General features: G+C 41.5%; 1 protein-coding gene across 1 annotated transcript; it reads left to right on the top strand.

The window, feature by feature from the left end:
* Positions 1-46,049: 46,049 nt before the first annotated feature.
* Positions 46,050-71,493, top strand: Tmem72 (transmembrane protein 72). The gene is made up of 5 exons (XM_027947863.3): positions 46,050-46,119; positions 64,562-64,628; positions 68,026-68,097; positions 69,412-69,551; positions 71,015-71,493. The coding sequence occupies exons 1-5, from the start codon at positions 46,050-46,052 to the stop codon at positions 71,491-71,493; spliced, it is 828 nt and encodes a 275-aa protein (XP_027803664.1).
* Positions 71,494-72,089: the final 596 nt, after the last annotated feature.

Below are 72,089 nucleotides of genomic sequence, written 5' to 3'. Positions count from 1 at the left end.
TTTTAAAAGCAGAGATTGAATGGATCAAACTGTTAGTAAGTAACTTAACTGAATCCCAAAACAAAGCTCAAAAGTACAAACAGGAAAACAAAAATATCCAGGACAATGTAAGAAAAAAGTAATAATGTCTAGCATCCAATAATATAAATCACCATACATGAAAATAAGCTTGAAAAATGACCCATATTGGAAAGAAACCTCACTTAATGAACTCATTGCCAAAACACAACATACCAAAATTTGTGGGAAACAATTCTTGGAGGGAAAAATCATAGCACTAAATTAGATGAGAAAGGAAGAATGATCTCAAATCCAGGGTCTCAGCTTCCACCTTAAAAAACTAGAAGAAGAAATCAAATCAAAGTGTAAGCAAAAAAAAAAAAAGAAAGAAAAAAGAAAAAGAAACACTGCAGAGCAGAGCTTAAATCAATGGAATAGAAAATACAAAAACAAGAATAAAAATCAGTGAAATTAAAATATGGAGTTTTTGTTTGTTTTTAGATCAATAGAATTGATAAATCCTCAGTCAGATTGATCATTATAAAAACAGAGAAAAGACTCCACTTAGATTGTAGGAATGGAAGTTGTGATGTCGATATAGATTCTACAGGTGTTAAAAAGAAAATCAAGAATATTATGAAAAATTGGAGGCCAATATACTTACATAAAATAGACTAATTCCTTAAAAGACACAATCAATATTTACTGAAAAGGAAACAGCCTGAAAGACGTGTCTATTTTTTAACATTGAATTTGTACTTTAAAATCTCCCCATCAAGAAAACACCAAGTCAAGATGGCTTCATTACCTGATCTTTAAGGGAAAATTAATTCCAGTTCTTTACAATCTTCTATAAAATTGTAAAGGATAGGATACATTGCATCATTCTAAGTGGTCATTTTTATCCATACCACAATCAAAGACATTATAAGAAATCTACAAACCAATGTTCTTATAAATATGAGTACAAACACACACACACATACACACACACAGCACAAAAATTTAGCAAACTAAATTCAATAAAAACATTATTGATACATGACAATACATCATGACAAGTAGAGTATATCCCAAGAATGTGAGAATGAAAAATCAATCAATGTGCTTCACAATATTTTAAAGTAAAAAAAAGAACTTGTTTAACCTGACAAATGACTGCCACAAAAAATCTCTTCTGTTCATATTACAATTAATTGTGGAAGACTGGGTGCTTTTCCCCTAAGATGAGACTAAGAATGTCCGCTTTTTGGGCTCCTATTCAATATTTCATTGGAAATTCTAGAAAATACAAGGCAAGAGAAAGAAATAAAAGCTGTTGATATTAAAAGGAAGAAGAAAATTGTCTTTATTTATCATTGACATGAGTATTTATGTTGAATATTCAGGTGTATCTATTTTAAAAAATCACCAGAACTAATAAGTGAGTTCAACCACATTTCAAGACAGAAGATCAATATATAATATACAATATACAATATTTATGTTGGTAATGAAAAATCAGAAAATATAATTTTAAAACAATACCATTTACAATTGCATCAAGAATGGTAAGCAGAAATAAATCTAACAAAAAATTGTTCAAGAATTATACAATAAAAATATCAAAACATTGCTCAAAGAATGTTTTTTAATCTCAAAAAATTAAGAGGAAAAAGGCTCTCTTGGATCAGAAAACATAATACTACTAAAATATCAGTTTTCCTCCAAATTTATGTATAGAGTCCAGTAATCCAAATATAAATCCAAAAAGCAGGGGTGCTTGTAGAAATTAATAAGCTAATTCTAAATTTCAAATGTACCTAAATAAGAATGGCTAAATATGAGAGACACACAATAAGAACAGCTGAGGTTTTACAAACTTATAAAGGTAATTCAGTGTGTCAAAAATAGTCCATTCACAAATGGTGCTCAGAGAATTTGATATTGACATTAAAAAAGGAAGTCCAATTCATACATTTAAGCATCTATAAAATTAACTTAAAATAAAACTATTAAACTTCTAGGGGAAAATATGGTGATAAATTAGCTCTGGTGTATCATTTCAATGACTACCAAATAATCTATTGGTACAAGCAACAACTTGGATAAACCTGAGAATAATTATGCTGAGTGAAAAGAAGCTGGAAAAATGATCCATATTGACACATACACACACACCAAAAAAAAAAAAAAAAAAAATCCCAGAAAACTAATCTGTACTGATGGAAAGAAAATAGCCTGTTTAAGAATTCCCCATGTGGGAAGAAGAGGTGAGCTGGAGCAGGAGTGGGGAATTACAAAGCCATAGGAGGAAGTGTTTGGGGTGATAGAGTCACTGTATTGATAGTGATGATGATTACATAGGTGCATACATATGTCAAGATTTATCAAATTGTGTGCTTTACATGGATGCAATATATTCCATGTCATTTACACCTCAATAAAGCTGTAAACATACATGAGGGCAGGAGGGAGGGTAAAGAGGAAGTAAAGAGGTAATGACACAGGGAAGCTTAGAACCCCAATTCATAGAGCAAATACTTAGTAAATTTTGCTATTATTATTATTATTCATCCCTTCCGTCATTTGTTCAGATGGACAGTGAATGATGTTATTGAGTGCTGTCTTTCACTAAAGCTTTTTCCATTTGACCTTTGGGACACAGCACTTCTGTGGTTTTCTTCACACTTTTCTAGCTGCTCTTCCTTGCTCCTTCAAAACCATCCCAACTTCTCAACTTGCAGCATCCCAAAGCTCAGTTCTCTAACCTCTTTTCCCTAAGTCAACCCCTTTTGTGTGCTCCCTGGATTTCAGAGGTTTGGTTGTTATATATACACTGACAGCTCCCCAACGCCTATTTCTAGCTCAAACCTCCTCCATTCACCTTGGATTCTTTTCTCCCTCCTGGCATCTCCATTTCAATATCTAATTTAGCATTTTCAAAATTGACTCTGACTTCTTCCCATATACTGTTCCTAATGTTGTATCCCCATCTTAGTAATTTCCACAGCTCAAGTTAAATACACACACACACACAAGAAAAATGAAAAAAAAAAATGGGAGTATGGAATTCCCCTTAACTCTTCTCTTTTCTTCATTCCTCACTTCTAGATCCTGAACAAATCTGTCAACACTATCTTCAAAATTTATTCAAAATTCAACCACTTCTCACCATATATAGCTATTAGCCTGGCCCAAGCTAGGATTATTTAGTTTCCTGCCTGATCTCTCTACCCCAGCCTTGCCTTCCTCTGGATTCCCCAGTAGAGCATACAGAATATCTGTTCCACATCAATTTCATGCCCCCCCCCTTACTGCATTAGTTATAACTTTTAACACTATGTCAAACAAAAATAGCAATAGTGCCTGTCTTGGTCCATTCAGACTGCTATAACAAAATACCATAAATTGAGTGGCTTATAGAGCACAGGAATTCATTTCTCACAGCCCTGGAGGCTGGGAAGCAGAGGTCAAGACACCAGCAGATTCAATGTCTGATGAGGGCCCACATTTTGGACACAGCCTTCTTCTCACTACATCCTCACATGGCAGAAGGGTAAAGAGTCTCTCTCAGGCTTTCTTTGTAACAGCACTATGCCCACTCAGGAGATCTACCACCATGACCCCATCACCTCCCAAATATCCCACCTCCAAATGCCTTTGCCTTGAGAATTTCAACATATGAATTTGAGAGACACAACATTCAGACCACAGATTGGGAATCCTTACCTTCTTCCTAATTTAAAGGAAATGGATTTAATGCTTCTTTTTAAATTATTAACTTTGCTATGTGGTTTTTAAATATACCTTTGCTAAGTTAAGGAAATTTCCTCCTGTTGCTAATTTTCTGTGCTTTTAAATAATTTTTTGAATTTTTGGACAGATACAACACGATGTCCTGAAGGACGTACACACTGAAATGATTAAATCCAGCTAATTAACAAATGCGTCACCTCACGTGGTTATCACTTTCATGGTAAGTATACTTACCATACATTTTCTCTGCAATGTTTAGGAATACAATGTGTCATCATTAACCGCTATTCAATAGATCTGCTGGATTTCTGACTGTAATTATGTATCCTGGGACCAACATCTCCTCATCCTCTCGTTGCTCTAACCACTCTTCCCTTGAGAGCACTATTCCATGCTCTTCTTCTATGTGATCATCTTTTTTAAGATTACACTTATAAGTGAGATCATACAATATTTGTCTTTCTGTAACTGACTTATTTCATTCAATTTAATGTCCTTAAGGTTAATCCATGTTGTGGCTATTCATCCTTTTTGTAGTTGAATAGTACACCATTGTGTTTACACATCACATTTTCTTTATTCATTCATAGATGGACTCTTAGGTTGATTCCATATCTTGGCTCTTATGAATAGTGCTACAATAAACACGAGTGCAAATATCTTTTATACATGCTGATTTTGTTTCTTTAGAATATGCACCCAATGGTGGGCTTGCTGGATTATACAGTAGTTTTATTTTTATTTTGGGGGGAAACATATATACTTTTTTGAATCATAAAAATTACTGAATTTTATGAAATACTTTTTCCTGGGTCATGTGATTTTTTCTTTAATAGTCTTCTAGTATGGTAAATATTTTATAAAATCTATTTTATGTTGATTTTTTTCAATGATGAGCCACCCTTGTATTCCTAGGTTATACCATATTTGATTATGATATATTTTGTTCTACTATTTGATTCACTTGGCTAATATTTAGGTTTTACTATCTACATTGATACATTGGAATATTATTTCTTTATACTTATCATCCTTATCTGATTTTGGGGTTACAAATTACATGAGAGTAATAAAATAAGCTTGGGACTTTTCTTTTTCTATTTTATGAAACAACATATAAATATTAATAATTAACTGTTTCATGAGAGGTTACATCTATCACCCATCTTGGCTTGGGCTTTGAAGAAGAGGAATCTAATTTTCACTTTAATTTCTTTAATATTTAATGGTTTAAATCAATCTTCTTTAAATATTTTTTTATCTTTAATTGACACATAGAAATCATGCACATTTATAAACTACTATAATATTTCAATATATGTACAATGCATAATGATCATATCAGAGTAATTACCATATCTGTCACCTAAGATAGTTATCACTTCTTTGTGTTGCAGAAGTCTATAACCTTTTAATTTCTTCATACATAAGCTTTGGCACTTTGTCCTTCAAACTTTATCCATTGCATTCAATTTTGAAATATGGTAAAATGTAACTGAACATAATGAGTTATGTTGTTCAGTAACTATAAGATATTGGTCCTTCCAGCTATGTTCACATTCTGATTTGTGCCCATTTGAGACCAGCCTTCTTCAGGTGAAAACAGAAAACTATGTTGTTTTAATATATTCATTAATGTCCCTAGAATTACATAAAATTAACAATGTCTCCAAAAGACTGTGTACCCCATTTCCTCCCTTGAAAAGCTATATTTTCTTAATGGAAATTTCAAATCCTATGACTGTCCTAGGTTCTCCCTACATAAAATGTGGGTGAAGCCTTCACATTATTTTTTGCTGTTCTTTTTAGATATGCATGACAGTAAAGTGTATTTTGACATATTATTCATGCATAGGGTATAACTTTGCATTCCTGAGGTTGTACATGATGTGGAGTTACATTGGTCATGTATTCATATATGAATATAGGAAAAATTGTGATATATGTGTATTAAGAATTGTAATGCAAAAAAAAGTACATGTAAAAAAATTTTAAAAAGAGTCATTCCCTCCCAGTTAGGGCTTAGTTCCTTGTTCAAATATTCATGTTGACATATTGATTGCCATTCGATATGTTATCTCTGCTACACTGGGATAAATCTAGGATTAACCAGAGCACAGTTTCCTGAATTCCCAGTTAACAGTAATAACCTTCTGGTAGACCCCTCTTTTATAAGTTACAAGCTACTCATATACTGACACCTACTCTAAGACCGACACAAATTAGCACTTGGTTTTGACACCTGGAATCTTTATTAAAGTCACAAAAGGAAAGGTGTTAGTAATCCCATTTCATTGATAAGGAAAACATTGCTCAAGTGAGTTAAGTGACCTTAGGCCACTCAGAGAGTAAGTTACTGAGTAGGTATTCACATTCAGATCCATCTGGTTTTTCATTGTCTTCTGAAAGCTAGAATTTTTCAAATAAAGAAGATTCCAAGCAGTTAAATGGTTTCTGAAAAATCAGGTGTATCTACAAAATTCTAAGTGTCTAATTAACATTTTACATCCTGGGTAGTCATTAAGTTGCATGCCTGTGCGAATTTATGCCTAGGGAAATAAGCCATCTGAAGCCTGGAGCTGAGAAGGATTGTGCAGCTGAGTTTGGACTTCTGAAGAGGATGACAGAGATGCAAACCTAGTGCTGATCTCAGGGTTTTCCATGGAAAGAGAGTTGACTAGGAGATCTATGTATGTATGGGGGGGGAAGGGGCATTAAAGAGTTGGTTTACAATGGTGGAGGCTAGCAAGTATGCAAATTATTAAAGCAGGCCAGCTAGCTGGAGATTCTGCCAAGAAGTGATGTTGCAGTCTTAAGCTCCAGGGCAGTCTGGAGGTAGCATTCCATCCTCTCCAGAGGACCTCAGTCATTTATACTAAGGTCTTCAACAATGTGGCTCACCCACATTGTGAAGGGCAATCTGCTTTACTCAAAGTCTACTGAATCCAAAAACTACCTTCACAGCAATATGTAGAGCAGTATTTGACCAATCAATGGGACATTATATCATAACCATGATGACACATAAAATTAACCTTTGTACTATTGCACACTGGAAAGACAAGGTATATATGGGCTCTACACCCACAGGTGACTCACTGTGTACTGAAAATATTCAGAAAAAAATTATTTCTATATGAATATGTAAATAGCTTTTGTTTTTTCTTGTCATTATTCCCTAAGCGATGCAATACAACAAATCTTTGCATAGCATTTATATTTTATTTAGTATTATAAGTAATTTATAGATGATTTCAAGTATATGGGAGGATAAACAGATTATATGCAAATATTATGCCATTTTATATAAGGGACTTGAGCATCTTCAGATTTAGTTATTTTGAGGAAGTCCTGGAACTGTATTCTTCTGTGGATAGCAAGGAATCACTATATTCTGTATAGCCACAGTTCTCAAACTTTAGCTTAAATAGGAACCCCTGGAAGGCTTGTCAGTACACATATTGCTGGGCCACCACCAGAGCTTCTAACCCAGGTAGGCAGGGCTGTCTTTGTAACAAGTTCCTCATGATGCTGATGTGCCAGACTAGTGGCCACACTTTGAGAACCTCCACTGCAGAGTCATCTCTACTTTGCCCTAAGTGATGACACTAAGGTGTCATGAATAAAAATCACAAAAATATATGCTTCTGATCTATATTCTCTGTATAATAAAATAGAATAAAAAATTTCCGACATCTAAGTCTTCAGTAAGGATTCTTTTAACCCCTAGAAAAATATCCATTCAGGGGGATCCAAGATGGCAGGCCAGAGGAAGGCAGCAGAAATATTGCTCTGTGAACTGGTACTCAACCAGTGAAAATACTGCTTCTCTGCAAGCAATATTTCTGCTCCCACACAGGAATCATGGCCACCATGCTTGTCCAGGGCTCCAGGACTCAGTGTCAGAGGAGGACCATCAGCATTAGCACCTGTGCTGAACTTTCAGACACCCATCCAAGCAGAAATCACAGACTCTGCTTCCACACAGGACACCGGACAGCTTCCCACATACAGGAACGCCGGCCACCACTCCTGTGTAGACACGCATCTACCAACGTGGGGCTCCCCCCTTGCCTCCATCTTGGGACTCTGCAGCAGCAGAGATAGTCCCCTATGCACAGTAACCTGCCTGCACTCAGGCTCTGAAGTCATCCAACAGCCACACATTGCACGCCCACAGAGCTTGTCTCTGAACTCATCATTCAATGCCATCGCCTGGCTCCCCCCACCTGACCCAACACCCCATTGCTGAAAGCAACCACCTCCATCTTAAGTGGGGTCAACGCCCCGGTTTCTAACTCCCTCCTCTCCCCACGAGCCAATAACCAGACATGGTGACTGCCCAACACAAGACAGTTTTCAGCAGGGCAGGTGTGCAGCATGCCCAAAGTGCCACACTGGAGAGCCCTGGAGAGAAAAGTCCCTCATTAGGAAATAGTAAGGGAGAGGATGAGTATGATAGAGTTTAGAGACTAACACAGAGACCAGGAACTGGAAGACTTCAGGGGAGACAAGTAGAAATACCAGGTGCTTACATCACACAAGTTGGCCCAAAAGAGATCCTTGAGGTGCAGTCTCCCTTCAAGGATCGCAGGTCCCACACCCCACTTCCAGGTGCCTTCCAACCAGGAGCAACTCTCCCACCCTGGTTACCATCATTATCTTGAGGGCAGAGATACCAACTAACAACAGAGGACCCCACTTACTGGATGAGAAGAGAAGCAGAAAATATACTGATCTCCAAATAAAATGATCCTCGTTTCTTTCTTCAAAATGTTGTTTCTATTATTTTTTCCACCAATTTTTACTGTTTTTTTACTGGTTGTTCAAAACATTACAAAGCTCTTGACATATCATATTTCATACTTTAGATTCAAGTGGGTTATGAACTCCCATTTTTACCCCAAATACAGATTGCAGAATCACATTGGTTACACATCCACATTTTTACATAATGCCATATTAGTAACTGTTGTATTCTGCTACCTTTCCTATCCTCTCCAATTTTTACTGTTTTAACATTTTTTGTTTTCTTAATATATATATATGTGTTTGTTTCATGTACTCTACTATCTTCCTGCTTACTTGTCTACCAAAATTACTTCCTCTTCCTTCTCCTGCTACTAATCTTCTTCTTTAGATTTCTCTTTCACACTTCCTAAGATATAATATTCTATATCCTGACCTCCTCCCTCCTCAGCATATCATCCAACTCCTAACCATCATTCTTTGTCTTCCATCAGAAACTGTAAACCCTTTTAAAAACCTACTGAGTATATTGTAGATAATAACTGACTTCATCATTTCTGTACATTGTGACCAAATTGTAAAAGACTTAATAGAAAGTATTTGTTTTTAGAGTGTATATTATTTATATTGGGATCTGTTAATATTGTCCTTCACCTCAAAGGACAGGTATTGGAATCCTACAGGGGCATTATAAGCCTATAGGATAAAAACAGTAATGCCTTGGATCCACAGTGCTAGCAGGGAAGACACATGAGCAATATATAATGACAAGGGAAGAAAGTGCCCCAAACAAATCAAGATACCATATTGTTAGAATCCATGGCCAGCATAGCAGAAGAAATGACAGAGGAGTTCAGAATGTACATAAATTAAATTACATAAAGAATAATATAAGAGAGCAAATACAAGCAGCAAAAATTATTTTGACAAAGAGCTACATACACAAATAAAGGAAGCAAAAGATTACTTTAATAGGGAGATGGAGGTTCTAAAATTTAAAAAAAAACTAAACAGAAATCCTTGAAATGAAAGAAAAAAATAAACCAAATTAAAAGTTCAGGCATCACCAACAAATTAGACCACTTGGAAGACAGGACCACAGACAATGAAGACAAAAATATATAATCTGGAAAAGTATGTAGACCACACAGTGAAAATGGCAAGAAACCATGAGCAGAATATTCAAGAAATATAGCATAGCATAAAAAGAACAAAATTAAGAGTTATTGGGATAGAGGAAGGTATAAATTCCAAACCAAAAGAATGAACAATCTAAAATATCAGAAAATTTTCCAAACATGAAGAATAAATTGGAAAACCAAATACAAGAGGCTTACAGGACTCCAAATGTAGAAAATCATAACAGATCCACATCAAGGCACATTATAATGAAAAATGCCTAAAATACAGAATAAGTAGAGAACATGAAAAGCCATGAGAGAAAGGAATCAGATTACATGTAGGGGGAAACCAATTAGATTATTTACAGATTTTTCAACCCAGATCCTGAAAGCTAGAAGAACCTGGAACAACATGTATCAAGCTCTGAAAGAAAATGGATGCCAACCAAGAATCTTATATCCAGCAAAATTAAGCTTTAGATTTGATGATGAAATAAAAACCTTTGATAATGAACAAAAGTTAAAAAAAGTTTACAACTTGAAAGCCTACACTACAGAACATCCTTGGCAAAATATTCCATGAAGAGAAATTGAAAAACAACAGTGAAAAATCAGCAAAGGGAGGTATTACACTAAAGGAACAACTACTCAAAGAAGAAACCAAGTCAAGTTAAATACCAAAAATAAGCAAAAATTGGAATACAACTCATGTCTCAATAACAACCCTGAATGTTAATGGCCTAAACTCACCAATCAAAATACATAGACTGTCAGATTGGATTTTAAAAAAAGACCCAACAATATGCTGCCTCCAAGAGACTCATCTCATAGCAAAAGACATCCTCAGACTGAAGGTGAAAGATTGGGAGAAATCATACCACTCACATGCACTATGGAAGCAAGCATGGGTTTCCATCCTCATATCAAATAAAGTAGACTTCAAGCCACAGTTAATCAAAAGGGATAAAGAAGGACATTTCATACCTCTTAAGGGAAACATTCATCAATAAGGCATGACAATTATAAATATATATGCCCAAAACAATGGAGCGTTTATGTTCATCAAACTCCTCTCAAGTTCAAGAGTCAAATAGACCACAACACAATTATTTTGGGTGACTTCAACACACCTCTTTCACCACTGAATAGATCTTCCAAACAAAAGCTGAACAAAGAAACTATAGAAACTCAAAAATACAATCATTAACTTAGATTTAACTGACATATAGAATATTTCATCCTTCAATGAACAAATACAGTTTTTTCTCACCAGCACATGGATCCTTCTCTAAATTAGACCGTATATTATACCACAAAGAACTCTTAGCAAATATAAAAAAGTAGAAATACAACCCTGCATTCTATCAGATCATAATAGAATAAAATTAGAACTCAATGATAAAATAAAAAATAAAAGCTACTCCAACACCTAGAGACCAATTAATATGCTACTGAATAAACAATGGGTTGCAAAAGACATCAAAGAGATTTAAAAATTCTTAGAGGTGAATGAGAACACTGATACAACATATCGAAATCTCTGGGACATTATGAAAGCAGTACTAAGAGGAGAGTTCATTGCATGGAGTTCTTTCCTTAAAAGATGAAAAAAAATCAACAAACAAATGATTTAACATTACATCTCAAAGCCCTAGAAAAATAACAAATCAACACCCAAAGCAGTAGAAAACAGGAAATAATTAAAATCAGAGCTGAAATCAATGAAATTGAAACAAAAGAAAAAATTGATAGAAGAAGTTGGTTCTTTGAAAAAATAAATAAAATTGACAAACTCTTAGCCATGCTAATGAAAAGAAGGAAAGAGAAAACCCAAATTACTAACATATGTGATGAAACAACAGATACTACAGAAATACAGAAGATAATTAGAAATTATTTTGAAAACTTGTACTCCAATAAAATAGAAAACATTGAAGGCATTGTCAAATTTCTAGAGTCATAAGATTTGCCCAAACTGAATCAGGATGACATATACAATTTAAACAGATCAATTTCAAGGAATGAAATAGAAGACACCATCAGAAGCCTACCAACAAAGAAAAGCCCAGGACCAGATGGATACACAGCTGAGTTCTTCAGAACCTTTAAAAAAGAACTAATACCAAAATTCTTCAATTTATTTTAGGATATAGAGAAAGAGGGAGCACTTCCAAACTCATTCTTTGAGGCCAATATCATCCTGATTCCAAAACCAGGCAAAGACACATCAAAGAAAGAAAAATTCAGACCAATATCTCTAATGAACACAGATGCAAAAATTCTGAAAAATCAAATACAAAAACATATTTAAAAGATTGTGCACCATGATCAAGTGGGATTCATCCCAGGGCTGCTAGGTGGGTTTGACACAGGGAAATCAACAAATGTAATTCATCACATCAATAGACCTAAAGACAAGAATCATATGATCATCTCCATAGATGCAGAAAAAGCATTTGACAAAATACAGCACCCTTCATGCTTAAAACATTAGAAAAACTAGGGATAACAGGAACATATTTCAACCTTGTAAAAGCTATCTAAGTTAAGCCCCAGGCCAACATCATTCTAAATGGAGAAAAACTGAAGGCATTCCCTCTAAAAACTGGAACAAGACAGGGATGCCGTCTTTTACAACTTCTGTTTAACATATTTCTTGAAACACTAGCCAGAGCAATTAGACAGATGAAAGAAATTAAAGGGATACTGATAGGAAAAGAAGAACTCAAATTAGCACTATTTGCCAACAATATGATTCTATACATAGAAGACCCCAAAAATTCCACAAGAAAACTTCTAGAATTACTATATGAATTCAGCAAAGTAGCAGGATGCAAAATCAACACTCGTAAATCAAAGGTATTTCTGTATACCAATGATAAATCCTCTGAAAAGGAAACAAGAAAAACTATCCCATTTTCAAAAGCCTCAAAAAAAAAAAAATACTTGGGAATCAACCTAACAAAACAGATGAAAGACCTCTACAATGAAAACTACAGAATGCTAAAGAAAGAATTAAAAGAAGACCTTAGAAGATGGAAAGATCTCCCTTGTTCTTGGATAGGCACCAAAATAGACTGGTAGACGAATGGTATGGAATAGAGGACACAGAAACTAATCCACATAAATACAATTATCTTATATTAGACATAGGTGCCAAAAACACACATTGTAGAAAATATAGGCTGGTCAATAAATAATGCTGGGAAAATTGGAAATCCATATGCAAAAAAATGAAAACCCCCTCTCTCTCACCATGCAGAAACTCAACTCAAAGTGGCTCAAGGACCTAGAAATTAAACCAGAGACCCTGCATCTAATAGAAGAAAAATTATCCCAAATCTCCATTATATCAAATTAGGCCCCTACTTCCTTAATAAGCCTCCCATAGTGCAAGAATTAAAATCAAGAATTAATAAATTAAAATCAAACTAAAAAACTTCTTCTCAGCAAAAGAAACAATCAGTGAGGTGAATAAAGAGCCCACAACTTGGGAGCAAATTTTTACCACTTGCACATCAGATAGAGCACTAATTTCTAGGGTATAAAAAAAACTCTAAAAGCTAAATACCAAAAAAAAAAAAATAATCCAATCAATGAATGGGTCAAGGAACTGAACAGACACTTCTCAGAAGGTGATATACAAAATCAATCAACAAATATATGAAAAAATGTTCAACATCTCTAGCAATTAGAGAAATGCAAATCAAAACTACTCATCTCACACCAGTCAGAATGACAGCTATTAAGAATACAAACAACAATAAGTGTTGGCAAGGATGTGGGAAAAATGCACACTCATACATTGCTGGTGGTTCTCCAAAATGGTGCAGCCAATATGGAAAGCAGTATGGAGATTCCTTGGAAAACTGGAAATGGAACCACATTTTGACCCAGCTATCCCACTCCTTGGTTTATACCCAAAGAACTTTAAAAAAAGCATACTATAGGGACACAGACACATCGATGTTTATTGTAGCACAATTCACAATAGCTAAACTGTGGAACCAACTTAGACACCCTTCAGAAGATGAACGGATAAAGAAAATGTAGTATATATGCACAATGCAATATTACTCAGCATTAAAAGAGAATAGAATCATGACATTTGCAGGTAAATGGATGGAGTTGTAGAACATAATGCTAAGTGCAGTTAGCCGATCCTCAAAAACCAATTGCCAAATGTTTTCTCTGATATAAGGAGGCTGATTCATAGTGACATAGGGAGAGGGAGCATGGAGGAATAGAGGAACTCTAGATAGGGCAAAGGGGTGGGAGGGGAAGGGAGAGTGCACAGGGGTAGAGATGAGGGTGGAATTAGATGGACATTATTACCCTAAGAACATGTATGAAGACACAAAGAATGGACTCTACTTTGTGTACAACCAGAGATATGAAAAATTGTGCTCTATATGTGTAATATGAATTGTAAAGCATTCTGCTGTCATATATAACAAATTAGAAGAAAAATATCCATTCAACCCTGAATTCCTCCTAAGATTATAGTAAAAAATTGAACTTAAATATCTATAATTAATATTCCAAATTAATGGGGCCATGTCCCTCTGGTCTTCCTGGACAAGGCTGACGTATAGTGAAGGACCTGTAAATTGAGCTACCTGGGTTGCATGAGGTCACAATTTTCATATTTTGCACAATTGATCAGAGCCAACTCTTCTCAATCCTCATATTTCTCTCCCTTGGGTCCTAATTTTCACATGAATAAGACAGGGGGGTGGTTGATTTAGATTCCTTCCAGACCTAATAATTATTCTATTTAGACTTTACAACTCTTGATTAGTTTGATACCAAACATTCAGTTAGTGTTATAAGAGAGAAAAAGGCCTGCTCTGTGAGGTAGGGAACTCCCCATGAATGGAGGAGTCCATGCTGCAGGAAATTTGGTGGAAATTTCAGAGACAGGATTCAGAAAGCAGATAGAGCACTTCTACCCACTCACACTGTGAAGTTCTGGGTCCCTGAGTTGTAGCACAAATTCCCGAGACCAAATTTAAAAGTATAAAAAACAAATCTTTCAGAAAAATAGAAATGTGCCATTATTATTATAAGTGTTATGGGTATCTGTTGTAAAAATAATACTGTGTTCATGCATCTTATGTACAGAAACCCAAAACCATGCCATTATGGCTATTTGGAGGTTTCAGAAAACAAATAAATAAATGGTCTCTCCATCTTTAGCAAAATGATTCCAACTTGAATTAATCTGGAACTGAATGTCACATTGAATTCTGCCAAGACTTGGCAGGACCCCAGGCAAAGGAATAGTTTGCATTCCATCAAGAAAAGCAGCTTTGGGCACTGGAGAAGCCAGCAGGCTTAGTGCAGTCCAAAGCAGGATAGATAGAGGGTGGTGTGTTCCTCTGGGTGGGCTCAGGTAGTGCAGTGAAATAAGGGTCATCCAGTTTGAGTCCCAAAGGCAATGCTCAGCCCTCAATTAATGTTTCTGCAAGAAATGACACACATTTGTGCAAAGAAACAAATCCACATTTATTTGCCACATATATGTGATTTCCAGTGTACCATGCACCACCCAAGGATCAACTCCAAGCATCAGTTCTTACTTTGTGAATTAGTGAATATAATCTTAAACGTGGAGCCAGAAGAACTGGGTTTAAGGCTAAACTCCACCCCTTGAGGGCTTTGTGATTTGGGAAAGATGAGTTGTCCCTCTGAACCTTCATTTTCTAATCAGTAAATGAGACTGAAATTCCTACTGATGTGTACCCCAAGGGGAACCCTGCCAGGGGTAATTAAGATGCAATTTCCCAAAATGTTTGATACCTACAAGATATGAAGTCCAAAGAGAACTTAAGAACCAACTTGAATGGGTTTTATAGAATAGGTCACAAAGACAAAATAAGGCATAAAGTTTTTGTAACCTTTCCTATAATCTATTTCTAGTGGATCCTAAATTGTGATGTTGGAGGAAGCCCAAGAGGTTCACACTGAACCAAGGAGTAACTTAAGATGACTGAGAGGAGTACAACTCTCCTCTTACGACTAGAGGTGGAAAGTGGCCATGAAGGCAGGACTGATCAGAGCTTTCAGGGGGAATTAGAGAAAGGATTACAGCTCTTGAAAGTGGAGGAGGGAGAGGATCATGTTCACAAGAACCATGATGAACATTTTTAAGGAAATTTTGAGGCCTGTTGCTGTGTTGTGTTCACCATACTCTGTCCATCAAAATACTTAAAGTCTTATGTTATTCCACAACACTTTTGGAGTTGAAATTTTATTTCCTTTGATGTAAGATTAGAAGTGCTAATATTAGAAGTTAAGGGCAAGTTAGGTGGGCCAGGTAATTTTTTTGGTCACATGAACTTTAGAGCTATTTCATGTATGCACATTTTAGGGCTTCTGTTGAGAGCCACAGTGAGTGGAGTTGGGATGGCGCCTGGCATTTTGCCAGAAGGAGTGGTTGAGAGGTGACACCAGCGAGCCATTAAGATGATGATAATTAAGTTAAGCTGTGTATAATTGCTGAGACTGGATGATGCTGGATTGAAACAGGCTGTGTATTCAGTTGTATATAGACCCCTGCTGTCCGGCAATAGGGAGGCTCCTGCTGCCTTTTGAGCTCTCAAAGAGTTCCCGTTGAGTTCTCCTGGAGCCCCATTGAGGGCTGAGAGAGTTCCCAGGGAGTGCGCGTGGAGTGCCAGTGGAGTCCGGCAATAAAGGAGTTCCTGTTTGAACCTACAAGTGCCTCATGGCGGCTCAGTTATTTTGTGCCCAGCCAGACTGCGGCAGGCTTCTTTGTGTATATACACACATATACAAGAATAATTACAATAATTACCAATGTTTCTACGTATTTGATCATTTTAAAAGCATTTTTGTACTCTGCTCATGTTTATGCAATGACATGGTCCCATACAGACAAAAATATGCAGTTATCTTTATACCTACTCATATATTTTACTTAGGTAGATACAACTCACCTTGTTACCAGAAAGATGTTTTGTCTGTCTGAGTACTTTCTCCTGGACTCCAGGGGTGGTCAGTAAATGTTAATGAAAGACTAGAATGACCTTAAGGAAAATAGACCACAATATAATAATTCTGGGTGGCTTCTATATGACTCTTTCACCACTAGATAGATCACTTAGACACAAACTAAGTAAAGATTCTCCAGATCTAAAAAACACTATCAACCAAATTGACCTAAAAGACATCTGTAGAATATTTCATCCATCAATTACTGAATTCACCTTCTTCTTAGTAACACACGGGAACATTTTCTAAAATAAATCACATCTTAGTCACAAAGTAAATCTTAGAAAACACACAAAAAAGAGATAATTCCTCACATCCTATCAAATCACAATGGAATAAAATTAAAAATTAATGACAAGATAAAAAAAAACAGAAGCCCCTCTAATACCTGGAGACTAAATAATACACTTTTGAATGATGAATGGAGAGCAGAGAAAATCAGGGGAGAAATAAAAAATTCTTACAAACAAATGAGAATAGTGATATAACATATCAAAATCTCTGGGAAATTATGAAGGAAGTTCTAAGAGGAATGTTCATAGCACTGAGTTCATACATTCCAAAGAATAAAAAGATACCATATAAATAATCTAACATTACACCTCAAGGCCCTAAAACAATAAGAACAAACCAACACCAAAGTCCATAAAAGATAGGAAATGATTAAAATAAGAGATGAAACTAATAATTTTTAAAAATGTGAAGGATCAAAAAAACAAAGAGTTGGTTTATTGAAAGGATAAACAAGACCAATAATCCTCTAGCCAAATTAACCTAAGGAAAGAGACAGAAGATTCAGATATATAAAATTAGAGATGAAAAAGGAAATATCACCACCACAGACATCACTGAAATTCAAAGGATCATTAAAAATTATTTTGAAGATTTATACTCCAACAAGCTAGAAAATCTTGAAAATATTGACAGTTGTTAGAGGCATATGATCTACTCAAATTGAACCATGAAGATACAGAAAACCTAAACAGATCAATATCAAGTAATGAAACTGAAGCAGCTATCAAAAGCCTTCTATGAAAGAAAAATCCAGGACTGGGCAGATTCTCAGCTGAGTTCTACCAGACCTTTAAAGAAGAACTAATACCAATCCTCCTCAAATTATACCATGAAATAGAAAAGGAGGGAACACTGCCAAACTCATTCTATGAAACCAGTATCACCCTGATACCAAAACCAGACAAAGACACATCAAAGAAAGAAAATTTCAGGCCAATGTCCTTAATGAACATAAATGCAAAAATTTTTAATAAAATATTGGCAAACTGCATACAAAAACACATTTAAAAGATAGTTTACCACAATCAAGTGGATTTTGTTCCGGGGATGCAAGGTTGGTTCAACATATGAAAATCAATAAATATAGCCCACCGCATAAATAGACTCCAAGACAAAAGTCACATGATTATCTCAATAGATGTAGAAAAAGCATCTGTCATAGTGCAACACCCATTCATTTTTAAACACTGAAGAAACTAAGGATAAAAGGAACTTATCTTGACATTGTAAATGCTATATATGACAAACCCAAAGCCAACATCATACTGAGCAAGAGAAGGAAATTAAAGAGACACAAATAGGAAAAGAAGAGCTTAAATTATCTTCATTTGAAAACAACATGATTCTATCTTAGAAGATCCCCCCAAAAAACTCTACCAAAAGACTTCCAGAGCTGATATACAATTAAAGTATTAGGATACAACATCAACTAACATAAGTCAATTGCTTTCCTATACTTCAATAACAAATCTGCTGAAAAAGAAATTAAGAAAATAATTTTATTCACAAGAACCTAATAAAATAAAATACTTAGGAATTAATCTAATGAAATATGTCAAGGATCTCTATAATATAAACAACAGAACACTGAAGAAAGAAATTGAAGAAGAAATTAGAAGATGAGAAAAGACCTCCCATGTTCTAGACAGAATCAACACTGTTAAAATGGCTACATTACCAAAAGCATTATAAGGATTCAACACAAGCCCCATCAAATTACCAATGACCTTCCAGAACTAGAAAAGCATTTTAAAATTCATTTGGAAAAATAAGAGGCCAGAATAGCCAAAGCAATTCTGAGCAAAAAGAGTGATGCTGGCAGCATCACAACACCAGATCTCAAAATATATTACAAAAACAAGCCTGGAGCAGTAGCATAAACCCAGCAGCTCAGGAGACTGAGACAGGAGGATCACAAGTTCAAAGCCAGCTTCAGCAATGGCAAGGAGCTAAGCAACTCAGTGAGACCCTGTCTCTAAATAAAATACAAAATAGGGCTGGGGACATGGCTAAGTGGTTGAGTGCCCTTGAGTTCAATTCCTGGTACCAAACAAACAAAAAAATATATACTACAAAAACAGCAAGGAACTGGCACCAAAACAGATATGAAGATTAATGAAATAGTATAGAATTGACAGAGACAATCTCACATAAATGCAATTGATACTAGACAAAGGTGCCAAAAGTATTTGTTGGAGAAAAGATAACCTTTTAAACAAATGGTGCTGCGAAAACTGGAAAACAATATATAGAACAACAAAATTTGACCTCTGTCTCCCACCCTGTACAAAAGTCAGTTCAAAGTAGATCAAAGACCTAGGAATTAGATCAAAAACTGCAAATGCTAAAAAAGAAATGTAGATTCAATAATCCAACATATCGGAACAGGAAGTGACTTTCTTAATAAGACTTTCTATTTTAAGAAGAAATAAAACCAAAAATCAATAAGTGGGATAGCATCAAGTTCAAAAGCTTCTGCATAGCAAAGGAAACAATCAGGAACATGAAGTTAGAAGCTACAGAATGGGAGAAGGTCTTTGCCACATGCTCCTCAGATTGGGTATTAATATTCAGAATATGTAAAAAGCTCAAAAAACTTGACCAAGGAAAAAACCCCCCAAAATAACCCAAATCATAAATGGGCAAAGAACTAAACAGACACTTCTCAAAAGAAAAAAAAATACAATTGGCCAATAAATATATGAAAAAATATTCAACATCTCTAACAATCAGGAAAATGCAAATCAAAACTACTACAATGAAATTTTATCTCACTCCAGTCAGAGTGATAATTATCATAATTATAAATAATCATAAAATAATAATCATAAATAATCGTAAGTGTTGGTTAGGATGTGGGTGGAACTTCAAATTAGTGCAACCACTCTGGAAAGCAGCATGGAGATTTCTCAAAAAAATAGGAATAGAATCACAATATGACCCAGTCATCCCACCCCTTGATATATATCCAAAAGATCTAAAATTGGCATACTATAGCGTCACATACACATCAATGTTTATAGCAGCACAGTTCACAATAGCCAAGGTACAGAACCAATAAGGTTGCTTTTCAACAGATGAATGGGTAAAGAAAATGTGAATGATGTTACAAAATGAAGAATGAAATTATGTCATTTGCTGATAAATGGATCAAAATGGAGAACATCATCCTAAATGAAATAAGCCAGACTCAGAAAGCCAAAGGCTAAATGTTTCTCTGGTATGTGGAAGAAAATAGCAGAAAGATCAGTAAAGGAAAGGGAACATGTAGAGGGAGGGGGGAGGAAAAGGGGAAATACTGGACTGAATTTGAGCAAATCATCCTCCACACTTTTTTAATTTTGTCAAAATTAATCCTAGAGGGGGCATGGGGATAGGAATGATGGTGGAATGAGATGGACATCATTACCCTAGGTACATGTATGAAGACACGAATGGTGTGACTCTACTTTGTGTACAACCAGAGAACTGAAAGATTGTGCTCCATTTGTGTACTATGAATCTAAATGCATGCTGCTGTCATGTATAACAAATTAGAACTAATTAATTAATTTTAAAAATTGAATCCTATTGTTAGGCATAATCAAAAAGAAACAAAAAGAAAAAGAAAAATGAAGAGTGAGCTCCTCTCTTGACCTAAAGGTCTCTTTCTTTGTCCCATGCACTTTTACTTCTGACAGTCTGCATTTCAAGCTGGGCCTGGCTCCCTCTACATGAGCCCTGTCTGTCTACAAGTCATCCTTCTGTTTTTCAAAGTGTTGTGAGGGAGCACAACAGCAGGGTACATGTGTGCAAAAGCAATATGGTTATACTACAGGAGCAGAACAAGAAAGGCCAGAAGGAGGTGATGGTGATGAGGAAGGAAGTGTGGATGGTGGACCAAAGCAGTGGAACCTAAAATCACACCAATGCAAATTTGTCCTCTCAAGCCAGGATGGCTCCTGAAAGATGCCAACTGTGTTCCCCTTAAAGGAAAAAGTCTGTAAGACAAGAGCAAGAGAATCAACTGAGCAAAACATTCTCTACACACTGGCTGGAACCATACACAAAATGTGAATGAGTATAAAAATCCATAGAATGATCTTCCAGGTCTGCAGACCTGCTGCTACTATATGGACCAGAGGAACAAGCAACCTACCAGGACACCCATGACCCTGGGCACTGCCATGCCTGCTGAGGCAGCTATTTTCTTCTACTTCCCTCCAAGTTCCCTCCACACAGGATAGGGACCAATATACAAAAAAAATTGTGTTTTATACAAGTCATGAACAATTAGAAATGAAAATTTGAAAACAATACCATTTATAATAGCATCAGAAGTAAAAAATAGGAAGAAATCTAACAAATGTGTTCAAAAACTGTATACTAAAAATTTTAAAACATTGCCCATAAATTATTTTTTAAAAAAACTCAAAAAATAGAGCAATAGCTTGTATTCATGGACCAGAAAAATATAATACCACTAATATGTCAATTCTCCCATGAAATTATCTATAGACTCAATGTTATCCCAGCATAAACCCAAAAAATTGGGGCAGGGTAGCAAAGTTACAGAAACTAGTATGCTGATTCTACAACTCAGCTGTACCTAAGGAAAAATAGTTGCACACAAAAACACACACATAAGAACAGCTGACATTTAACAAAAGTATAAAGGTGATTCAATGTGGGAAGGATAATCTGCTCACAAACTGTGCTAAGACAATTTGATATTCATATAAATAAAAAGGGATTCAGGTCTTGAGCATTGGGTCCAATAGCTCAGTAGTCAATCTGCTGTGCTCACTGCAGCAGAGGGTCACCTATTCAGTGGAAATTTATTTTCTCCCCAGCATCTGGGTGCATCACTGTTAGAGTCACTACTCCTTGCAGTCCCAAGGGATACTGCATTCTCAGGTGGACAGGAGAATTATCTGTCATCAGCATCTCTGTGTCACCAAGTACAGTTTCATTTCTACATTCCACATGGGAAGTTTGCATTTCTCAGATTCCTCCAAAAGAAAGGGAAAGCTAAAAATTACCCTGTTAACCCAAGCAGAAATCAACACAGAGAATTCAATAAAACCACACTAAGAGCTGAGTTATCTTTTGTGAGAGATCACATTATTTTAGCTGACAACATCAAACAAGTAACTAAATAATGTTCTGTTATGGTTTAGATCTGGAATGTCCCCCCAAAGTTCATGTGTACAGAGGTAGGACTTTAAGGCAAAGATTGTATCATGAGGATTCTAACCTTATCAGTGGATCAGTACATCAGTAACTGAGAGGACTGCAGGGAGGTGGGACCTATTTGAAGAAAGAAGGTCATTGGGTAGGTTTATCTCCTCTCCTGCCTTTTCACACACATTTCTCTCTCTCTCTCTCTCTCTCTCTCTCTCTCTCTCTCTCTCTCTCTCCCCCTGATATATATATATATATATATATATATATATATATATATATATATATATACACATACATATATCATATATCCTTCTATCATATATATATGATATGACATATATATGATATATATCTCATATATCCTTCTATCATATATATATGATATTATATATATATACGATATGACGTATATATGATATCATATATATCCTTCTACCTCTGTTTCCTGGCTGCCAGGAGCTGGGTCGCTTTCCTCCACTGTGCCCTTCCACCGTAATGTTCTGCCTTATCTCAGGTTCAGAGCAATGGAGCCAGCCAACCATAAACTGAATCCTGTGAAAACATAAGCCAAAATAAATCTCTCCTCTAAGTTGTTTTTGTCATGTATTTTGGTCACAGCAATAAAAAGTTGAACAACACGCTTTCCAATACTTATTTGTGGAGCTGGGCCAAGATCCAGAAAATACCTAAATGGAAACTCAGATTCATCTGAACTTGGCATTTTCAGTTGATCTAATGGCTCATTTATATTCAGTCGACTGCCTTGATGGCACTTTATTAGAAGACAAGCTGGAGAATTCCAAGTCATAAATTCCTGTTCCAGGTACCTTATCTTTCAGAAAGCTTAAAGGAGTTCCAGATGACATATTAGAAGGGGTGAGAAATTGTGGCTGGCCTGGAAATGAGATAAAATAAGGGCACTAGAAAGCCAGAATTGGATAACTCCATGGCTAGGTTTGAGTTAATAACAGTGTCAGAAAACAAAAATTCCTTATGACTGACTGACTATACTGTATAGAGAAAAAAGCCAAGTCACGGCTTGCCCCTAGAGGCCATGGAACAATCAATGGCTGGGAAAGTATGGCAACCTGGGAGGAAGGAGTCTGGAGACAGGGAGAGGCCAGCTTGGGGGTGGTAGGGAGTTCCCCACACTACTGCACACCCATGGCAGAGATGAGGTGTTGGAGGATCCCTGATTTATGGGAAGTCCCCTGGATGCATTGGCTCCTGAGCCAGTGAACACATTCCTTTGCCCATGAAGCCCCCAGCTGGGATTGAATCCACCTTCCCCAGCTGAGCCATTGATTCAGAGAAGCAGTGTAAGTACTGAGAAGACATGCTGTAAAGGACAGCAGAGTGTGCCACCCCAAGTCTGCCACTTTGGCATAGGTTCATGTTAATCTGAAGGCAAATGAAAAGAAACAGATACAAGAAGAACTCTATATTCTGATCCTTTTTGCCTAAAAGCAGGTCATAAATTTGTCAAGGTGTCCCCTCCTCTCTCTAACAGGAAGGACAGAAGTTCACCACCAGAGGCAACTCTACACTTTTCAGTCCAGAGATAGCACCAGAAGAATCTACTAATGAATCTTGATAAAACTAGTTCTCATCTTCTATTACCATCCTGACATACTGACCTTCCCACTATTTGCCATCCTGGAAACTTAACACCTTTCATCTTTATCTTGTTACTTTTCTAAAAGCTGGCTGTTCTTTTGCTACAGTGTTGTATGAAGACCTAGCTCCAAATCCAACTCACCACCCCATATGCCCTCAAAAGGCAAGCCACTTATATTTCTGAGCATCAGTCTGCCCATCTGTAGAATAGGGAGAGAACATCTCTCTCGAACATCTCTCATCTAGGTATTTTCTGGATCTTGGCCCAACTTCAGAAATAATCTCCATCTAGGAGAATGATGAACATGAGATGGCTCTTACCAAGAGTAGAGATTATTATCAAAGGTCACACAGGTCATGGGGAAGAAAAGACAACTTTAGATCACTGTTGGGGCTCCAGGGATGAAGATGGGGAAGTTGAGGTCCTTGATATGGGGCATTGTCATACCCTTTTATTAATGGTGGACCGCCTTGAACAACTAGATAAATACATCCTGAAACCTGGAGATTTCTTTCCCTTCCCAATCAAATGCAAAACTTCGGTATAAACTAGCTTTGGCCTCTGAGTCCTTGAACAGCCATTGTTTTTCTCTCCATAAAGTCAGACTTAAATCTAAGCTAAGGAAAGTCTTATTAAAGGCAAGCATGTTTTGTTCCTGAGACTAGGCCCAGGAGCGACAGGATGGCTTCAAGAGCTCATCCATGAGACAAAGATGTTCCCTTCTGAGTTTGGTGGGCTGTCTGAGAAATTTCTCTGTGTTTGGATAACAGCACAGCTCCCAGGCCTGGCTAAAACTGGGAGAGTTTGTGGAGGACACAGAGCATGAGCTACTACCTTGTCATCTATTTCTGCAGCCATTCGAAAATAGCACAATTGGCCAGACCAAGATGAAGCAGCTGACACTCTAGGTACACAGAAGTCCAAACTGGAACATCATGACTTGGGGTAGCAGCATTTAATGTGTGATATCCCCTGTTCTTCATTGAAGGCCAGAGAAAGTAGAAGTGGATAATTCAGGGCCAGCTTGAGCATTCTTCAATTAATCTAGATAAAACCAATTCTCATTTTCCATTACCATCATGACATACTGACCTTCCCACTATTTGCCATCCTGGAAACTTAACACCTTTCAACTTTATCTTGTTACTTTTCTAAAAGCTGAAGACCTAGCTCCAAATCCAACTCTCCACCCCATATGCCCTCAAAAGGCAAGCCACTTTGCCCTGAGATCCTTGACAATGCACCATGTCAAGGACCTCAGGGAAAATTGAAAGTGGTTCTTAGGTGATCAGGGACTAACATAAATAAAACTGCCAATAACTTTGAAATACTGAGACTAGGAAAGACCCCCAAATCAGGCCATCATTTGGACCATGAGGATAAGCCAGAACATTTGAACCAGAGGGAGAGCCTGTGGTTCACATGACAGATGCCTGCCTGCTTATTCTTTGACATTCCTGCTCTCTTCCTTTCTTTTCCTTCTATATGTGAGATTTGTTAGTCCCTATCAGGGAATTAATTCACTGATTGAGTTAAGACTCTTATAACCCAATCATTTCATCTCTGAATGTTCTTGGTTTTGGGAAACACCTCATATATGAACCATAACAATGGCCTCAATGTACTTGGAATTTTCCCAGTTGCTTTCATAGGGAGATAAGGAATGGCTGCCTTTGCAGCTTGGTATTCTGGCCTAGGTTTTTCCTTGATAAAGTAAGCTAAAGACTTTACCCTGCAACAGACCTCAGGTCTCAGAAACCAGCATGAGAGAGGGAGTCTGAGATATTCAGAGAAAACACTATATCTGGAAAAACTCAGATAAGCAAATAGTCTAACTAACAATAATTGATATGTTTAATATGTCTAAATAATAATGAGACAAAATTTGTGATAGTATCCCTCCATTCCTGTTCGCAGTATTTTAAAATCATAAAATGCATGAAGCATCTCCAAATATTACTCCATTACCATTAAAACTTGCTCATTGATGATATTAAGGTTGTAATGATACAATGTTAAGGTCCATTAAAGTATTCTGTCAAGACTTCCCCATGTCACCTCACAGTTGGCAATTTGTTTTCTGCCTCTACCTCCTTGGCTCTGTAACATATTCTGGAATTCAGACTTTCTAAGGGTCTGTCCTGAGAAGATTGATAGTGTCTGGCAAATGCGTGGAGGCAATGGGCTCACATCCTGAGAGTGCTTTTTAACATCAGCATCAGCACATTTCACATGGCCTCAAAGGAGGTCTCTCTCATCCCTCTTCAGTCCTAATGCTGACAAGTCCTATCATTTAAAGAGCAGCTCATTTTAATGGGTCCACAGAAAACAGAGGGGCAATGGGAAGGAGTAGCTAAGAGTCAGCCTGTGTGCTTTTTTTTCCTAGCACAAATTATCACTCCAACATTAATTCTCTGATTCTATGACACCAATAATTCAAGTCCATTCTGACACTAACTACCCAGAGATAGAACAGATCCTATAAGGGCTCAGTCCTGCAAAATGGCCCACACTTCAGATACTAGCTACAAATGGAGTCTCCAGGCTGCCTGCACGTCTGCCCACCTGACTATAAATTTAGAGGTTCCTCTGAGTCCCCCCTCAAGTTTGATAATTTGCTAGAATGACTTGCCTCTGAAAAAATTCAACACAGCTACAATTACAATTAAGAATAATTTTATTGTAAACAGACAAATGGAAAAGATGTACAGGATGCAGGGGGTCTGAAGGGCAGGTGGTTGTGAAACAGACTGAATTTGGGGGCAGAATTAAGAGAACTTCCTGTCACTAAGAGAAGGAAACTAAAGAGCTTTAGCCTTCCACCCTGACAGGTGCCAAAGAACCTGGAAGCCAGTCTTACACAGTCTAACCAAATCTGCCTTCACTCTCCCTTCCTTGTCTCCTGTCCTTCTAAAGTTCTTCTGAACTTCAAGAATTTTCAAAGATGAAATATTTTGAAACAATGAAGTTTCTTCCATCTTCCTTCATAACTAGCTTGAAATGAAACCCATTTTCCTTCCAATTTGACTCCAAGTATTTCTGCTGCAGTGAGCATTGTAGACCAGCCTCCCTCTCCCAGGGCAGTATTAACCTACTCAGTAACCACTGCATGGATCTCCCATGCCTTCTGGCACACCACCCTCCCAGCACCGGGATGTGTCCCTAAACCCCAAAGCTCTGTTAGTTCCTTGTTTCAGAATTTTTCTAGTAGTCCTATTACATAGGTGTTGTTGATTTAATCCTTGGCTGTTGGTAATCGCATTAGCTTAGACTTGAGCAGATAGAGGTATGGGGAGAGGGAAAATAGACTTTTCTCCATCTTGAGGTACTAAGGAACATTCCACCTCAGGTGACAAAACCCCAGCTATTAACCTGCCTTTTTCATGGTCAGATATTACCTTGTTAAAATTAAAAAAGAAATAGGTCTAACCAGCTTAAGGGACTTTCCAGCTTTGGGGCAAGTCCAGAGCACCAAGGCACTAAGCCATGGGCAGAAACCGTGTCAACCACCCCCAAATACATGGTAGGTAAAGAGGGAGGTTTCCAGACCAAATGTAAAAACCTGCCACCTGTGGTGGATAGCCCCTTAGCAGTTTCCTCTCTTAAAGGCAGTCCTTAGAGCATACTTCCATTTCAGTAAATAAACACTTTATGCTTTTCTAACAGTCTGTTGACTAAAAATCAAATGAGAATGATATCACCAGGGAACAATCAAACTCCATCTCCAGCCTCTCTCTATCCTGAAGGTCAGGGAATTGGGCTAAAAATTCCAACCCTCTAATCTGTGGTTGATCCCTTTGGTGATCTCTCCTGGGGGGATGGGGGAGAGGTGCCTAGGGGCCTGCCAAGAATCACCTCATTAACATAAATTCAGTTGTGTTCAAAAGGAACTTCTTATGAATTAAAAAAAAAACAACTAATCACTTAGGAAATTCTAGGGGTTTTAAGAGTTCTGTACTAGGAACTAGGGAAAATGTCAAATGTGGGGTTTTTTAGCTGGTTCAGAGAGGTGGTGCTGTGGCAAATTACCTGGCTATTCTGTACAATGAGTATCAGGTTTCTGTTTTGTAAAGTGAATATCTAAAAACATCTCAAAGCTACCTGGGAAGGCTGTGCTCACTGGGAGGAAGTGTGAAAGGCACTTGCACGCTGTGGGTTGTCAAACAAGATGAATGGAAACTGGTATTAGGACAGACTGATCTCAGGAGGCAGTCGCCCTTCACACCCAGAGTGTGGCTGAAGAGGGAACCACCTGGAGCTCCCGGCTGTGAAATGGCACAGCTTCAGAACATTGTTTGTTCATTTCTATAAACACACATCTATCCCATGATTCAGCATTTCTATTTGTAGGTATTTACCCCCAAATAACTAGAGACTTACGTTTACAAAATAGAATTGTACTCGAATGCTCTTAGCAGCTTTCTTCATATTAGTTTAAAATAAAACAAACAAACAAAAACTCTGGAAACTACAGGTAAATAGATAAGCAAATAATTGTGGTACAATTTTAAAAAATAAACTACTATTATAAAAACCAAATTGGATGAACCTTAGCCTACAGAGGAGCCAGACACAAAAGGGCCTATCCTTTGTGTTCACCTATATTAAATCTGGAATAGTTACAGCTAACCTGTAGTGGCTGAAGAACATGACTGTGCATGGTAGTGTCACCAGAATGGGGGTCCTGAGAAGGTCCCACAAAAGGGAAGGGGACCTCAACTCAGGCCATGAGGGTCCTTCACATCATTGCAAAAAGTGTTGCAGTAAATCACATTCAGAAAAAGACCAAGAAGCACCATTGGAGGGTTGGGTAACTCAGGTTTATTATGCCAAGGGACCCAGATGAGCTATTGCTCTAAAATTCTGGCTCCTGAGCAGTGGGGTTACAGGGTTTTTATAGGGCAGTGTAGGAGATCAGGTTACAAGGGCAGTATTGGTTTCTCATAAGTGGGTTTGAAATTGGGGTTTGCTCAAGTGGGAACAGCAGTTGGAACAGGGAGGAAGCTTGTGGAGGGAATTCTTTGAATAAGCAGTTTAATGAAGCAGAAAAAGGCAGAGGAACATCTGCAAGTGATATCAGGAAGTGGCCTTTATCACAGGTAGCAGTTTCTCAAGATAACCACAAGCTTAACAGCTATAATTCAAAACTAGCATAGAAATGTTACAATTTAAATGAATATTTAAACAACTCTCACAGAGACAAGTAATTAAGTAACACTCCTACAGAGAACAAAGCTATAAAGTAACATTTTTTTTCTCTTCAAAAGGAATTTGAGGACAGGTCAAAATGAGGCACCCATTGAATTTACTGAGAGAAAGAAGTGCATACTCTGAGAGACAGGGTAGATTGTGGGCTTTGGAGAAAAACACACCAGCTTAGGCATGTCTACATGTAAGATCAATAGTAAGGGTGTCACCATTGGGATGTTCAGTTAAAGTCCAGGTCCTCAGGGTCCCGAACAAAGAGGTGTGCAAGACACAGAAGTAACAAGCAAAGTACAGACTATTGAAGGTGAAGATTTATTGAAGGTGAAGGTAGCACTCCATTAGATAGAGCAGAGTGGGCTGAGAGAGAGAGACAGAGACAGAGACTGACAGAGTGAAAGAGAGAGGCAGGCCTAGGGCCCCAATGTCAGAAAATTAGGGTCTCATATGCTGAGGTGTGAGGCATTCTCTTGCCTATAAAGACATGATTAAAGACTTTTGGTTACCTTATGATACCTCATTAGAGTATTTTCCAATCCTCCCCCACTTTGTTACTGTCTAGAGTGCTGAGTTCATTATCTCAGTAAAGAATTGAAAAACAGTATGCAGAGATAGCAAGAGGAGCAAGTTTATTGCAAAAGTGACAGTAACAGACTTCTCTAAAGAGAAGGGGCCACAGACGCAGGAGTCCGGTGGGGGAATTTGGGGTTGTTCTTTTTCTGAGCTCTGAAATTTCCTCCTTTCCTATGTCCTTCCCTATCCATGTTCTCCTCATTTTCATTGATTGGTGTCCCATGTGTCCACGAATGTATTTTAGATATTTATTGGATCCCCTGCTTAGGGGCACAAGTAGGAAAGTTTCTGTCTGATAGTGCCCTGCTTGTGTCCCTGAGTACTTCCACCAACCAACACTATGGATATAAATACCGGTTCATATATATATGTTGACATTCTACAGTCTGAAAAGAATGAATGAGAAGGTGTTTTTCCTGGCTAATGGATTATATGCCATCATATCTCAAAAATTCATGAAGGAGATCTCTTAGGGTGTTCAACAAGTACGAAGCTTCACTGAGATTTACCTAGAAGTAGAATTGATGGACCACATAGTAATTTTATATTTAGTTTTTGAGGAAACACCATACTGTTTTCCATAGTAGTTACACCATTTTCCATTCCTACGAGCAATGCACAAAGGTTCTGGGAACGGGGAAGGGAGGTGGTTGCATCCTTGCTAACAGTAGTTTTCCCCTACTCAGCAAGTACCCACCTTGATTTTGTAATCTCATGGTGTCAGAGCAGGAAGAATGCTTGTGATCCTCATTAAGCACATGAGGTCATTGAGGCCCAGGAGTCTGCTCAGAGGTGCACAGCCCCAAGCCTGTCATTCCTGGCCAATGAGGTACATTAAGGTATATCTGCTTCTTCTTAAACAGATGGCTTTATTTTGAGATCATCATTGACAAGCCTATTCAAAGAAACTGATTTACTCTGCAAAAGCAAAATACTGGTATACCAATGTATGAGCCCTGACATGATACCACTTCAGCAGTATGAAATATATTATAGTGTTCCATAGGTTTCAATGGGAGGGAAATCAAATATGCCTATCAGAAATGAAGGTCAGGCAGAACTAGTAATTGAACTTCTCCCTGAAAGGCATGAGAAAATTCTTTGGAAGAAGGCCCTGTGGCCTGAACACACACTTCCTACTCATTCATGCACATGGGCACACCAAGCTTATAAGATATAAGAGGTGGGATGGTCCTCTAGGAAGGACCCACAGCCATTCTGAGGGGCAGCGCCATCTGTACTCCATGAGTCTACTATGTACCTGTCACTCCAAGTCCTTCTCAATTCCCAGGGCAACAAGACCAAGAGAAGCCCTGGAAAGACTGATGCTGAGTCCCACGGGCTCAGGTAGCATGAGGGGTAGGATGAAGCAAGTCCAACATTTATTTCCCTTTGATAGCATGAATTGTAGATATAATAACCTCCACTATGGCTGTCTTCTTTTTCCATAGTTTTAGTTAACTGTAATTATCACAGTCCAAAAATGCTAAATGAAAAATTCCAGAAATGAACATCTTTGTGAATTGCAAATTCTGTACCATTCTGAGTAGTATGACCAAATCTTGAGTGGTCTTGCTTAGTCCTTCTAGGACAGGAATCATACTTTGTCTAGAGTATCCACGCTGTATATACCACTTCCCTGGTAATCACTTAATAGCTATCTTGGTTATCAGATCAACTGTCACATGATTTCAGTGTTTGTGTTCAAGTAACACATTTCCCCCAGCTGATTAACTCAGACTTATTCCAACGGAAACTGGAGTTCAGGGAAAGAGACAACTGAGAAGCATGAAAGAACTTGAGACCAGACCAAGAGATGCCCCACACACTGTTAGCCACAGCAATGCACCAGCCCAGCCCAGAGTCAGGAGAAGCTGTTGCAAAGCCACATTGTAAAGAAGGTAGATGTACACAAACAGGACAGGAGAATTGAGGCCGTTCTTGAATTCTGCCATCACGCTCATGAGGTGACACAAGTAATACACAAGCTTTCAAGAAACCTTTAGATTTGAATAAGAAAAAATCTGTGACTGTTGTTGAATAAATATCAGAGGGAATCTTCTGAAAGTATAGACCATTCAAAACCCCTAAGACTCTTGTTTAATGGGACAGAGTGTGTCTTTTTCCACCAGCTTAGTGGTCAGAAGCTCACATGGATTATCTAATTTGGAGAAATTTGACCATTTTTATTCTTGAGCGTTATGGACTAAAATCCATACTCACTAAAAAGAGTTAAAGTGAACTAGGCTCCAAGAGTCAAAGTAACTTGCCTATGCACATGCGGCTAGTAAATAACTAAACATGGACAGTCCACCAAGTCTGCTTTTATTAATCACAGTTTATCTTCTAATACCTGTCTGCAGAGTGATCAGTCAACTTTTTGATTTATCTGACTTTTCTGACTCATACAGAAATGCAAGAGCAGAGTGAGAAAGTAGGAAACTCATTTTGCAATCTATTAAAATATGACACCACAGTTGCCTATCGCTGAAGGAGAATGGTCCTCTGGTTTTGTCAACCATAAAATGAGCCTTAGTTGCTGATAACTGCCAATAGGGTAGTTTATGAGGTGTCCTGGCTAGCCATCAGGGAAGAGCAAAGACCAGAAGCTGGGCTTTCAACCACTGCACTAGAGAGTACTGCTTCTCTAGCCAAAGACCTAGAAGCCACAGGTGGCTGCTATGTTGTCATACTTGTGTTAAAAATAATAAAATAAAAAATATGGGGAAGCCATCAGGCTGAAGTTGCTCCAGCACCCTGGGTTCCTACAAAAGTCAACTAAAACTCAACTGCTTTGGGTCCCCAAAGGCCCATGTATTAAATGTATGGGACCCAGGGTGGCAAGTGTTGGGAGGTGCTGTGGATGTTCAGGAATAGTGGGCTTTATGGAAGGCCCTTTGGTCACTGGAGGCATACCACTAACTGGGACACTCATTCTGCAATCTGTTAAAATATGAGTACTAGATTTTCATTTTTTAAAAAGTCTCTAGAGCCACCTTCAAACTACATAGGCCACCTGTAGGATGGCTCTAGTGTCTTATAGGTAAGGACATGAGACTTCCTTCTGTTTCAGGTTTCCCTGCTGGAAACAAAGAAGAACCAAGTCACAGAGGACAAATGAAGCAAAGGAACATTCAGTGAGCCCCGCCATGCCTTTGAATTAAAAAAACGACTACCCCACTGTACAGATGGTGGGGCTGAGCCTCAAGGAACTCACACAGCAGCCAGAGATAGCACCTCACCCCTTAACCTGCAGGTGGGGGTTCAATACGTATTTGGTCTTATTAGAAACACCTGGGTAGTTTAAAAATTGCAACTCCTAAGTCTGCCTCTCCAGGGACTCTGGTTCATGGCATGGGACAGCCTGTTCCATTTCACTTTTTAAAAATGTTTCCCAACTGATTTTAATGTGCAGTTGGGATTAAGAACCTGTGGTTCTCGACATTGTCTGAAGTATACATTGTATGCACATTGAACCAGTTAGGGAAGCTTAAAACAGGTACTAAACCCAGTCCCACCCACAGACATTATGAATGAATTGATCTCAAATTCTGGGCATCAAGATTTTTAAAAGATCCCCGGGTGATTCTTGGGCAAACATAAGACCCAAAGTTTTAGGTGACATTTAGAAAAAGAATGAGTGTGACAACTGGCTGTCTGCTAAAACACCCATATCATTTTCTAGAGTCAAGCTCTCTGGCCCTAAACAATGGACCCCAAACAGAGAGAACCTCTGTAGCTGGCCCTGAATGATTCAGCTGCTTGTGTCCAGTGTTTCAGTTGTCTCAAAGCTCTTCCCCTGAACTCCTGCTTTTCCTCAGCCCTATCTGAGCCTGGAGCCCAGCAAGCTTCTCAAGGGACCCCATCAAATACTTTTCAGTTCTCACTGGTCGATTTTCTGGGTCATATTACCTTTGCAGGGCATTAGTGGCCTGACTTCTGAGGAAATGGAGTTCTCAGTCCCCAGGGATGCCACAGACTTGATGGAGACACAGACTATCTAAGAAGAACAGGAAGGGATGACTGTCTAGAACAGCAGTCTCATAGAGTCACCTGGAAGACTTGTCATGCCCACATAGCAGGCCACAGGGCCCACCCTCAGAACTTCTGATTCCATGGGTCTGTGTGGGCACCAGGACTTGTATGTATAACAAGCTGCTGCTGCTGATCCATCAAGCATCCTTTGAGAAACCCTGGTCCACAGGCTGCTGCTTTCCACCTTTTCCAATATTATAACTTTTTCTCTGACTTGAGAATTCTCTGCAAGTGTAAAAAATATTATCCTGCTTCTTATGCCTTGGAAGCAGAGTGGAAAGAAGGACAGAGGGTAGAAGAAATAGAATTATATCTGTTTTCTAATCCCTGGCATCTGTGAATGTTGGGTTACATGAAAAAGGGGAATTACAGTTTTCAAATAGAATTAAGATTGCTCATCAACTGACCTTGAATTTAGGAGATTAGGCTGGGTTAACCAAGTGAGCCCATATCATCATAGTGAAGCTTCTTTCTTGAGTAGAAGAAAAGGAAGAAAGAGAAAAGACTTGAAAGTGAAGGGCACCTGACCATATTTGCTGCATTGAAGGTAGATTAAAAAAAAAAAAAAAAAGCCATCAGCGAAGGAATTTGTGTACTGCCAGGAGCCGGAAGCAGCCCTTGGCTGACAGCGCCAGTGATGAAACGGGACCTCTGTCCCACAGCCACAAGGATTTGATTTCTACAAGCAATCTGAATCTGAATGACCAAGGAAACGGGTTCTCTCTAGCACCTCCAGAAAGAAACCCAGCCCTGTTGACACCTATGTGGAACGTCTGATTTCCAGGGCCATGAACTAACAAGTGGGTGTCATTTTAAGTCTTTGAATATGTGGGAATTTGTTGCTGTGTGTGATTTAATCTTCACAGTGGCTTCCTCTTATATGGAGAACCATGCACCTTGGTCCCTCCACTGGGACACACTAATCCTGTTCCAGTTGCATCCCAAAACTCTTTTTCTGAGTGCTGCCCCTTGCCCTGGTTCTGTGTTTGTACACAGTACTGAGGCTTCTAGGACCCTTCCCCAATGACTCTTTTGGACCAGGTAAAACAGGTGGGATTTCTATAGGCAGAAACCGTGGGAAGAAAAACCAGAGAGGTTAAGGTAGCATAGGAAAAGAAGACAAAGGGAAAGCAAAAAACTGTCTCTTATTACAGTTGAGAAAAAATACAATCAGGGAGCTGACACAGGGATCAGAGGGAGTAATGTCAGCCCAAGTGGAAGACTTTGCAGACATAATACCACCCTGACTCCAAAACCCTTCTTCTGAGAGGCACCCCCAGCTTCTTTTGTAAAACCTCCAGTGATGGAGACCTCACTATGCCAAGGCAATTCAGTTCCAGCCTTACATAGTGTTACATTCACACAATATTGAAATTGTTGGAAACTTCCCAACAGGGAAAGGTAGCTTTGGGTCTTGTGTAAAGGCACATCATTACTCTTCCAGCAAGATCCAAGCACGTGCTTCACTGCCTATGGATGGCATTAGGCTGACAGAGTCCTGGATCACTTTGTCTTCTCCATTGCTGAGGCCTCGCATTTGTGAGCTGCAGTGCTTCCAGGAAAAACTTCTGACAAGCCTCCTGGATCAGCTCAGCCCCCCGTTTCTCTCCCATGGCCTTTGATTCATGCAGCTTTTATCATTGTTACCTATAAACAGCATTATTTCCTTGAGCAGTATCTAGCAACCAGCTGTCTGTAGATAAACACTCTATATATTTTTGTTAGTAAATGGATGATTCTAATATTTTGAGGTTAAAAAATGATTTAGCCAGATGCAGGTCATGGAAATAAAACTTTTTCTGTGTATTCTTGTTTTAGTCAGCTTTTTAGCTACTGTGACTAAAGGACCCAACCAGAACAATTGTAGAGGAGGAAAAATTTATTTGAGGGCTCACGGTTTCAGAGGTCTTAGTTCAAAAAAGTCGGGCTCCAATCCTCAGGGCTTGAGGTGAGGCAGAACATAAGTGTGGAAGAGTGTGGCACAGGGAAGCAGCTCACATGTAGATCAGGAAGCAGAGAGAGGGAGATCTCCAATTGCCAGATACTAATATACACCCAAAGTCATGCCCCAATTCCCACCTCCTCCAGCCACACCCTACCACTCAGTTAATCCCTATCAGGGCATTGAATCACTGATGAGGTTAAGACCCTTACAACCCAATCATTTCTCCTCTGAACCTTCTTGCACTGTCTCACATGTAAGCTTTTGGGGGACTCCTCACATCCAAACCATAACAATTCTTAAAAACATTCTTTTAAAAGTTATATTCTAATATATAAACATTTGGATAAGATGATATTTTCTCTTCTATTTTTGTTTTTCTGGGGTGGTTTTTGGGGGTTACTGGGGATTGAACTCAGAAGAACTGATTGTGTTACATGTGTTGTTGAAGATTACAGGGATTTGATTCATCAGAGGTTCATTAGACTTTCCATTCCCTCAAAGCTAGTATTTTTGTTTTTTTCAGGGACTATTGACTTTCTCCAGAGTGTTCTATCTGCTTACTTGAGGACAGCTGTCTAGTGCTGTTACCATTTGGTTTATCTACAGAATAAATCTTTGGTCTCCCTTGAATGGGGCAGCAGAAGAGCTGGGAGGAGAGGAAGGACAGGGGTGCCCAAATTTCATGGGCTTGGAAAAGGTCAATCAAGTTGCCCTCCATTCTTCAGTTTATGGTAGGGTTACTTTGTGATAAACCCATTGCAAGTTTAAGATATCTTAGCTGGAAAATGCATTTATTACACTCACCTGTAGAATGTCACAGTTAGCAACATAGCATGCTGCAGAGGTTGGTTGTATCCCCTCATGATCATGTGGGTGCTCCACCTCACTACCACTGCCCCGTATTGAGAAAGATCATACCACACAGTTCTAGCCCAGGAAAAGAGCAAAATTCAAAATCTGGAGGACTATTTCTACTGAATATGTTGCTTCATACCATCATATAAAGTTGAAAAAAATTTAAGTTGAACTATCTTGGATAGGAGCCATGTGTACAGACTTTCAACTGTCCCCCACTTAAGCCCCATTCTTGATCTCTGCCCCTTGGTTCTTATTTCTCTGGGTGCTAAGAGGTTACTTTGTGATAAACCCATTGCAAGTTTAGCTGGAAAATGCATTTATTACACCCACCTGCAGAATGTCACAGCTTAGCAACATAGCATGCTGCTAAGCTGTGTGTTACATGTGTTGTTTAAAAGGCATAAACATTATCCTACGTGTCCTGCATTGGTGGGGCCCCTTAGGGGTGAGCTCAGGATGAATGAAGTCCTCACATTTCAGATGAATAATCCACACAGTCACGTTGGTGGAACTTACCCATGTTCAGCACAATCGATTGCCATTCTTCCATTCTACCCCACTAGAATTCCCCTGTCTGCTCTTATCTGTTTCCTCAGAATGAATGCCTTTTAAATTCTCACATTCCATTTTGGTGAGGAGGAGTCAAATGCTTATCACTAAGTAGACACATTTATCTAAGAGTCCCTGTTTTGCTTTTTTCAGTTATTTCAGAAATAAATATATATTTTCTATATGAATTAACAATTGGGCAAGATGGAGCAATTTGGAACAGAACCAAATGAATAAAATATGATTTTAACACTTTAGGAAGTTACAAATGACTTTGGCTGACTTCTTAGCAGGATTCTTTTTTTTTTTTTCCTGATAGAAACTTATATATATCTTTTGAGAACAAATTTAAATTAAAAAATCAAGATGGTCCAGAGGCATTTTCATTAAAAACACTGATACCAAAAGGGAAATGGTAGCTTTCCCTTCCCACTTTTACACCAGCCTTACATTCCAAGATGATGTGCCTTCCTAGGAGAACCCAGACAGGACCCTCATGGAGGACCCTGATTTCTTTATCCTGATCAGACCCTGACCCCTCTAGAGGATCTGGTTAATAAGGAAACCCATTCCTCACAGCTACAGCAGAGGGGGATCCTATCCATTGTGTGTTGTTGCCTTTCACTAAAATATTGCTTCCTCTACATATTGGAATCTACTCCTGGAGCACTGGAGACTTAACCAAATGCTACAAACCTGGGCAGGTATTTAGTATCACTCCATCCCCAGGGATGACTGAGGTCAGACACCAATTTCCAGATATTTGCCTTCCCTTACAAAGTCAAGCCCAGGGAATGTTTAAAATCTCCTGTGGCTACATGGAATAAATCTGCATCCTGACAGCTCATCTCAGGAGACTGAGCTGCACCAGGCAGGGGTGTCTGATTAATGTCTGGTGAGGAGGTTGTACCCTGCTGACCACCACCCACCTGGCCTGATAATCCTTTACCCTGTCAGTCTTCTCTTTCAAGGTGGCTTAATTGAAATGGAGCTCATGGTGACAAAGACCCCAACTTCTGTGATTCACAAGGACCTAAAGGGCTCCATTGCCTAAGAGACAATCCAATGCCTAAAGGGTATATGGCTATCCTAATCACTCTGACTTTTAGCAACAGTTGGAATTCACCTCCAAGTAAGATAGCTGGAAAATAATTGCGCATCCCCTCTGCTGAAACCAAGGTAGGAAATGATTGCAAGGAAATCCCTCATTAAGTTGCTGGGGAGCAGACCCAGGCTGATGGTAACTCTTCCCAGTCACACCTTGGAATAGGCATCTCCTCTCACCCCACTATGAACAGACCAACACCCAGTGGACACCAGGCAGTTATAATGTCCTGTGAGCCAAAGACTAAATCATAGTACAATTGTCAGGATGATCTTATACAATAACATGGCCTTTCTTTTTTTCTCTAGGAACACAAGTCTTGCATACTTCTGTGCATACTGCTTTTACTATGGGAGGAAATATGGGAAGCACTTAATTCAGAGAAAGAAGAAGAGATGAAAGTTAGAGTTAGCTGAGAATGTACCAGCTACACCATTTAACTAGTGGGAATGTAGCTTTGGCTACTTCCTGTGTGTTAACATGATAATCCTAAAGAACTAAACTATAAATAAAGACACCCCCCCCCCTCAATAAGTCTTTATTCATTCAAGCTTCTGCTATCCCTGAGTCTAACAATCCTGCCAGTTTATGGGAGATGCCAACACTAATTTAGGGAATTCAAATACAACAAACAGGCTAGGGACTGGGGGCTGGAGGAGAGGTAATTGTGAAGCAAAGAACAGTGGCTTGGGAGGCTGACATAGGAGAATAATGAGTTCAAAGCCAGCCTCAGCAACTTAGTGGGACCCTATGCAACTTAGTGAGACACTATCTCAAAAAAAAAGAAAAAAAAATGCTGGCGATATAGCTCAGTGGTTAAGTGCCCCTGGATTCAGTCACTGGTACCAAAAAAAGGGAAAAGGGGGGGGGCAAAGAACTCATCAGGGAGGTGATAATAACTTTGCTATGGTTTGAATGTGAGGTATCCCCCCAAATCCCATGTCTGAGACAATGCAAAAAGGTTTAGAGTAGAAATGATTGGGTTATGAAAGCCTTAGCCCAATCAGTTAATTGATCCCCTGATGGGATTAACTGGGTGGTGACTAAAGGCAGGTAGGGTGTGGCTACAGGGGATGGGTATGGGGGCATGCCTTTGGGGTATATATTTTGTATCTGGCAATGGAATCCCTCTCTCTCTGCTTTCTGACCATCATGTGAACCACTTCCCTCTGCTATACCCTCTGCCATGATGTTCTGTCTTACCTTGAGCCCCGAGGAATGCAGCCAGCTGTTTATGGACTGTGACTTCTGAAACTGTGAATCCCCAAATAAACTTTTCCTCCACCAAAATTGTTCTTGCCAGGTCTTTTAGTCATAGTAGGGGAAAAAGCTGACTAAAATAGACTTGGACTTTGAATAATGAGTATAATGGTGGTGAGAAAAGGAAGAAGGAACAAGATATAACAGAGAATAAGAGCAAAAGCAGGATAAAGCAGGTGTCTGGGGAGGCTGAGAGCCCTGACAGCCTGGAAGGGATGGGAGTGGGCAGAGAATTAAAAGGTGGTCAGTGCAGCTTACAAGAGACTGGGATTCTGGACCAAGGAACTACAACTTTATTCTTTAGGTAGTGGAGATCTGTGGAAGTATTAAGGTGAGATATCACTCGTGAAGATCTGCCATTCCCAACCAGCCAAGGCTGCAGGATGGAGGGTTGAGTGGAAAGTGGTGACACTAGAGGCTAAAGATGCACTAAGAGACTGGGGCAGCGATCCACCTGAGAAATATAATGGAGGAAACTACAGACAAGAGAAGGCGACTGAGACAAAATTATATGTAGAATTGGCAGAACTGGGGAAAGAGAACAGGGAGTTGAAAAAACTGATCTTGATGTTTCAGTGGCTAGGATTATAACAAGGCTAGTCACCAAGATGAAGAAGTTCAGAAACTGGAAAATAATTTAAACAGGGAGGCTATGTTTGCTTTGGGATTCACTGACTTTGATATAGAGGTGACCAATAGACAGGCATAAATTTAGTTCTGGTGTGAAGGAAAGGGACTGGGGCTTGAGACCTTGAATGAGAATTATCTTCATTTTTGTAATGCCCAAGCCATGGAAAGAGAGTGGAGAGTGGATGAGAGAAAAGAGGATTACAAATGATGTATTAGTTAACTGTTGCTGAGTAACAGATTACCCTAAAACCTAGCAACTTGAAACAACAAACCTTTACTGCCTCACAGTGTGATGGTCAGGAGTTTGGAAGGAGCAGCTGAGCTGGGTAGTCCAGGCTCAGGGTCTCTCTTAGGAGACTGCAGCCAAGCTGCCAGCAGAGGCTGCATTCATCTGAAGGCTCCACAGGGGCTGGGGGACCTGACATTAAGCTCACTCACTTGGCTGCGGTGGGCAGGAGGCCCCAATTCTTCATTGTGTGGGCCTCTTTCTAGAGGGCCCCATGACATAACAACTGGCTACCTCCTGAGAGAATGAGCCATGAGAGTGAGAATGACAAAAGTTGTATGTTTTGTAACCAAATATCAGGATTGACATGCTGCCACTTCTGCTGTGCTCTTCACACAGAGCACCCCGTATGGTGTGATCTGAGTGAGCACACAAGGGAGGTGTCAGGGAGGGGGGATCATTAGGAGGATGCCAACCACAGATCACCACCTGGGAAATGGCCAAGAAAGAGGACTCCATAAGTAACGCACCAAAAGAAGGAACACCACAAGCTCTAACACATGTAGGCTGATTACTAAAGAATAATGTCACGCGGGGGATTTTCTAGTAGGAAGGGGTGGTTTAGGTGCCAACAATTCCCAGGGATGGAGCTGAATGAGCACATAAATTAGGCTGCTGGACCTGGTGATGAGCTGCCAGGCCTCCATGGTCAGGCGCAGGGATGTAGAAGCAAGTGGAAGCTAAGTCACAGCAGTTGGAGAAGTGAATGAAAAAGGAAGGCCACTTCCAAAAGCCTTGATGGTGAAGAAAGCAGAGGCCAAGTGCGGTTTGCAGGGGAAGGTGGTGCTGTGCACTGTAATTTGCTTTGATCTTGTCTGTAGAAGACCACAGGGAAAAGGTGGAGGGAACAGTCTGAAGATAGGACACAGAGATTGTAATTGATGGCCCAAAGGTCCCAGAGGACAAATGAAGACAGTGATGGAAAACACAGATGAGAGCATTAATCCCTCTTCTTCCAGCAAAAGGCAAGGACAGGTGGGGGGCAGGTGCAGTGAGGAAGGGCATGAGAGGTTAGGAGGCCAGTCTGAGGATCTCCATTTTATTCTAACCCTGAGACAAGGGGTGAGGTGGCAGGGGGTGGGGGAAAGGTCTGAAGAGGTCAAAAGGTCATCTAAATCAGCCTGGAATGTCTCCAGGGACAGGCACTTGCTTTGAGTTATGCCCATGACCTTCCTACTATTTTATGGAAGCTTCCTTACACACAATGACCAAAGATTAGCACATACCCACATTTCATCTTTTCTTGACTTCTCAAGCTCCCCAGAGCCATCCCAGGCATCTGGAATTTTTGGGCTGCTATCATTGGTGCACAATTTATGTCTACCTATATGTTTGGGATGTCTGCAAAGCATCCATTTATAGTAACAAACAGAAGCTCTACTCAAGTCTGGGGGAACTGCAGCCTGACAACCGGGGGCATTTGTTCCCATGGACCACCTCTGGAGATGATGGGAGCCCTCACCAAATCCACCTCCACTCCTCAAATCTAGGAGAAGCGAGGATATCGATTCCAGTTTCACATGCAATGATCCTGAATCATCCGGGCAACTGGGAGAGTGGCCTCAGCAGCTTTAGGCTGAAGTACCTGTAAACCCAAGTGAGCATCAAGGGGGCCCCACCAGAGGCCTAGCTAGACTCAATGTCCCTTCATTTCTTTTCTGTGTGGTGTTGAGCTAGTATTCCTAGCACATGTGACTCTGCTCTCTCATCTTTAAACTAGAGTAGTAATAAGAATAGGGTTGCATGTGATGTAACAACATTTTGTACCAGAAATAGTCATGTTGAGTAAACACCAATTATAATAAACATCATTGCTAATTTCCCCAAGTCCAAGGTACAGGATAGTTTATTGCCAAGTAGCTTGGATCTCTGAGGGTCTACTGAGTCAACTCTCCTTCCTATTGCTCAAACACGATGCTGTTTGGTGTATAATGAAATAAATCAATATGCTCAATAAATTTCTGGATGACTCCATCAACCCAAAGAATAGCTACTCTTTAATCTGGTTCTCCATGAGGTCAGGGGCCTGATAGTGCCCCTGATTAGGGGATTTAGTTCCTAAAACCTAAATAATTTCTGTGGGGTGGACAGGTGTTTTATTGGTTTGTTGCTTTGTTTCCTAATAATACCAGCTCCCATCTTCTCTAGAGATGTGCTTTGGATACCGTTCATCTGACCCAGTAATGCACCTTTCAGACATATTTTACAGATAAGGAAATCAGGACAGAGAGGGTAAGGAATGTCTCAATCCATACCACTGTCAAATTCAGAGGTGATCTTTGTGCCCATCCCTGCCACCCACCTTCCCTACTCTGCTGCTCTGTCAGGTGAAGCATGAAGGAACCATGGGCAGGTAGACAGAGAATCCAGATGAGGCATCTCTCTCTCCTTGGCATTCCAGGAGCCTGGAAAGGGTGTCTTCAGAAGTATTTCTTGCAGCATTTATCTGGATTCTTCCAGGAATTTTAAAACTCTGTAATCGCAGACTCCTGGGTCTGTTCAATGCTTGAAAACGGTCTCCACAGGATGCCTTTCCTGGCATTCACATGGGATTCAAGATCAGTACCTCCCTTCCAGGCCCATCCTATCCCTGGGTGACAGACTGCTAGAATGCATTCCCCTGCTTTGAGCTCCAAGCCTTTCCCCATAATATCTATCCATTGGATTCTGAAGGATGAATTGTGCTTTCCTTGTGTAAGATCCACATCAGCACCATTGGTCTACCTGAGTTCTGGCACACCCTACTTCATTCACTGCTGTAATTTGAAACTGTTTTTCTGTCACTCAGAGTACTTTTCCTTTGCCCTTGGCAGGTTTCTGCCTCCCTTGCCACCTTCCAAGGCTTTTTGCCCTCCTCTGCCTCTCCTAAGCTTGCTAAAAGCAAGGCTCCCTGGGTTGCCAGATTTATCCAATACACACCCTTCCCTTCTACCCCCAGTGCATTAGTGACTGCAGGGTCAGGCTGAGATGTCTGGGGCTTCACTGCCTTCTCATCTGAATTCTATTTTAGTATCTGGCCACTGGTTCCTGGCAATCTTTGAACTGAGTGGTCTGAAAAACTTGTCTGCGCTGGGCTTTTCCCTCCCCAGTGGGACTCCACAAATAGGCTTAATGGTTCATCATATGGGAGGCATAAGCTCTGCAGAATAGACTTTGTGGTTTCTCCAAAAGGGGCTCCCTCTGGGGTTCCTCCACATTTCACTTCTGCAATGGGCTCTGCTCTCTTTTAACCATCAGCCCAACAGTCCCACCATCTTCCAACTCTTAAACAGTTGACCCCAGTGACGCAGGGAACCCTCAGGGCTTGAAGATCCCCCTGACCTCCAGGCTCATTAGTTCTTTATCTCACCTGTTGGGAGCTCAGTGCAGAGAAAAGTATCCTTAGGATAAAGCTATGGAGAGAGATCTATTCACACACCACCCACTCTGTCAGGCAAAAATGCTTTCTGCCGTAATCAGAAACCTACATCAACTGCTTGACAATAAGGAACAGGTAAGTTTAGCAGTTTCCAATATCAGCATGGCGTTTTTTGTCTTCTCACAGGCCAGATCCAGTGAGCTAGTTATCCCTTTGCCTGGATCCTCCTCATCACAAGATAGCTGTCCATCTTGACCAGGAAAATTCCAAGGGAGGGAGTGCAGCCTGTACTTGAGCCCCTTGTTAGAAGTGAAGAAGAACACTTTCTGTAAGCTCATTAGCACAAGCCCCTTCTGGGTTATTTGACCAGAATAGGTCAAATGTTCATTCCTAAAGCAGAGGCTGGGTAGGGTAGACCATGGCAATGACCAGTGGACTAAGGACAGTAGGAAATCCATGTCTTCTAAAGCAGGTGTCTGTTACAAAGCAATATCAACTGCTTGCCAGTAAGAATCAAGTGACTGCTATGGGGAGGTCAGAGCCTCCCATCCTTCCAGAGAAAAAGGATCCTAAATCAGGGTATGGAGCCATGGAGCTGCTGATGCCAGTCTCTAGTTTCCTTCTTCTGTTCAATGCAGTGTGTATCACAGAGATCCCAAAACCTGCATTTGGGGGGAGGAATGCATAGTGTCAATATATGTCACCCTCAGAGTTATACAAAAGTACATACAAGAGGAAGTGAGGGGAAGGGGAAAAATAATACAAGGGGGACAAACGAATGTCAGTAGAGGGGGCAGAGAGAGAAGAGGGGAGGGGAGGGGAGGGGAGGGGTGATAGTAGAGGATAGGAAAGGCAGCAGAATACAACAGACACTAGTATGGCAATATGTAAATCAATGGATGTGTAACTGATGTGGTTCTGCAATCTGTATATGGGGTAAAAATGGGAGCTCATAACCCACTTGAATCAAATTGTGAAATATGATATATCAAGAACTATGTAATGTTTTGAACAGCCAACAATAAAAAATTAAAAAAAAAAAAAAATATATGTCACCGCTTGGTAGGTTGGAATTGCTGGTCTGCTAATGGACAACCAGTCTGCTAATAAACACAGTCCGCTAATCCAAAAAGTAAATCAAATCATACTGGGGGGCAGGGGTGCAGTGCTAGCATTGACCCTGGGACCTCACAAATGCTAGGCATTAGATCACTTGGGAACAGTTTCTTAAACTCATTCAAGGAAAGAAATACAAAGTAAACCAATAAATAAATATAATAAAGGTGATCATTATGGAATATCAAATTAATAAGCAAAAAAAAATTAGTACTGGGGATTGAACCCAGGATTCTACACTTTCAAGCAAGCATTCTATCACAAAACTGCATCCCAGGCCCTTTGAATAGTCAAAAATGTCTACATGAGGGAGTATCATCCTCAACAAAAAAAGAAACCAGACTGCACCTGGTTGGAGGACTGGTTTGTTTTTTTCCTTGTTTGTTTTGTTATTTATTCCACATGCGCAAAGGGAGAATAGATAAAAAAAAAAAAACTTCTAAAAAGACAACTAAAATTTGGTATCATTCAATCATTATATCAATTAGTAAATTAAGAATCAGTGAAAGCCCACATGGTCCAATTTTAGAGGCAGGCTCCTCCACACAGCTCTAGGGACACTCACCTCTGAGAACCATCAATCCGGCAGCACCTTTCATTTATGTTCTGCCAAACTTACTCAGGCTCACAAATACCTTCAGGTTTCCCCAAGGTCACCTGGTTAATTATTGATGTAGAACTCCTCTCAGAATCATGGTGATTTCCCACATCACATGTTGAGGATGTATGTCAGGGATAAAGGAGGGGTCCCTATGTGGCACTCTCCTGAGCTAAGCAAGACTGGACAGAGTCAAAATCCACCAGACTAGAAAAGCTTTCTAATCCACCAATGCATAGAAGAAAGAAGCTTGGAACTCATTTCAAAAGTTGTTTCTACTGGTGATTTAAAGACACATCTCTCTCTCCCACGTATTCACAACACAACAAGGATCTGCATGTGCATTGTACTCTCCAGGCCCCCAGCAGGTGTGAGGTCTAGGTGTGACTTCCTCCACAAGGCCTGGTAAGGAAGGACCTAGGCTCCTTACTCCTCAGCTCCCTCCTCCCAGCCAGAAACAGTTAATTGCCAGCTCCAGGCTGCCTCCAGCCCTGCCCTAATCGGCCTGATCTCAGGCGGCTGCGCTGTTCTGTGGCTGAAGCCTTCAGGCCAGGCTGGGGCTATGCAGAGCAGCAGGAGCATTCTTTCAAGGTAATGATTAAGCCGAGCTCCTGTCAAGAGCACTGGCTACTGGACTGGGAAGGTGAGCTCTATTCACACCTTGGCCAGGCCGTGGTGGCCAGGACTGGTTTACAAAGGCAGGGCTCCAGGGCTCAGGGGGCCCCAGTCAGCAGCCACAGCCTCCTGCCTGGTCACAGGCTTTCTGGAGCATCTTAGGGCCGGAGCCTCTGCTGCCTGCCCCACTGGAACCTTGTCCCAGTCCTCAGCACCATGAAGCTCCAGGTGTTCTGGACTGGGCTGGAATATACCTGTCGGCTCCTGGGCATCACCACTGCTGCAGGTAAGATCCCACCTCCTGGCTGCCATCTCCTACTCAGGGGCATAGTCGACAGGGCCACCGGAGGAATAGGAACCAGCAAGGTGAGGGCAACCACCTCTGTCCTTCAGTATCTTTTCTGATACCCGCAGAGACACTGCTCTGTAGAGAAGTGTCTACAGAAAAGTAGAAGTGGAGTGAGCCTTGGTCCTGGTGCTGAATCTCAGGTCGGCAACCCACACTCTGTGTGTAACCTTAAGGACCCTCAGCATTCTCATCCACATGCTGCAATGAGTGAAGGGGTTTGCCCTACTTTCTCCAAGGGCTGTGGGCAGAGGTGGAACCTGAAGGTGAAAGTGTAAAGGGCTGAGCAAACGTGAGTCAATGCCTTATTGTGTAGTTATGAAAATGGTCAACTGAACTCAACTTGTCTTGCTTCACTACAGTCCTGTCTTGTGGAGAGAGAATTTCCAGAAAGAGAGCAGCTCTGCCCTGGGACAGGTTAGGCATAGAGATAGCCAGCTTCCTCAGATCCACCCCAGCACTCACTAAGAGAATGCCCTTTAGAAACACAGGCCCACTTTCTGTGAACTGAATGCAGGAGCACACCATTTAGGGACAAGAAGTTCGCCTAAGCCGGTCTCTTTTCCTTCACCTCGCTGGATCACAGGACTGTTCAGCTGGCTGGGAGGACAGGTGTTTAGTATATGAACTGACTTCCCCAAAGTAGACCCGGATCCTAGCCCCTTGACTCTTCTGGAAAAGGATCCATGTTGTAAAAGTGAGTAGGCAGTGTTCTGAGCCCTTAGCTCTGGGCCCCATGTCCCTTGAGAATGAAGAGAGATATACACTACCCATCAAAGTCTTTCCCTGCCTCTGGAAAAAAACTTACTCTGGGGCACTGCCAAACAGGAAGCCCCCCCCCCCCAGCTCAAAGCTTGGACTCAAGCAGTGCTTATCCAGGCCCTAGTCCAGCCAAATGCTCAACATGTGACCTTGGAGGAAACACCTGGTCCCCTGGGATGGTACTTTCTGACCTGTAGGATGTACCTGCTTGGCCAGATGTTTTGGCAGATGAAGGATGCAGGAACTGAGCACAGCCAAATGGAGCTGAGGATGAAACATCCTGGCAGAAGACCCTGTGACACACTCCAGAGTCAGTGGGGATCTGGTTTTATTCCCAGGGCTCTGGCCAATGGGCTCTTCTGTGAGTTAGAGCAAGAAGGTCGATAGAGGTCTGACTCCACCCCTCCTCTTACACCATGGAGAAGCTGAGTTCAGATAGGAGCCATGACCTTGCTCAAGGTCACACCACAGGTCAGAGGGATAGCCAGCCTGGAGTTCTGGCCCCTAGACTTTCACAGAGGTAAGGACTCTGGCCAAAGCCCTCCCTGCATCCCAAGGCAAGAGAATTAATCTGCTAATTCTCCATGTAGATAAAGTTAAAGGAAGAATCAACTCCAGCTTCCGTCTGAATCACCATGTCACCTTCACATAAGGAATGATAGCCAAGTTCCCCAAGAGCCCATCCTGGGGAGGGGAAGATAACCCTACACAAATTCCCATGACTGGGGTTAGAGTTCTGGGATATTGCTATTGATTTGAGTCCACTTTGTTTTTTCTAGGTTTTAGTTCCAAATATGTAAATCATATCTGTTTGGGATACCAGGAATCCCAGTGACTGATACCCCAACCACACTCTACCCAAAACCTACCGGGAAGCTGTTTTAAGATGCATGCATCTAAGCTTCTAATGGATTAGCTAAAGACAGTTTAAGAGGCTGGCTGATTTATCTCTATCAAGGGAAGGGTTTGCAGCCCCCACACATGTGTGCACCCACAGCACACATTGTTTTTCTTAACCACAACCTTTATCTCTGCTCACAGGGCTGCTGTTAATGTTGAAGATGAGCCTTCCACTTGGTTTTGATACAAGATCCAGGCTAAAAATAGGCCATGAGTTGCCTTCTAATGGCCAGGCTTTCAAATAATCTTGCTTGGGCTTTCTAGAGTGCTGGGAGAGAGTGGAAGCTAGAGAGGGTGTTTGGTGCTCTTGGGAAAGTCTCGGGTTTCTTCCAGCATCACTGAACTCCTGGCCTGTTTCCAGGGTATAAGATTTGCAAATTCCTTATTCCCTTAAGCCTCTTTTTCTGTTGTTGTTGAAATCCTCTATTGAAAAGCCCAGGCCTCATTACAGGGGCACTGCAGCGAAGGAGGAAATGAGACTTAAAGCAAAGGCCAGCACTTTGCAGAACCAGAGGTGTGGGGGTACCTAAGGTGGCCCCTGCCCCACAGCACGTAGAGAGTGTGCCTTCTCCAGAAGCTGGAAAATCATGCAATCAAGGGCTGCTAGGAAGCTCCTGGGAGGCTGCAGCCTCTAGTCAGCGGCCTACTCCCTCGAACCCTACAGACAGGATCCAGGGCTGTCAGAGTTGTGGAGGGAACCAGGCCCTCATGTGACAAGCCCCTGTGTCTGTGGCTGCAGCAATCCCAGCGAGGGCACTGCTCACTATGCTGTCTCCTCTTCACTCAACTCCTTTGGATGAAGTCTTGCTAAGATGTCCAGTAGCCTAGGGCTTGTTGTTGCCCCACCCTGAGGTCCAGCCCCATAGCATGAGTGGTTACATGAAGATGGAGGATGCCATTGCCAAAGCGGGGTAAACAGGCCAGTAAACTGCACTTAGCTGATGTTTTTTTAAAAATAAGAAAACTTTGTCTCATAGAACAGTCATATGTTTCCAAAAGACCCACCCCCTGCTATTGTCTTACACTAGACTCACTTACATTGCATCCCTGGCCTGGGAAGACATTGGGTGTGTGCATGCCCATGTGCACATATACATGCATGACCTCTAAGGCCTCTGTTGCTAAGATGTGGCACCAGGTGCTGCCCACAAAACAGACATACTGAGAAACTGCACATAAACCATGAGTACTCCATACTCCCCATGTAGATGCAGCTACACCTGTCCATCCATCCCTCAAAGTGTTCTTTCACTGTGTTCAAGGGCAAGAACATTCTGGGTGAGCAACTTGGGCCCCAGCAGAGGCTCTGCCCTGTGAGTTGGCTCTTACTAGAGACTAAAGAAAAGAGATCCTGGAAAATGGGTTTTACTTGGAAGAGGCATGATGGTCCAGGGAACTCCTCCTTTATCAGATGAGAAAGAGCCTATTTTCCAGGATTGGTCTCAGCACTGACTAGGAAGCCAGGTTTGTCTTCCCTTTGGACTTCTATCAACCTTAATCTCAGGGATATCACCAATGACTCCCTCACCACTCCTCAGCCCTGCTCCACTAGCCAGAAAATAATGAGAGGAGCTCCCAGGTCAACAAATTCCAGGCCTGGAATGGAGGAAAGGAAGTTACTCATAGCCCTGGACCCTCACCCTGGAGGGAAGACCCTCTCCTCCTAGCTGTATCCTTGTACACAGATAGGCAAGGGCATCCCCAAAAGAGGTCTGACCTGAAAATATCTTGGGTCATTGGAAGGGACCTCCCAACTTTCTTCAGAGCCAAGGGGCTTAAGCTAGAGGCTTCTACCTACCCATCTTGGGGGCTTTATTTCATTCTTCCAGCCTCTTCTCTTGGATAGTGGTAGTTGATAATTAACATTATTATCTGAGTCTTTGCAGCAAGCCAAGTCTCTGCTACGGGTTTTTAACGTAGTATCTCATTTTATCCTAGTATCTCATTTTATCCTCTAACTGGCCATTAAAGCATCATCAAGCTCATCCTCACAACCATTGTACAGAGAGGGAAACTAAGGCTTGGTGAGGTGGAACACTTTGCCAAAGTTTCATGACCAAGAAAAAGGGAAGCAAGAATGTAACTGATGAGAGTCTGCTCCTGAGACCCCGCTTTTAATTACTGTGTCCTTTGCCTGAACTGGGATTAAAGGGCATATCTCTCCATATTTTGATGACTCTAAGATACAAGATGCAAATACACAAAGGGTAACAGAGAGGCCTATTTAGGGCTAACCCATAGTATATCCTCATGCCCCCAGCCCCACTCAATCCTGACCAGGCACAGGCTTAGATGGGTGGGGTTGAAGTGAGGGTAGGCATGCCTACATTGAAGGATCACCAAACACTTCCAAACCTAAATATCCTGATATTGGATCTGGCTGCTCATTTTCCATCTCAGAATAATTACCATGCATGATTTAACTGATACTTCCATGTGCATCTTCAGCCAAGTCCACTCCTTGACCACTTCTGGGGACAGACAGATCTGCACATATTTCCAGAAGGAACCATTCCAGTAGAACCTTCCATTTATGGGTCTAGAGGTACATGAGTGACAACATGGTTTAGAGACTTTATCTTAAATAATAATGGCCCCGTAAATGCCTTCAGTGCTGAGCTTAATCTCATTTTTCAAATGGGGAAACTGAGGTTCTGAATGTTTGGGTGATTTGGCAGAGGTCCTTGACCAGTGAACTGAGGTCAGGTATGGAACTCCAATTTGTCCTGTCACACAACAGCTCCTATTGGTAGAACAAGAAAGAACCAAGGAGGAAATGAGGTGGGATGGAAGCCCTACTTGTCATGCAAACATGCTCTTTCTCATAAATCAAGTGCCTGGGATCAACCTGGGATCACTTAAGAGTTTTGTTTTGTTCCAAGTTTTTGACCTATTAACCTGTTTCTCTTTAGAATAGATGCAGCCACATCCTCCACAGCCCTGTTGCTTGTCACATGCTGTTTGAATGCACGAATGACTTATTGATATAGATTAAGACAACAGAAGCATTTAAAACCCAGGTGTTCTCATTTCTTCAAGGGTACAGCAAATGCATAGTTTGACCTTAGCTCTGTTCAAAGCCTTCAGGAAAACAAATACTTTGGAAGCAACCTTCTCAAGCCCTGCATGCTAATTTCCACCCCTCTTAAATGCAGAGCCCCATGACCACTTTCCTGCCATTTTAGAAAGTCACGCACTCCAACGTGTCTGCAGGGCATTTATGACCCCAGCTGGACCACCTTGTGTTTCCAGATCTTCCAAGTGAATGCTGTTTTTCTTTCCTGTTCTGATCGTCTTGGTAAATAAACAGAATCCCCACCACCACCACCACTGAATTTCTGAAAGGCAATAGCACTTGGTTTGAGTATTTTTTCCTTTACTTCTTTGTGCCTGTGACTTCTTAGATTCCTTCTATGTGCCTGGCACATAGATTCCCACTCAGGGCAGGTTAATTTCAGAAAGTTTGCAAGAGATAAGGCCTGCAGAGCACGAGCCATTAGCAACTCTTGCAGAATGGAGAAAAGAGGATCAGAGGAAAGAGCAAAGCAGCACATGACCCAAGAGGCTAGAAAGAGAGGAAGGGGCTAAACTGTGAAAGGCCTGACCTTCTAGTGACATTTTCCATCACATCTTGAGCTTGGGTTGCTAATATCTACCCATAGGAACTTGGTTATTCCTGAAGTGAACAAACCTAAAAGCAAAGGGTAGCTCTGTTCTATTTTTCTATTTATTATTTAGATAATAAATCTAGACAAAGATGTTATAAGAAAACAGTTTTTTTCAAGACTGTTCTTAGTTCTGTCCATCCTTCTAAAGAGGGCCTTGCATAAAAAGACATTTAAAAAAATTAGACACCAGTGCCTAATTCTGGGGAGAGATTGCTCAGGAAGCCTGCCATAGGTCAGGAAAAGGCCAGATGAAGAAGCATGGCATTTGTGCTATGGATAGATAGTCATTGTTTCTGGCACCAGGAAAGCTGCCATGGAAGAATGAGCAGACATATGTTCTTTGAACACAGAGAAAGAATAAGTAACAAATATCTTAGGTATCCCTGATACCAACCCCAAAGAAATTTCTCCTGTGGGTCCTTCCAAGGAGGATACTCTTTTAATGGGAGACAATATCCTTAACAATACCAAGGAAATCTATGGATTCCCTTCATGCAAAGAATGCCATCACCAAAACTGATGTATCAACCCAGATGGCCTCACATAAGAATTCTACCACACTTAAAGAAATAATATCTATTCTGTACAAACTCCTCCAGAAATTTGAAATGGAGGTGGTACTTCTCAACTCATTTTATGAAATCAGCATTTTCATAGATAATAAATCTAGACAAAGATGTTACAAGAAAACTATAAATTAGATTAATATCCTTCATCAACATAGATGCATATATTCTAAACACTAATAACAAACAAAAAACATATAAAAAGGATCATATATTACCCAGTGTAGTTTATCACAGAAATGCAAGGGTGATTTAATATTTGACAACTCAATTTATGTAACTGATCACAGGCTATAGATACCAAATTTTTATATGGTTCTCAAATTCATATGTTGAAATCCTAACACCCAATATGATGGTATTCAAAGGTGAGGCTTTTGGGGTAACTAGATCATGAGGCAAAACCTAATGAGTGAGATTTGTACCATTATAAGAGGCCTAAGAGAGTTCCCTAGACTATCTGCCATATGAGGTTATAGTGAGAGAACTGTACAACAAGAAGAGGACCCCCAAACAATGAATCTGCCAGCACCTAATTTTTGCTTCCAAAATTATGAGAAATAAATATCTATTTTTATAAGCCATTTAGTCTGTGGTATTTTATTATAGTAGACCAAGTAGATTAAGACACCATATTAACAAACTAAAAAAGAAAAGCTGTATTATCATCTAAATGGGCTTAGAGAAAGCTTTTGAAAAGATCCAAAGTTTTTTCATGATAAAATCTACCAGTAAACTAGTAGCAAAGAATGGTGTCTACAAAAAGAATACAACTACTTAAAAGATCGGATGCTTTTCTCCTAAAAATTGGAACAAGACAAGGATATCCACTCTCACCACTGTAGTCAGCATCGCAGTGGATCTTCTAGCCAAGACAATAATGCAACAAAAAGAAACAAAAGGCATACAACTTGACAAGGAAAAAGAAATACTCTTTATTCACAGATTATAGGATCATCTGTTGAAAATCTGATGGAACCCACTAAAAAATTACTGTAACTAATAAAGTGTTCAGCAAGATTACAGGAAACAAGATCAATTTACAACAATCAGTTATATTTCCACATACTAGCAACAATGCAATTTATTAGAGATAAATCTGATAAAAGGTATTTCTTTCAAAACCCTATACACTATAGTTTAAAGCATTTCTGAGAAATAGTAAAGAAGACCTAAATAATAATGTCAGTTTTCTCCAAAAATTACTCTTCAGTTTCACTGCAATCCCAGGAAAAATCTCAAGAGGTTTAAGATTGAGAAAATTGATGACTCTTTCTAAAATTCATGTGGAAATGAAAAAATTCCCATATAACACCAAGACAACTTTGTAAACAAAGAACAATTAGAGGACTAATACCACCTGATTTTAAGTCTTATCTAAAGATACAGAAATCCGTGCTAAAGCAAAGAAAGACAAATAAATCAATGGAACAGAACAGAGCCCAGAAATAGACCCAGACATGTAGAAACAACTGGGTTTTGACAAAAGCACAAAGGATATTTAGTATTAAATTTCACTTTTTCAATAAATGACACTGGAATGATGAATTATTCATTTATTGATGAACTTCTATCTATATTTTGACCCATATAAAAAAAACAGCTTTAAAATCAATCATAGACCTAAATGTAAAATATAAAACTACCAGACAATAGGATAAAACCTCAGGAATGGGTTAAGCAGAGATTTCTTACATAAAATACAAAAAGTTCCATCCCTAAAAGAATCAGTACATTGTATGCCATCAAAATTTAACATTTTTCTTTTTAAAATATAGAGGAGAGGCAAGGCCACAAAGAAGAGATATAATGTCAAATGAGCACATAAAAAGACATCATTAGTCATTAGGGAAATGCAAATCAAGGCCACAATTAGATGCTAATGCATACCCATCAGAATGACTAGAATTAAAAAGACTGGCCATACCAAGTGTTAAAGCATTGCAAGGAAAGAAAACTTTCACTCTAGTGGTGATGCAAAATTATGCAACACTTTGAAAATGGATTGACACTTTTTTAAAAAGTGCCATATAATCTATTCATTCTACTCTTAAGCATTTGTCCAAAAGAAAAGAACATGTCATACAAAGTTTTCGAGAATGAGTATTCATAGAAGTTCTATTTATAATAGACAACAATTAAAAACATCACAGGTGCCCATCAATAGGTGAGTTATAAACAAACTGGGGTAGATCCATACAATAGAATATTCCTCAATATAAAAAGGCATGAACTGTTGGTAACATGCTACAGCATGGACCAATCTGGAATTCATTGTACTGAATTGGGGTAGACTGCAAGGGGAAAAAAGTCTGTGCTGTTTGATTCCATTTATATAAATTTCTGAAAAATGCAAACTAACCTCTAGTGATAGCAGATCAGTAGTCGCTTAGGGATGGGCAGAAGGATGTGAGAGTAGGATTACAATGATAAAACATGAGGAAACTCTTGGGGAAATGGAGATGCTCAGTTGTGGTGATGCTGTTATGAGTTGTAGACATTTTTCAATGCTTATCAAATTGCACTTTATGTACAGTTCGTTGTAGGTCAAGTATACCTCAATAAAGCTTTTTTGTTCTTTGAGTGTGTGTGTGTGTGTGTGTAACTCAGTTTTCAGTACTTTTAATTTTATTTTTTAGTGGTTCTTCTTAGATTTAGATATTAGAATTCATTTTGATATAATTATACAAGAATGGAATATATCTAATTCTAACTAGTACCCATTCTTGTGGATGTACAGGATGGTGAGATTCATTATGATGTATTCATATATGTACATAGGAAAATTATTTGTAATTCATTCCACTATCTTTCCTTTTTCGATGCCTCCTCCCTTCCCCTTATTCCCCTTTGTCCAATCTACTGACTATTTTTCCCTCTCCCCATTTATTTTGGATTAGGTTCTAAATATCAGCAGAAACATTCAGCTGAAAAATATTGTTTTTTTTCAGATTGGCTTACTTCACTTAGTGTGATAGTCTCTAGGTCCATCCATTTACTGGCAAATATCATAAAGTCACTCTTCTTAATGGCTGAGTAATACCCCATTGTGTGTGTGTGTGTGTGCGCGTGTGTGTGCGCGCGTGCGCGTGTGTGGGTATGCACACATTTTCTTTATTCATTCATCTGTCAAAGGGCACCTAGGTTGGCACCATAGCTTAGCTATTAGGAATTATGCTGCTATAAACATTGTACCAATGTACCAATGTAGTTTGCTGGTTTTAAATTCTTTGGATGTATAGGAGTGGGATAGCTGAGTCAAATGGCAGTTCCATTCCTAGTTTTTTGAGGAATATCCATACTGATTTTCAGGGTGGTTGCACCAATTTGCAATCCCACCAGCAATATAGGACTTACCTTTTCCTCCACATTCTTGTCAATATTTATTGTTACTTTATTCATTTATTCTTGATAATTGCCATTCTGACTAGAGTTAGATGAAATCTCAATGTAGTTTTAATTTGCTTTTCTGTAATTGCTAGTGATGTTGAACAATTTTTCATATATATGTTGGCTCTATTTCTTCTGTGAAGTGTCTCTTCAGTTTCTTTGACCATTTATTGATTGGGTTATTTGGTTTTTTTATATATATTTTAAGTTTTTTGAGTTCTTTATATATTCTGGAAATAAATGCTTTATCTGAGATGCAGGTGGCAAAGATTTTTTCCCCATTCTGTAGGCTTTCTCTTCATATTCTTGCTTATTTCCTTTCCTGTAAAGAAGCTAATAAATCTGTTTTTAAATGTGGATGTTATCTATGCCAAAATGATGCTGTGTAACAATTTGAAAACCTCAGTGGCATACAGCAATAAGCATAAATAATAAGCACACATTTGGATGAGTAGGCTAGGAAACTCTGTTAATGTTGACTGAGTATGCTTCCCTATCTGGAGGTCAGGTAGCTGCAAGGCTTATCTAGACTGAACTTGGCAGGGATGATAAGGGTAACTCTGCTCTATGTGCCTTTCACATTTCAGCAGATTAGCTTGTTCATGTTTATATATATAGCATGTGTTCATAGTAGTGGCAGAGGCACAAAACAGCAGACCTGGTTCTCAAAACCGTTGTATGTCTGTGCTTGTCTAACATCCCATTGCCCAAAGCAAGTAAGATTGCTCAGTTCAGATTCCAGAAATGAGAAACTTTGCCCTAAGGTAAGGGCTGGGAAAAATATCACGTGGCAAAGTATGTGGATATTGAGAGGGATAAAAATCGAGGGCACCATTGCAGTTTACCACAGGAGCATGAGAAGGGGAAAAAAAAAAACAGACCTCTTGGCTGTTCTTGTTTAGTTTATAGCTCATGTTTAAAGTATCCAGTAGAGAGCTATGGGTATAGCCCTGTGGTAAAGCACCAGTCTATCAAGTAAAAGGCCCCTGGGCTTGATCCCCTTTACTGCAAAAATTTTAAAAAAAAATAAACATTCTAAAAATAATCTAGCAAAACATGAAATAGGTGAACTTTATTATCTTTAGGACATTCTCCCAGAACAGATTTGTAAGAGAATTAGACAATATATATTATACTATAACATTTTTTCCAACTGAATGTCCAGAAACTTCTACCATAAAAGCTGGGCCTTTACTATTGCAAAACCCTGACTCATCTGTGTCAGCAAACTGATCTCAACATACAGGTTACCCTCCTTTTCATGCTTAGAATCTGACACAACTTATTCTGAGTTAAGAAACCTACCTTATTATCTCAGTGAATTCATAGTAAATGGTTCCAATGTCTCCACATCTCCTTAGAAATGATGCAAATCTATCATTTCTCTTCCCAAATCATCTGTGGCCACCTCTCCTGAATCATCCCCAGCCATTGCCATCAGGCCATGATGGATCCTTACCTGAGATGTCCTTGGAAATTCTGAAACCAGTAGGAGGCAATACCTGAGGATAAGGAGAAACAATAAATATTCTTGTTGAGTTAGGAAGCTGCCCTCAGAAGTAGTATGAACTTATCCTTGATTCCTAGGACATCAAGGCCATAGTCACAGCTTGGCATGACAATTCAAATATAGTATAGCCTCTGGTAAGCTTGGGAAGCATCTCACATTGCCACCAAGGCAGCACACTGAATGAAAGACTTGTCAACACTCAACCCAGTGATGCAGTCAGAACAGACAAGCAAAGTCAATTGTGAGGTCAGCTCTGAGGCAACAGCAGCACCAGCCAAGGGCAACACCCCTTAAAGACAGCACCTCAGACAGGCCCCCTCCCAGGTGTGAGCACCTCTGAGTCCCTAGCAGGGAGACAGAGGGTGTTACACGAGAGATGTTGAGATGGATGGGACTTTGAGCCACTTTTACTCTAACCAGGTCTTGAAAACAACCCTGAGATAGAAAAATCAATGAGCAATGTCATTTTCTCCAGAAGAGCTCTTTAGCATCAGTGAAAACGTGTTAATGGATGAAAGGATGAAAATAAACCTCCTCCTCCCCCTTGAGAGGACTGATGGGAACAGCCTGACTTCTATCATAGTTCTATTGCCTTTGTCTAAATTGAGACCACACTCACTCCATCAGTTACTAAAACTGAATGCTTGGTAGCCACAGTGTTTTCATTGTCTTCATTTTCTAGAACAGGAAGCAGACAACAGTGCTAAGATTTACCTGAGGGTCCAGGACTCAGATTTTCTGTTATTTTTGCCCCAGCACAGCCCCCTCATAGTTTTTGTTCATTCATATAGTGAGAGGTTGGACTAGACCAGATGAGAGGGATGGAATCTGGAGGGAAGGGGACTACAGCATTAAGGCTAGGCTTGGCCATGAATGGCTTTCTCCAGGTGTGATGCAAGATGCCTCCCTGGGATTGTGCAAGGAGTGGGCAGAGGAGTGGGGTACACTGAGCAGGGGAGAGTGAGGTGCTTCTGTTTGCCTGAGCCAAGGTTACTGGGGATTCTGAGGCGGGGATAACAGGAGGGTTGAAAGGAGTCTAATAGCCAGTAAAATAAAGTACCCCAGTGCAGCTCCACTCAGTGAGAAAGAGGGTGCAGCCTGGATAAGGTAGTTCTTGGGGAAAATTCTTACTTATAGATCATTTGTTATAAAGAGTCTTTGTTTCTGAGGATGGTGTGACATTTGTTCTAATATTTGTCTTCATTGTCAGAAGGTGAGCTCCTTTGTTAAGGACCCAGCTCAGGGCAACACCCCAGGATCATTCACTCCAGTAAGTTATTGATGCAGATTGGACTAGAGGCCTGTGAAGGCAAAGATCCAGAGGAACCAGCCAGGTTGCCTCACAGGGAGGTGGATGGAGAACAGGCCAAATTCCATCAATAGATAAAAGCCCTCAAATTCTGGGACATTTACATCCCTAGTTGCCAGGGCCAGTTGGACCCACTCTCAGGGACATGAAAAGGCTGTACTGCTGCTGCACAGCCATGGAAGTGAATACCTCCTTTCAATTAGAGTGAGCATCTTCGTAAGTTTACAGTGAACATTTTCTTACAGAATAAATGCCATTTATTTATACAATGAGTGATACTTAACCCAAAATGATACCCCCTTAATTTTAGGTTTAGCACCTCCTGAATTTTAGGATGACTCACCCTGGTCCTGGTCCTTTAGATGCCATAACTTCTCTGTGGTTTATGGCATATTTGGAAACCTGGCACAGACCTGAAATCCAATCACATAAAGCAAGGACTGAGCCTTCCTCATGCATGTGTGAGGTCTTTGAGAGAGCAGGAGTCCACCTATGCAGTCTTGGGGAACTGACACTCAGGAGACAGGAAGGCCCAAATCCTTCTTACGTGTTGATCCCATTCTTAACTCTTTTCTTCAATTTGATGCCACAATTCATATTCACTTTCTGGCTTCCAAAATGTTGATTTTAGACAATAGCTTCCTGAAAAAAATATTTAACAAACCCTAGGCCCTCAGTCAATATATTTTGGGTCCTATATCTCTGTCATTTGGAACTAAGATGCTTGTACTCCCCAAAATCTAGTGAGCTCAGTGGGATGGGGCTTCTGCAGTCAGACCCAATGTGGTTGTCTGGGGTAAGTGTTGGATATGGTTTATAAAATCCTCCTATACATGCAATCTGAAACCATGGAAGGAATCTACTATGGATGAGGCCAGATCCTATGGATTCTCCATGAATTCCTAAGACATAAAGCCACCAATGAGATTCCATGGCCTAAAGGAAATCCTCAGACTCCCACCCCAACTCTTATGACCATGCATCTTGCATCTCCAAGGTGTGCAGATATTGGAGGGAGGTAAGGGCTGCAGGACCTAGGAGCCTTGGCTTCCTGACAATCAAGCTGAAGATCCTGTGTGGAAGTTCAGAGGCTCAGGAATCCCTGACAAATGTTTATTCCTAAAAGAATCAAAATATAGACCAGACCAGATAAAAGGACTTTCATGTCATAAATCTCAGGTAATTTGACAATAGGATGAGCCAGTTATCTGTGGCTGCATAACAAACCACTCCAAAACTTAGTGGAGTGCCGCAGTCCGGCTGCAGCAAAATAACCGGGGGGTGACGAACAACTTGTGTACGTTGATACAGCAGGAGTGGGAGCCGTCTATTGTAGGACAGGAGCGGTATTTACACATTCCACACAGCTCATCTTAATTAGCACAAACTAGATACATCAGTCAACCAACAAGAAATCTCCACACCCAATGGCTCGCTGGCGCCACTTCACAAACCACTCCCTCCGGCATTTTGCCAGGCGCCATCCAGACTTGTCTACAGACCCCAACATTTCTCTGGCAAAATGCCAGGCGCCATCCTGACTTGTTTACAGACCCCAACAGTGGAGTAAGACTATAACCCTTGCATTATGTTCAAAATGTTGTGGCTCTGGAATTGGGACAAACCACAGTGAAAAGAGCCCATCTCTTTCCATGATGTCAAGGGTCAAAAGTGGGTGCCTGGCATAGCTGGCATGGTGGAAGTGGCTCATCTGAGGCTCATTGGGGAGCCACTGAAGTTTACTTCTGTATCATTTTACCTGACAAGCAAGTCACTAAAGCCAGGCTAGCTAGTTTAAGGGTAGAACAGTTACATTCTAGCCCCCTCCTGGGAAAATTTGTAAAGGCTTTAGGTCTGACAGTTGACGGTGTTCATTACTTCTCATCCACATCACATCTGCTGGAGCTGGAGGTCCAGGATGAGTCCTTCATTCATTTGTCTGTGTTGGTTGGGAACACTGAGCCAGCTTGGACTGATTTGCATCTCTTTCTCACTTTCTCTAACCATTTCTCCATATGGCTGGCTTGGGTTCCTCACAATATGGTGGTCTCAGGAAAATAAGATTACTTACATGCTAAGTGGTTTTCCCCAGAACAAGTATTTTAAGAGGCTTGGGTAGAAGACATTTATGAATTAGCCATGAGAGTCCCTAAAGTTTACTTCTGTATTATTCTACCTCATATGCAAGTCGCTAAAAACAGCCTGTATTCAAGGGGAGAACAGTTAAATACTACCTCCCCCAGGGAAGAGTTGCAAAGGATTTGTGGCCAACTTTATATTTGCCGCATCAAATTTTATGGCAATGATTAGGGATGTTTCTCTTACTTAACTTTCTGCAAGGAGGTGAGGTCAATTCCCCTTTTCTGCATTAGAGCCCAACAATCATCTTGCAGAATCTGAGAGTGCTGCTCCCTAAGAATAAGCAGGAATATCTTCTTTACAATTCCTGGCTTACTTTCCTTATAAATGGAAACCAGAATATCATAGCAGAAACTAGGAGTCTTTGGGGAATACTAATTGTTAAAGACTAGAATAGAGTTTTGCAGGAGGCCCAGTTCCTAGGGCACTTGGTTGCACTTGGGCTGGGTGGTAGTAAGGGGAGCATTGCCCCAGGACCAACCACAAGGCATAGTTTTCTCAGTGTCTTGGTTCTCTCTTGGGTAAAGGTGATGACAGGAAGGTTCAAGGTGAAAGAGAATTTGAGGGTGTGGTCCCAGAAAGCCCCACACTGCCTCTGCTCATTGTGTCTCCCAGGACCTTGCCCACCCCGAGAACTTCTCAAATAAGCATCCCAAAACCAGGCATTAGCTCTTACCAGTGCACAGAATAGTGATTTCAGATTTGTACCCATGCTTTTCCATTCTCTCAATGTCACCTTGCCTTCCTCCTACGCAGAGTCTTCCTGGGTTCTTGGCAAAAGAGAGTCCACCCTCATCTTATCCCCACAGCACTGTGGCCTGTTTCTTAATATCTCTTTATTTGTGGGGCCCTGATTTTGTCCAGGCTCCAATGGGCACTACTGTGTGTACTCCATTCTTCCCCATCCCTAGGACAGAGGAGGTTCTGTGAATGCAGCCCCTTTAGATTCTGACCACACAACTCCTGGTTACAGGGATGATCCACCCTAACAGGTGAGATTCAGTCTGCAGCTCTGACACTCAGGAGAGCTCTGCCTCTGACTCGAGTGCTTGCTGGGTGCCTGGGGTGAGGATGGGTAGGCAGTCTCCCCATTGACCCACAGTTTAGACCCCTGGTGGGATATGGAAGCTTTAAAGGGATAGTCACCTGCCTTGTGCTAATCCAGACATTACAATGACCCATTCACAGCTGGGCTTGGCAGGATTGCAGTAGTCCACCAATAATAATGTGAATCTCATCTTTCCACACGCCCCCTTCTGTGCTCATAAAGCCCCACAAGAAAAGGTCCTTTGCCAACTGCTTGTTCTCATCCCAGTCCTTCCCTGGCCCATGCTGGGGGCCTTGGTACCAGTAGAAATTGCTCCCAGATTATGGCTTCTCTCTATCCTTTACTACTTGTGAGCCTCAGGCAAGGTGCTTTACACCAGGAGACTTGCTTGGATTTTTCCATCAATAACAAGGTTTCCCATTCCCTGGAATGTGCAGATTTAAACAAGATGCATATAGAGGGCCTACTTTAGTTTGTGTCCATGGTTTCACCTTGTTGGGAGGCAGCTAGAGATAGCCAGGGAATTTTCAAATCCAGATACTTTCTGGCTGCCTGTGACCATCCCATACCTCTGCTTTCCACTGCCCAGAAAAAGCCAGAAAAGCAAAAATGCAACGACAGGCCATGCCTGCTCCTTTATGCCTAGAAAGATTCCTTTTGTGACTCCCAGATAGAACATATCCTCCCCTCTTCCAGGTCCCTGTGTCAAGCACTGTGCTCTGCAGACAGACAAAAGGGGTACTTAGGCCACACCATCAGGAACCACAACTAGAACTTTGCTTCACACCAAGACCAAAAAGGAGCTAACGGATACTAGTATGCTGGGAAAGAGAAAACCCAGGAACACCCAGAACTGGGCTCTGTTTCTCAGCCACTTCCAAATATCACCAAAGTCTCTTACCTCATCTGCCTCAGTTCAGGGAATCTCCTGAAATATTAGTCTGAATAGGTCCCTCTGCTGCTGCAACACACCCAAGGGTCCCTCTGTGTCCACCTTGACAAGTCTGGTATTTAAGGACCCCACAGATTGGCCTCCATTCACATACACTCACCACTGTATCCCTTCTGTGCCTTTCTGTGCCCCTGCTCCAAATGGAAAAACTAGTTTTTATGGGGATACCTTCCAAGAATACCTGACCCTTCCATTTGTACTTGTCCACTTCCTGCCTACCTTCCTAGTCCACTCTGGCTTAATCTTTTTTTATAATATCTTTCCTGATAGTTCCCAAGAATGGTCCCTCTCTCATCTGACCCTAGAGCATCAAGTGAGGCCCTCTTACAACCTGGGTTGCTCTCCTCTCTGCACCTAGATCTCTCCACCCACATCACATCCCTCCCACTGGACTGAGCCCACTCCAGGATTGAGCTTGAAGCCTGTCTGAAACCTACTATTTGTCCTTATCCCAAATCACCCCCACAAGATGCCACAGAAAGTCAGATGGTAGCACTGACTAGAAGAGGTGCCAGGGGGACTCCAAAGAGTATGGGAATTAGCAATCTGAGGATCAGGTCCACACATAGATAGTGCAGGGGACAGACGGAAGGACTTTGTGTTGGTTAATATTGTCCCAACCTGGTATGGCCTTCCTCCAAGAACATAAACCCCAGAACAGTTAAATAGCTGCAGAAAATGGACAATCCCTTTGCCTGGGTGTCAAATAGTCTTAAAGCCTCCCATGAACATCCCTCTTGGTCCCATTAATCTTCATCTGGGCCAAGGAACCAGACTCCTGGCTTCCCTGTGCTCTTCTCTTCCTGCTGCAACCAAAGGGCATCCTCTTTCCTGGAGCATGCAGAACTGGCACAACCATGGTTGGCAGAGAGATTTTTGGAGAGTGACCCTTCTTCTCTGGGTAACAAATGGGCCAGCCAGAGGCTGGAGAAGATGCCAAGGCCCAATCAAGGGGAGAAAAGTGCTCATGTGCATTTGCCTTCACATTAGGCACAAAGCTATGTTTCAGACTTGTTATTTTCTCCAATTTGAGGAATAACTCTTTGAGATATAAATTGTTCTGCCTGTTCCAAAGATAATAAGTCCCAACTTGGGTGGATTATGTATTTACAAATATTACCCAGGTAATAACTCACAGAACACAGATTCCAGCCTAGCTCTCCTTTCTCGGTTGCTGTTATTTTAATTTGTTGTTGTTGTTAATGAAAACCAGCACTGACTCTACGGTGTTCCCTCAATGCCACACTGTTGACTCTGTTTTAGTCTCAAGGGGACAAAACAGAAGACATGAAAATTGCTCTCCACATGCCAAACAGGTACAAATCAGAAGGGGCTGAGATTTCGAGACACTTTTCTGCCATCTGCTGGTCATCTGCCATAAGCCCATGTAGATCTGCCAAGACCTCCTATGTGAAAGGAGACTCTGCCTGCCTGAGAAGTGCCCAACCATAATCATCAGCCCTGCATGGAAGGACCCTTCCTCTGGCCCACGGTGGGAAGACCCTCTTTCTGTACAGGGCTGGTTCTTCGTGCCAAAAATTAGCAAATAGTTTCTTTAAGCTCCTGTGACACATTTGGCATCAATTAGCTCTTTGAATCCTCATAGCCATATGTGCGGGAGGTATGATGGGAAAACTGAGGTTCAGAGAGACTGAGCAACTAAGGTATTAACTGACAAGTGTGAAATTGAAACAAAATCTGACCTGGGTATCCATAGTTGGTTTTGCTTATACTCTGTGCCTCAAGTTTCCTCTCCCGTAAAATGGGAATAACAATAGTGTTTTCACATAGGACTGCTGCAATGATTAAATAGTTAATAAATGCTAAGTAAGGAGAAAAGGACAGGATACATAGTAAAAATGAAATAAATGGCCATTTGCCTGCACAACACACATGCACACAGGATTGTATATACTTATTCTTATGCAGTCTCACACACATGTACAAACACACGTGAACATTCAAATGCCCATGTAGATCTGCCAAGACCTCCTATGTGAAAGGAGACTCTGCCTGCCTGAGAAGTGCACATATACACATTCTTACACACACACTCCAAAGCCAAGGGACCCTCAATAGGACAATGCTGTGGTGTGGAGAACTCAGGCCTACTCTCCCCTCTCTTCTTGCTTCCTTAGTGCTGATCGGCGTGGGCACCGAGACCTTGTTCCAGGGCCAGTACAAAAGCCTGGCTTTCTATCTGCTGTGAGTATGTGTATATGTGCCCTCCTTGCCAATATGTTATGCCCTAGCTCATTAATTTCTCTTCAGTCCAACCCAAAGCAATCCCCTTTCCTATGCTAATTCCATCCTATCCCAAAGGTGGAAAGAGTTGATGGTACTTCAAGGATAGCTCCTGGTTTGGAAAGATCATCCCATACATCAATCATTCTTTCATATACCCATTCATATACCTACTCACTCGCACACCTACCTTCCCACCCACCTTATGCATCCACCTCCTTACCCATGCATCTACCTACCCATCCATATATTCATCTACCCATTCACTCACCCACTAACACACCCATCACTCACCCATACACCTATCCCCCCATCCACTCACCTGTTTACCCACACACACATCCACCCACCCACCCATCCACCCATCCATTCATTTATTCACTCATCCACCTTTCCTCCCCAACCCCATTCATCCATGTGTCCCTTAAATTATTTCTTTATTTGGCAAACATTAATGTGCTCTTATTTATGAAGAAGGGAATCAGGTCAAGGAAATACATATTTGAGTTCTCTTACATGCCAAGCGTAGTTAAGTGTCTAAATTATGTCATTTAGCTCTAATGGCACTGTAGAAGTGCGTAGTGGCCTAGTTGTACAGATAAGAAAAGTCAGAGGGAATAAGCAGTCAGTCACCAAGCTCCTAAGCAGCAAGGCCCAGATTTGGACCCAGGGCTCCTTAGTTCCCCAGATAATGTCCTTTCTTCATCACCAGCTATGTCTGCCAATCCCCTGGGGCTGGGAAGGAGATTATGCAAAGGTATCCCAGGGGGTGACAAAAGTCATGGGTACATGCAGACTCTGATACAAAGACCCTACAATCCCATCGTGAGGGTCTATGAGCAGTTTCCTTCTAGCAGTAGAGAGAGCCAGCATCTTCCAGTCCCCCAGGTGCTGAAGGGGCTACTGAGCTGAAAACAATGAGGAAGGGCTAGCCAGGCTGCCTCAGTCTCAGACCGTGTCCTCCATTCCTCCCCTTTACTCTGCACTTGCATTTTACCCAGAAGGCTGCCCTGTGTCCTCAGCCCTTCACACACAACCCCACCCAACTCCAGGTAGGCTCTCTGATGTTCTTGGAGGCTCACGTCCACCCTCCCAGATGCAGTTCACCCTCTGACTTCATCTCCACACTGACATCTGTACACACGGATCTTTCTGATGACCCCAACAGTTCCTGCCAAAACTGCCTCTAATTCACATCCTATGCCATCTTCTACCTCCACCTTATTTCTCATAAGTCACCACAGGGGCTTCTGGCTCTTTCTCAAATTCCTCTTCATGGCCTGGCCTCCACGCTGTTGCTCATCTAATTGAGTGCCCAAATACCATCCACCCATTTTGGCATTCGCTAAGCTGATTCCTTCCTAGCAATCTGCCCTGGGCACATTGCCCCAAGCCTAAAACCACCACTGGCTGGAAGTGACTTTTCTTTCTCTGGATATCCTCCACAACTCACTGGTCCCAGCTTCTTCGCTGTCTCTGTGGGACCCAGAAGCAGGGCTGGGCCTTCCTCTTCTCCAAAGGCTGCCTAACTTGCCAGTCATTTCCTTGGCAGGTAATGCAGACTGCTTTCTTCCCTGTATCTTGCCTCTCATTGACTGCTCTGTCCCTTCCTTGAGGGAACCCTATGCCCATCTGGTCACTCATCAGTTCAGTCCAGCCTCAAATTCTCCCTATTCGTCACCTTAAGCTACTTCGTATTCTCTAGCCATGTTCTGCTTTCTAAACCCTGCAGGTCAGCACTCACTGCCTGTCCATCCAGTCCCTCTCTCCCACTCACTAGAACCAGATAAAAATTCCAAAAGAGTCAATTAATGCCACCTGTCTCCATTTCCCTGCCTGTCCCAGTATGTATAAAAAGGCACTGTTGATGGTTATGCAAAGTGCCTGACCTAGGAGGGCTTCTTGGACACACAGGCTCTGGAGTCTGAGTGCTGGATTCGTATCTTACCTTGCTACTGATCAGCTGTGTGACCATAGGCAAGGAGCTTCATCGTTTTGTGCATCACTTTCCTCATCTGCAAAATGAGAGTAATTATAGGGCTGATCATAAAAGTGTTGCAAGGACCAAACAAGTTGGTGTTTGTAAAACTTTTAGAATTGTGTTTAGCACATAGCAATCACTATATAAATGTTATTATTATTTTTAAACTAAAAGGTAAGAATTAGGCAGACATGGAGAGACATAAAGGCAATAGGAGAAAGTAGATATTAAGTACTAAATAGCTACAGAGAGGGAAAAATCATTCTTGTAACAATTTGATTGTTGAGGCAATGTAAATTAACCTCAGTTTTTAAGTCAAGTCTCTTACCTATGGTCATATAGCTGATCAGTTAGAAGGGCAACATCCATGGCCCTAAGGAGATCTTGGCCCTGAGCTGTCTTCTCCTAAATCACAGTATCTACCTTTACTCATTCATTACTCCAGTGCACATTCATGAAACACTTACAAATCAATCCTGCCCAGGCTGTACAAAGGAATTAGGAACACCCTTTAGTTGTTCATAAACTGGTGGCTCTGGTCATATATTACAACATGGAGAAGAACTTGGTCACCATACAGAAAATAGAGGGAAAGAGGAGGCCTTACAAGAATGAACAACTTATGCAAGGGCTCTATGGCACCTAACAGCTTCCTTTGTAGTAGGGGAATAAAGATACATAAAGTGGTGGGGGGGCTAGGAATCTATGATTTTACAGAGGCCCCAGGAGGTTCTGATTGGTGGGCCCCTAGAGCATGAGCATTCTGGATCAGAAAAAAATATAAGCAGATTTGAGTACCAGAAGGAGTCCTGGATATCCTGGTGGTGACAATGGAGGAACAGGAGATGGGCCAGGGAGTCATGAAGGCTGGAGAGCAGAGCCTGGACCTTCTCATACACATATGCTCTGGAGTTTGAATGAGATGGTGGTGAATTCAGAAAGAATGGAGCAATTCTAAAGGTATTTAAGGAACATACTTTAACTGATCCTGGTGACTGAAAGATGGGAAAAGAGAGAGAAGAAGAGAGTCTTGCAATGAGTCCAACCAGGCAATGGGTATCAGTTCTGGTGACTGGCAGGTAGAAGGATGCACCTGCCAGTGTGTACTCAAGGTACCAGGGTGCAGGCCATCTCACCTGTTGGCCATGGCTTCCTCCTTATCCATCTCTGCACCCCAGCCCCACCCTCTCCAGCACAGGTCCTGGCGTTGAGAGAGCACCTGGAGGATGTTGTCTGGATGATGACACTAGGTCAAAATATCCTGGTCAGTCTATTGCTGGAGATGTGGGGGATGTGACGATACTGTGAACACACAGCCTCAGGAAATTCCAGGGAGGATCAGAGGTGCTGGCCTCCCTCACCTGTCTCCACCCATAGGTTTATAGGAGCTGCTGTCTCCGTGTGTGAAGGGTCCTACTTTGTGGCTCAACTGCTGGCCATCTGTTTCAAGTAAGTAGCCTCCAGAAGTGGCCCCTCAAATACCAATGATCCCTAATCCCAGATGCCTCCACTCATGGGGCCTTAGCTGGGGGATGTCCTCAAGCCACCATAATGGTTTCCCCTTTCAGAGCAGCAAGCCCTGACCTGGAAATAGGCTTAGGTCAGGGGACTCAGTCACCTTCTTGGCCTTGATACCAGCCAAGGGAACCAAGTGATTTATCCATTCAGAGCCCCCCAACACTAAGATTCCCCCTGGAAATCAGCTTTATTTCCCCCAAGGAACAGTTTATTGCTGGGCTCTGGTGCCTAAATCATTCACCAGAGGGTAAGAACCCCAGGAAGGATCAGTTTGCAGTGAGCAGGCCTGGGTGTGAGAACTGGCTGCTAGCTGTGCCTCCTGGCAGTACCCAGGGACAAGTCAGGGGTCATGAACCTCTGGCCATAGAGGCCCCACTGCTTTCCAACTGCTGCTCAGTATGTGGAGCTATTTTCTGTGTGGCCTTGGCCTGGAGTCCTGAACCACAGCTTTCAACACTTAGAGGTTCTGGTTCCCAGGTGTTCAGTGAGAGTCACACTTCAAATCCAGCTGCCCCATCACCTTGTAAGGTCACTGGCTTTCTTCCAGGCTCTCCAAGCCTAAGAAAGTAGCCTGCCACCTTAATCCTGAATTCCACTGCCAAGTATTCCTTGAAACTTCATGGAAGCTGTGGACAGAAGCAGAAAGAACCTTGGATATGGAGCATTTTAATCTTGGGACTCCCCAGTCCACGTGCATGCACTGTGACCACAAGGGGGCACTAATGAGCCACACTAGCTAAGACTGCTCAGCATCAGGCCTCTGCCACAGTGGTGTGGTTAGGAAAAACACCATTCAAGACTGATTTTATTATGTGCCTAGGTGAGCAGAGTGCAGCTAGATTCCAGCCTGCTCATCCATGTTGCCAGGCCTTTTGTGCAGTGCATGCTGTGCACCATGATCCCAGCAGGTGTCTCCTCTGCTCCATGCATTTTCTGCTGCACTGCCGACTTTCCAATGGGTCCTGAGCCTCCATTAACCTTTCTTCCCCCTTGGCCAGAAAATCAAGGCTGAACAATCTTAGAAAAACTGTAGGCCTTCTGGATGAAGGATCTCAAATGAGCCCCTCAACTGTGGAACCCACAGTAAGGACCCCTGGAACTTTCATGATTCCAAACCAAAAGGGTGTTCAGCCGGGGGCCACTGCAGAGATCAGGCCCATGGCAGGCCCAACATCAGCCTCCAATTGCCTCCTAGCCCTAGTTCTTCCTGGGTACTTCATGCTAACCCTGATCTCCTTTCTCCAGGTGCCAGCCAGGGTCCCTGGCCCACAGAGCAAGAGAGAAGACCCACTGGCTGGGATGCTTCCAGAAATTCCTGGCCTATATGCTGCTCTCAGTGGCCTGCTTTCTTCACCCTGTCCTTGTTTGGCATGTTACCATCCCAGGTAGGAGCACCAGAAGGTAGAGGAGGTTTGCAGCCCCTGCTTCAGGTGGGTTCTAGGAAGTGGGTGCTGAGTCACCCTCTCTCAGAGCCCACACTGGCCCCACTGGCCTTTCTGCTCTAGGGCAAGCAGCTGCTGGGTATGATCCAGGTTGATCAAATGGCAGCAACGTCCTACACAGCCATCCAGACAGAGGTGATATCCTCAAGGGAACCTGGCCTTTCCTCATATGGACTATATGTGGTTCAACCTTTCCAAGAATATAAAATGGTCAGTTCTGACCCTTCCAAATCTCCCCAGTGCCTTCCCATTCAGGTCTAAATTCCTCAGGCTGGTATGGAGGGCTCCCTATGATGGGACCCCAAAAGGACTTTTTAGCCGTTCTCCTACTTTTCCACTGCAGCCTGCTGGGCAGCAATTTTTGACTGCAGAATCCAGAACTCAGTTCTATCACCTCTTCAGTTATGTCCATGACCTTCTCTGCTAGGATCCTCCTCTTCCCTCCTTCTTATCTATAATCACTATGCCCCTGATAAGAGCCCCCCTGAAATACTAGGAAGCAGACCCTCCAGGAAAACAAAGGTGAAGAGAAGAGCCCCCTCGTTCTTCCTGCCATTTCTTTGGTGTATGTGCCACAGTCTTTCCAGAATTCTAGAGAAGGATCCACCTCTAGCAAGGCCAGAACAAGCCCAACCCCCTACTTCTTGGAGAATGAAGCATGCAGGAGGCTGTGGCTCCAGCAGGCATTAATAGTCACCTCTCTCCCATTCCCTACCCTCTGGACAGGACCGGACTCTTGGCAGGAAACCCAGAGCAGAGCATCATCTCAGCCTGGGTCCAAGAAGCCCATTGCCTGGGTCCAAGAAGCCCATCGTCCTCTGTGGCCACAAGGGAGATGAACATGAGGCTGTCCCCACCCAAGTAGATTTGTACTTTACTCTGAGTTTACTGGGTCAGGGTTAGGGAAGCTGATGTGAAGGGAGATCTGGGAACATTAGGAAGCCCAATTCACAAGTTGGAGGCCCAGTATACAAAAGAGAGTCCAGGCCCATCAAAGGCATTATATGTCTAGCACCAATAAGCCATCCTTAGAGAGAAGCTAAGAGTGGTAGTGGGAGGCCAGGCAAGCAGCAGCTGAGCTGACTGTCCACAAAGAGCAATCCTAAGCACTGAGATCAGGGATGGGTCCTCAAGAGCCTGATGAAGCCCTTCCATTGTGTCCAAATGGGGACCTAGTTTCCTGATTAACAGGAAACCCACGTATGGCACTGGCCCTACTCATAACCTTTGGCTGGGGTCAGGCCTGACCCCTGAGTCTGATGTAGGCGTATGGTTGCTGGAACCATGGTGGAACTGAGTATGTCTACACAGTACCATGCCACATGGCCCTGCAGAAGGATGGGCTTGAACAACCTTTTTTACCTCCATGACACATCCATCATTCTGACCTCCCAGATCTCTTCCAGGCTCCATGCTTATCATCACTGGCCTGGCCTACTTTCTACTGAGCAAGCGGAAGAAGACCAAAGCTTCACCGGAGGTTCTGGCCTCCCCAGAACAGTACACAGACCCCTCTAGCAGTGCTGTGAGCACCACTGGCTCCGGGGACACTGAGCAGACTTATACCTTCCATGGGGCCCTCAAGGAGAGGCCTGGATCCCTCTTCATCCACATGAAGAGTATCCTGAAGGGGACCAAGAAACCCAGTGCCCTGCAGCCCCCAGACACCCTTATGGAGTTATCTCTGGAGTCAGCTGACTCCCTGACCAAGAAGAAGCAGGTGCACTTTGAGGACAACGTGGTCAGAATCATCCCATCGCTTTCTGAAGGTGCGGATGATGAGGACAGTGAGCCAGAGGAGACCACCTCTGACACAACCCCCATCATCCCTGTCCCCCAAGCCCCACTCCTTCTGTCTTCACTCATGGCAACCGACCTGTTCTGAGCAGCTCAACGAGGTGCCTACATAGACTGATGACCCTGCCCTGGAGCTTCATCATACCCATAGACTCTCCAGGGAACTCAGGGTCTTTGTAGGTCAGCTCCTCCAGGGGTAATCAGATATCCCCATGATGACTTTGGTCTCTGGGACCATCAGGTGGTGTGACAGTCCAGCAGTCCCATAGAGACCTCCAGGAAGATACAAATGAAGCTCATGCCATTTAGAACCAATTTGGGGTCCTTCTTCCTGGTCGTGGTGCAGAAATCCTTGAGCTTTGCCCAAAGTAACCATCATTTTGACTCTACATAAGGCCATAGGTACCACTGCTTCAGAACCAAAGGGACAGAGGATGTCTGCCTTGGCCCAAAACTGCAGGGCTTTTCTTGCCCCTGACATGGAGTCCATTATTGATCAAGGGACCTATGGTACATTTCATCTCTGATGTGACATCCCATCTCTGAAGGTTCAGGGATGCAGTGGCAACTTGAGCATCTCAAAGACAGGTGTTAATGGTGAGCCCTTTCCAAGACTGTTCAGGATGGGGACCAAAGGTTGCAAATCCTCAGGGTGAGAGCAGCTGGGCAGTAAGCCACATTCCA

Source organism: Marmota flaviventris, chromosome 4, assembly GCF_047511675.1.
Source record: "Marmota flaviventris isolate mMarFla1 chromosome 4, mMarFla1.hap1, whole genome shotgun sequence".
Taxonomy (NCBI): domain Eukaryota; kingdom Metazoa; phylum Chordata; class Mammalia; order Rodentia; family Sciuridae; genus Marmota; species Marmota flaviventris.
The sequence above is the reverse complement of the archived record's forward strand: the minus strand, read 5'-3'. Positions and strand labels throughout refer to the sequence as shown.

Excerpts from the sequence above, each read along its gene's own strand:
- Tmem72 (XM_027947863.3), top strand. The coding sequence starts at position 46,050 with ATGAAGCTCCAGGTGTTCTGGACTGGGCTGGAATATACCTGTCGGCTC. Across the intron at positions 46,120-64,561 it reads GGGCATCACCACTGCTGCAG|TGCTGATCGGCGTGGGCACC; the intron begins GTAAGATCCCAC and ends TTGCTTCCTTAG. Across the intron at positions 64,629-68,025 it reads AGCCTGGCTTTCTATCTGCT|GTTTATAGGAGCTGCTGTCT; the intron begins GTGAGTATGTGT and ends CTCCACCCATAG.